Source organism: Apium graveolens, chromosome 11 (assembly GCF_009905375.1).
Source record: "Apium graveolens cultivar Ventura chromosome 11, ASM990537v1, whole genome shotgun sequence".
In the NCBI taxonomy this organism is placed as follows: Eukaryota; Viridiplantae; Streptophyta; class Magnoliopsida; order Apiales; family Apiaceae; genus Apium; species Apium graveolens.
Window position 1 is genome coordinate 114,230,008 of NC_133657.1, and position 72,089 is coordinate 114,302,096.

At 34.7% G+C, this 72,089-nt stretch overlaps 2 protein-coding genes and 1 pseudogene across 3 annotated transcripts; 2 read left to right on the forward strand and 1 right to left on the reverse strand.

The window, feature by feature from the left end:
- Window positions 1-27,146: 27,146 nt before the first annotated feature.
- Window positions 27,147-30,975, forward strand: LOC141697121 (ADP-ribosylation factor). 2 transcript variants are annotated; one of them, XM_074501351.1, is made up of 7 exons: window positions 27,147-27,296; window positions 27,994-28,152; window positions 29,095-29,165; window positions 30,046-30,165; window positions 30,325-30,443; window positions 30,523-30,604; window positions 30,724-30,975. In XM_074501351.1, exons 2-7 carry the CDS (start codon window positions 28,005-28,007, stop codon window positions 30,727-30,729), a joined length of 546 nt encoding a protein of 181 aa, XP_074357452.1. In that variant the 5' UTR covers window positions 27,147-27,296; window positions 27,994-28,004; the 3' UTR covers window positions 30,730-30,975. The 2 variants fall into 2 exon arrangements, with proteins under 2 accessions (XP_074357452.1, XP_074357453.1); XM_074501352.1 differs by lacking the exon at window positions 27,147-27,296 and adding an exon at window positions 27,349-27,486.
- Window positions 30,976-32,399: 1,424 nt separating this feature from the next.
- Window positions 32,400-34,955, forward strand: LOC141697120 (putative pectinesterase 53). The gene is made up of 5 exons (XM_074501350.1): window positions 32,400-32,911; window positions 33,050-33,242; window positions 33,826-34,029; window positions 34,177-34,412; window positions 34,681-34,955. The coding sequence occupies exons 1-5, from the start codon at window positions 32,577-32,579 to the stop codon at window positions 34,847-34,849; spliced, it is 1,137 nt and encodes a 378-aa protein (XP_074357451.1). The 5' UTR covers window positions 32,400-32,576; the 3' UTR covers window positions 34,850-34,955.
- Window positions 34,956-36,768: 1,813 nt separating this feature from the next.
- On the reverse strand, window positions 36,769-39,145 carry LOC141695785 (wall-associated receptor kinase 2-like; annotated as a pseudogene).
- Window positions 39,146-72,089: the final 32,944 nt, after the last annotated feature.

Consider the following 72,089-nt stretch of genomic DNA (forward strand, 5'->3'; position numbering starts at 1 on the left):
GATTATCTTGTAATTGTGTAGTATATAAACACAGATATAGGGTTTACACTAGAAGTGTTATCATTATTAGAGAAGATTATTCATTGTAACCCTAGCAGCTCTCGTGATATTTGTTCATCACTGAGAGGTAACAGTTCCATACTGTAACAGAGTTTATTATTTCAATAAAGTTTGTTTTCTGTTACTTAAGTTCTTAAAGTTCGATTTGAGTGTACTATACACTGTATTCACCCCCTCTACAGTGTGTGTGTGACCTAACAGAAGGGGTGAACATCAAAGAAACCCCAAGGATAAGGTTGGAGAGATAAGTGAATCCCAGCCTAGCCACACTGCAGTTTCCCAACAAACTGCAGTGCTTAAAAGGGACAGAAGCTCACTTCTAGCTGCATCCTCCCAAAAGGATGTGGCTATTGAACAAAGCTCTCATCCAAGAGCACATGCCAAGAGGGTTAGGGACACAAGCCTACACCAAACTTACACTAGAAAGAAGAAATCCAAAACAACTGGGGATGCACAGGACACACACTTAGTGCAAACTGGTGCTAAAGACACAGTCCCTGCACCTTCTCAAATTCAGATTGATGTGGCTCCAATAAATGTGGAGTCACAGCCAAAATCTCTCTTGATAGAAGCCACTGAAACACAACACTCACCAACCAACTCACTGGAAGTGGACATGATAAACACTTCAATTCCTGATTCCCCTTCTTTAACTCTGTTGGGGAAGCCAAAATCTAGTGCAAGTGAGCATCATCTATTAGATGATTTGTTGGCTCACTTGCCAATTCTTTCTGATTCTATTGTGACATCTGTGCCTCAAATAACTTCAATCAACACAGAGTCAACAATAGTTTCTCTTCCCACCTCATTCATTTCTACTCTCTCGATGGATATTGCTCATCCGTCGAGTAGTGATTGTATCCCGACGGATAAGCTTAACAGCAGTTATCCGTCGGATAGCTTTACCACTCACCCGACGGATATCATTTATCCGTCGAGTGTCTCTGCACAACTTCAAACTTCAATAATTTCAAGTGCAGAAGATTTGGTGGTAATACAATCACTCTTAGGACTGAGAGAGGAGAATGTATTGAGTGAGAGGCTGGGTTGCTCCCAGGCAAAAGGAGAGGAAAAGAGTGAATCTCAGCAATCCATTCATTCAGGATTGGCAAAAGTGAGTGAGAGGAGTCCCACCTTAGTAGGTGAAGGTGAGGGTGTGAGGGTGGGGAGCCAGGGTGAGACCCTGATGCAACAAAAGAGAGAACATGAGAGAAAAGCAGGTACTGGAGCAATAAGGATGGAGCCAGCCATTGCTAGTGAGTCAATGATTGTGGATGATGCTGAAAAGGAAAGACAATTTCAGCAACATTACAAAGCTGTAATTGATAACATTTCCCTGGATGCTGACACTTTTACTCACCCTGTTTCAGCCTATCAACTGTTGGCTGCTCAGGGCAAAGTGGAGGCAGAGCAGACTTTACACTTAGTGCACACCACCGAATCTCTTCAAAGAGATAAAGCTGCTATCAACAGGATGCCTCCTCAAGCTGGGGAGCCATCTGAAGAATTTGGAGTAAATTCTAATGATGATGACTCTAGTTCTTTGAATAGAAGCATGAACTTAGGGGGAGCTGAAGACCAAAGTTTTGCTTTAAGTTTACCTGAATGGGCATGGGCAAAGGACTTTACACCAAGACAATTTGAGGTGTCTTTGGTAAGACAAGTAACAGCCATTCAGCAAGCCCTTCAGGAAGTTTCAGATGTTGGTACCAAGGCTGTTCTTAAAGCTCATCTAGACTCCTTGCACTTAATAAAGATCCAACACTCCAGACAGAATATCAGTGTGGATGAATTGAAAAAGGAGATAGCTGACTTAAAGACATACAACTCTGAGAAACTGGATTCAATAATGCCATATGGTACCATGCATGATTTATTACAAAGGTTGAGAAGAGAATCAGATTCTGAAAAGAAGATAGCCAAGCTGGAGACCAGAGTTCAAGTTATTGAGAATTTAGTGGCCCTACTTCTTCAAAATCAACAGACTCAGATAAATCTTCTCATGCAACTGGCTAAAGCACAAGGCCTAACTCCTTCACTTGATGATAACAAAAAGGGGGAGAGAGAATCAAGTAAGGGGGAGAAAGGACCAACTAAGGGGGAGAACATTGTAGTTCAAATCAGCAAAGTAATTGTACCTTCAATTACTATCTCCAAGCCACCAGTTGCAGATGGTATAGATCTTATAAATGCAGCAGCAGCAAGTTTGAAAGATGCTGATAAAGAAGAGTTGACTCTGATCAACTGGAAAACGATTGATGAGGAAATACAGAGAAAGTTTCAATTAGTCAAGGAACCAGATCAGTTAGCAATCCATCACTCTCATGTCAAGCCAATCAATGTGAATGAGATGAGCATGAACTATCTGGAGAAAGGACAATCTTCCTGCATCAAGACTACAAAGGCTGAGATGATTCTTAAACCAAGGGCAAACTATCCAAAGTCATCTTTGAAGAACCCTATGGATACTGTGTATGAGACACCCAAGCCTGATGAAAAGAAGCTTCTGTCAAGATCTATTCTTCTCTACAAAGATCCAGCTGATTCAGCCTCAAGAGAGAGAATTGCAAAGATATTCAGAAATGGGAAGGAAATTTGTGTGGTAGCTGGACATCCACAATTTGCTCAAGCAAAGGAAGAAGAAAAAGCCAGATTGAAGCAGGAAAAGAGGCAAGCTGCTCTAGATGCAAAGAAGTCTAAACAAAAGAAAGAACAGTTTGTTATCTTGACCAAGCTACAGGCTGTGAACTCTTCTCAACAAATTCCCTCTCAACCAACTCAAGCTACTGGATCAAAGAAGAAGATTGAAGAACAGAAGAAATCTCCAAGAAAGAAAGAATTGGCTAAAAGAACAAAAAGAAAGTTGGATATTGTTAACAAGGAATTGGAAGATCAATTTCCAATGGAATCCACTAAAGCTAAAATTCAAGCATCAAAGCCCTCTGTGGTATTTGAAGACATAAGGGTGGTAGACCCCTACAGGAACATACATGGAGAGCCTATTGTGCCAAAGGATGAGCCAATAGAGTGGGATAAATTACCAATTCCTGACTTCAACTTGCCAATTCTCACCAAGCCAAGAAGGACAAAATCAAGGGCAGTCAAGAAAGTGAAGCTGTCACTTCTCAAATCCAAGGCAGTAGTCAAAGCTCAACCCAAGATCAACAAGGAAGACTACTTGTACTTGTGTGACATCAAGGAATTTTCAGACCTAAACCTTTATCTGGAGGAGCTGGATGAGGTAAGGGCAATTGATGCATACAGAAACCTACCTGAAAGGTTGGTATTCAAGTACAAAGGAGGAAGGGAGATTCAGTGGCCTCTTCACAGGATACTTCAAGAAAGCCAAGCTGTGTTGATCAAAGTCTATTCATCCTTCAAGAAAAATTTTGGGTTTAATGTAACTGCAAGAAGATTAGTATTGAAGAAGATTGAAGAGCTAAGGAGTGTTAGAGCCAAAGATGCACTACCCAAAACTCTTATCATCCCATACACAGGGAGAAAAGTGCATCTAAGGCCCTACTGGCTGATGGAATTCATGGATGACAAGGGTGTGAGAAGATTCTTCAGACTAGAAGACCAATTGAGTATCTCTAGCAATGAGACTCTTTTGGAAATGCAAGAAATGTTAGATCTCTCAGAATCTGATGAATTAGAATTCCACAGACAGCTCCAGAATCAAATTGAAGAAAACAACAGAAAGCTTGGAAGAAGATCCAGACCTTCAAGAAACTAGAAAAATCTGCTCAGGCTAGAGGAGCATCTTGAATTGACTGTGAGCCAAACCTTGTATACCTTGTTTAAATTGAAGCACTTTCAGTTTTATCTACTTATCTTTAAAGATATATGTTTAGGATGTTTTGTTATCATCAAGTGTCTCTTAATTTATGGCTACAATTCCAATAGACATAAATTGGGGGAGATTGTTGTGAATATGTTGTGCACTTGATGATTACCTAAACAAAACATCTAAGTTGATTTTACTTAGTGAAATAATGTAGCACTCGACGGATAAGAATTATAGTCCCGACGGATAACTCAGTTTAAGTACCGACGGATGAGTAATTTATTATCCATCGAGTGAGTAGCTTATATAATGATAAGTTTGTAGCACAATGTTGTATGTACCTTTGTATAGAATCTGTAGTAGCATATAAGTCATGTTGACTTTAACTAGATATGCAGAATAGGTTGATTAACTATACATAAGCAATGTCTTGTAATTCTGTATAAGTGAAATGAAGTCAAGTGCCAAAATAGCTATCAACGGATGCTTAACAAAGCTTCGACGGATGATCAAATGACTTTCAACGGATGTTCAAAATAGCAGTCGACGGATGATCAAGTAAGTCATCGACGGATGATCTGAAAGTCGACGGATGATAATATCAAGATTCAAACATCAGTTGAACAGTGAAAGTGTTATAAATCTCACTAATAAATATAGCAACATAGAAGCAAGTGTATAAAGAATTTAGCAAGTTTAGGCCAAGACCACAGTTAACAAAACAAAACATGCAGGTAAACAAAATCAGTAACTGAAATAACGAAGAGAGAAAGAAAGATGTACCCGAAACCATAGCTTTTAACAGTGACTGAAATAAAGGTTCACAGATACAAAATGCCAAGAAAAATGATCATAGCTGAGTCACCAGGCCTTGCTCGAAGTCCTGGCTGCTCTTGAAGAGAATATTGCCCCTACCTGCTGCGTTTGGGATGCGCACAATATCTCCACCAGGATAAAACAGCTCAGAGTTTATGTTAACAGCAGCAACAAAAGCTCCACTTCGACCAGCACCTCAGTCGCCGGAAAATATCAGCACTTCAGGACTTTTGGGAGAGAAATGCAGAGAGGTTGAAGAGAAGAGAAGAGAATGTAGTGTGTATAATACATTCACTTTAACCTCTATTTATAGGAGAGGAAAAAATGAAACTGTCCACACACTTAATGTCTGAATTAAACTGCTTCATTAATAAAAAATCAAAACTGATCAGATTTTGAATTTAAATTACTTGTAACAGCTTTTCACATTAACACCCATTAAAACCCACATTATTATCAGAACTTAAGTTAATTTCTGTTCTGATATCAGAACTTAAGTTAAGTTCTGATATCAGAACTTAAGTTAAGTTCTGAGATATCATATCAGAACTTAAGTTTTGATTTTATTCATCAGTTACAGATCAGATTATATTATTTCTCCAGGTTCAAGGTATTTAGACTAAGCCCAATAATTTATAATAATCCAATCACTGATAAATAAATTTGAATTAAAATTAATTCTCAAATAAATAAAATCCTCACCCAGGTCGCCTCGCGTACGCGAGACGCCGAGACATTCGCCCAAATCGCCCTTCGACCCGGTCCGGTCCGGTGCGTGGTGTGGCGGGGCACGCGTGTGTGTGTGTGTGTGCGCGTGAAGCACACAACAACACAATGGACCATCACACACCTTAGTAGTTGTATACTACTCATGTGGGTAATACTATATAAAGCACACAACCTCCTTTATTTATTTCAATGTGGGACAAACATTCTCAAATTTTTCCAAGCTTTTCCAAGCTACTTTCAACTCTCATTTCATATGGATTTCATTAAGAAAATTCTTAAAACCATACATGAAAATTTAAGTTCAAATATCATTGAACAATTTCCAATCATTAGATTTTAGGATTAACATCAAGAACATAATTAAATTAAGCTCTAAAATCCTAATTTTCTAACAGAAAGCTGACACACAGCCGTCGAGATTGGATACAAACACTGTGGAAGCCTATTAACTGGGTCATAGAGGACGAAAAGCAACAAAGATCAAGACTGTTAGATTTTATATTTATTCAGTTCTTTTGACTTTGTAATCTTGGTAATATATATAAACCAAAAGAGTAGCAAATATAAAATAACTAAGAAAACTAAGTGAGCTTAGAAACAAACATAGAGAAATCTTTGTAAGCACTATCTTTAGCATTTCCTGTGTTCTTAGTTGTTCTATCTTGTAAAAGCAGCTGTGAGCATTTCTGCACACAGAGTTCTCTCGATATATTAATATATATCTCTGGTGGAATTGTTTAAATCCACCAGAAAGTTTTTAAAGACTCTTGTTTTTAATTACTCTTGTTTTGATTCATTAAAGTTTATATTCCGCATTGTGCTAATCAAAACAGATATATCTATAATCGAGTTGGACATTTTTATTTCAAGAAAAAGGTAAAGAATTCCATTCAACCCCCCTTCTGTAATTCTTGCTATATTGTTAAGGGACTAACAGATAGACGGATTTATTTCATGATCGTTGCATTTTTTTAAATGATTTTATGTAATTAAAATGCTATTATTAGCATAAACTTGTAAAAATCATATAAAATCAACCGTACGCTCAAAAGTTTATTATGAGTAATGGTTGGAAAGCTAATTTCAAGATCTACGTCTTAAAATTGTCATTCGTAATATTTTTCAAATTTCTGAGAGAGATATATTTAATATTTAATTCTGATTTTATTGGAGTAAAAAGAGAAAGGAAATCAAACTAAAAAGGGGGATTAGTAATTTACTAAACTACCTATGTCCTCTATTACAAATATTAGCTCATTTTCTCCCTCTTCTTTCTTTTTCTTTCCCGTGGCACTCTTCTCTCTTTCTCTCTCTCTCTCTCTCTCTCTCTCTCTCTCTCTCTCTCTCGATCACTCTCATCTCTCTCGGCTCTCTCTCCATCTCTCTTCTCTCTCTTACATGCAACAACAAAAACTCATCCAAATTCAAAGATTTTATCATCCATAGTCTTCATTTTCGATATTCTACTCAAACACCACTTGCATGTAAGTGTTTATGTAAGTTTCATAGTTCCATCTCCATGGTTGTGTTCAAGGAAATATGATTTCTTGATATATGATCATAAGAGAGTTTAAAGTGATTTTGTGGTTTAAAACTCAAGAGGAGACCCGTTATGGGCACTCTTAAGTTCGACCACCACCGACCATGATCCAAGGAGAGCCGGTGGGATTTTAGGAAATTGATGTGCTAGTTGAAATGATGTGGTTTTTTAGCTCTATGAAATTTAAAACTTTTATGTAGCCTTTGCATGTCTTGATTTCTTGAAAAGTTCAAAAGGGTTTTGTATTTCTTTCAAAAATTTAAGTGTGTTGATTGATAAAAGGATTTTGATGATTGTTTTAAAAGTATTTGGACTTGTGTAGTTGATTGGGTGCTTGAGAAATTAAAATTTGTGGTTGCATGTTGAGGTTGTAGTTCAGTTTTTGTACTAATAAAAAAAAGGGAATTGGATTTTGTGACTTGATCTTGGTGTAAACTAAGTTTAATTAGTAAGAAATGAGATTGCATGTTGATTTAAAAGAGGAATTAGTGATGCATGTCATTGTTTGGTTCTTGAATTGTGATTTGTGGTTTAGCCCAATGAAAAATGGGTCTAAAAGGGGTTTGGTTTGATGCTAAGTGAATGCATGTATGTTTAATTGGAAAATTCGATTAGGATTTGAGTCACTAAGTGATATTTTGATGTGTAATTCGAAAATTATGATTAAAATGAGTGTTTGATTTAATTAACAGATGAATTTGAATTGCATGTAAGCATATATGTATGATTTGGTTCGAATTTTGTTGGTAAAGAAAAGGGTGTTAGTTTAAATGTTGGATTATGCTAGAACTAAAGTTGCATGGTGTAATTTTTGAGAAATTTGATTGTATAAATAGGGTTATGGTTCGAATTTTGATGTTAAAAGAAAGGAAAATGATTCTTTTAAAGGTTTTGATTGAGCTATGTGTTTATGTGAGCTAAAGTGAGTATTTGATTGATTTTGTGCTTAGTAAGTACAATAAGGCCGAATAGGCCATATGAATTAAAAGTCAAAACTTGGTTTTGATAATCGAAAGAATGATTGGGTGTGTATATATGAATATCTATGAATTTGTTTGTTTGATTGTAGTATGTGGTTCGAATTAAGGAATAAAAGAAAAGGGAACTAAGTTGTTTGATTTTAAAAGAGCTATAAGTGATAGTTATGGTCGTAAAGATTTAGTTGTGAATGAATCGTGTACTCGTATGAGTTATAATAGTTTGATTTGAAGAATAGTCGATATTAAAGCGAGTATAAGTTGATTATTGAGTATATAAGGATATAAAGGCTATGAGAAAAGAATGTGTTATGTGCTATGTGCATGTATGTATAAGTTATACTCGTATAGTTCGAATCGAGTTATCGTATTGAGTGAACGTTCCGGGAACGTAAGTTGAGAAACTAATTAAGGTTTTTGTTAGGTCCCAATTTGTTTGTAGAAGGGGGGGGGTTGAATGCAAACAATACCGTTTAGTCGAATAAAATGCGGAATAAAATTGTGAAACAAAATTCAAGTTAAATAAAACTTTTATTAAACTTGAAAGGTGTTACAACTACGGTATCGGTTACAAGGGATTAATCTCAAATCAATTATTACAAATCTAGAATAAATTCGACATGAACTTTTTCTATTTTTGTAATTAAAAGATCAAATGCTAAATGCGATTTGAGATTAAGTTCTAGGGATTTTAATCCGCTAGATTGATACACAAGAACAAGATAAGTATTTCTAGTTGATTGGATTTAACTTTACAATCTAGAAATTGATCTTGAAGTTGCAGATGAGATGAAATATTTTTCTGCTCCTTTTTCTTTTGTTCTTGAGTTTGTGTTCTGTTTTTATCGATAGTGAAATAATAGACTTCTGCTCCTTTTTATCAAACAGCCGAATGTAAACATGTACTGGCATGACAATCTCTTTGGCCAGCAAGACTTTCGGTATGACAAAATTTACAACTAGCAAGACAATTAAAATGAGCTAGCAAGACTTTCGGTATGACTATTGATTGTCATACCGATTGTCATATTAGTTCAAATAAATTGTCTTGCTGAATTAATAACAGATTTTAATCTAAACAGAAATTCTAATAAGACAATTAAATGTATTGGCATGACTTTCGGTATGACTATCAATTGTCATACCGATTGTCATACTAGTTCAAATGAATTGTCTTGCTGAATTTAAGCAGATTTTAAACCAATTAAAATCTTGTAAATCCTTAATATTAATTCTAAATTAATTAATCAATTTAATTCAATTAATCAATAAATTAATCTTTGCAGATATAATTTATTCTCTTAATTAAATTATATGACTTAATTAATTAATAGAGAATTAATACTAACCCTGAGCAGCATCCATTCTTCTGACAATCTTCTGAAAGTCACTGAGACTTATGAATCAATTCCGCCACTTCAATGCTGACACTCGATGTACTGTCTGGTTCATGAGTGACTAACTTCCGTGACGTTTCTTCATGTCTTGACTTTGATATTCTGATTGAATCCTTGTAATAAATGATACCCTGACGAGATCTCTGTCACTTGATTAAATCCACGATCTTGATTTATATCACTGAGGCATGATCAAATTCTTGAACTTCTTCCAGTGAATCTTCAAGTCTGCAGATGAACAATGTTTCTTTATTCTTTGACAGATGTTACTTTGTGAGATCTCTCTGATGATAGATCCACTATTTACTTATTACATTCTTATTTGAGTTGAGTTAAATACTCGAATAAACGAGTAGGCTATGACATATGCCTTTCAATCTCCCCCTATTTGCTTGTTAGACAATAACAACAAATACCTAGAGGATAACTCAACTAACAAATAAGAAAAAGATATAAACAGTAATGTAAAGTAAATAGCAGAAAAGTTCTGGATTATATTCAACATTTTCCAGATTCCAAATGAAATTTACAAGTGAATACAAGATAGATGTTCCTCTAGCCTGAACATATAACTACATTAGACTATCTTGATTCATAAAGCTCTAATCATATTACATTGAGTTTTGAGCTAATTGACTTCAGTTGTCTTCTCTTCTGACTTCACCTTCTTCTAAATCTTGAAGCAATTCCTTGTCAAAGACACGATCCTTTTCTGAAGTGAAGCTTGCTGGTCTGACTGGTTGAACTCCAACTGACTTCAGCTTATTCTTGAGTTGATTGTACCTTTTAACATTCTTTTCACAATAAGCTTGAATCAAGTCAGCAGCTTGAGTCTTCAACATGGATGAATATCCAGCAGTTCTCAAATGATGTTCCATCCAGACCAGATGCTTAGCTGAGTAGTCTTTAAGAGATTGTACATCTAGCTGACAGATTTGAAGACAATCAGACTTAAAGAATCTCACCTGATGAGGATTGTTGACCACTTGAGGACTAGCCCTGCTGGCAAACTCTTTAAGCCTTTCTCGAAGAACTTCATTCAATTCCGAGCTTCTTTTGACTTTGTTTAAAAGAACCCAAATCTCTGACAAAGAACGATTCTCAAATAGATGAAGTGACACCTTGAATGATCCTTCACTCTGACAATATACAAAAATGCTCATCTCATTTAGGGATCTATCAAAAGCAGCTGTGATCCTTGAGACTTCAGTCTTGATAGCATTCATGTACATGTCATTGTTAGGATTTGAGATTTCCAGCTTGTCAAGAAGATGTAAGAACTGCCTATCATTGTTAGTGCTCAGCTGAGGCATATCAAGTACTCTCCTAGCTTCATCCCATTTTTCACCAATCTTTAGTCTGACATCTCTTCTCCTTTCTTGAGCCTTAATGTCATGAAGTCGTTGCTTTTGAAGAGTTTCTGTTCTTTGAATGTCTTTTCTCATGTCAATGATCTGAGAGACCTTCTTGAGTTCAGCTTCTTTTCTTTTCATCTCTGACTGCTCCTTCTGAAATTCTTTCTCAAATATAGGATCCACTTGAGCTTCTTCTTCCCATTCTCCAAAATCACTTTCCTCTTCAGCTTCAAATAACCCATCTTTATCTTCCTGAACTGGTTCAGTGGGAATGTCAAAAATATCAAAGTCATCCTGTTCTCCACTGTAGTAGACATCATCAGCCTTTCCTTTGTTTCCAGCAGAGGTATCTTTTTCTTTCCCTTTGGCACTACTCCCTTTCTTCTCCCCCTTAGTTGAGGGATCCTCTACTGACTTTCCTTTGGAACCTCCATCACCTCCAGAGCCTGATCCTCCACCAGACGGTCCTTCAAAATAAGTTCTTTGTTCTTCATTAGGGCAATAAGAATTCTTGATCATGAAATATAGGTGCTTCATCCCTTCATTGAGATGTTCCATGCCCGTCTCTATCTTTAGAAATCTTGAGGAGTCCAGTGAATGATTCATCTCAACGAGGTCTTCAAGAGAAGTCATTCTTGTGTGTAGAGAGCAGAAGTTGGATATGTCATCAGCTGATAAAGTTGGAGTGTCCTGAATAGAATTGAGCTTTGGTATTACAGTGGTCTTTAGATCTGAGATGTCATTCCTTATGATTGCAAGCTGATTGTTGACAGAGGTGGAAGAAGAAGACCGTTCAACCACTTGTGCTTTGAATGCTTGAGCTTCAGCTTGGCTTTTAGCAAGTTCTTCTTTTAGGGCAGCAATCTGAGCTAACAGGTTTACAGTATCAGTGTCTGTGTGTGCTCTCACCTGAATTTCACTCGTGTTTGGTTCACTCACCTCACGTGCATGTGTTTCTCTCAATATAATTGCTCGTGAGGAGTCTTCCTGTTGCTGTTCTTCTGTACCTGCATTAAAAATCACCCTAGCCTCTTCAAGAGAGGTCAGTGGTGGTGCAATGGGAATTCGCGAGTCCCGATCCTCAGTCAATACTATCAAATCTTTTGGAATAGATGTCTGAATTGCTTCAGGGATAGATTGACCGAGTTGCCCTCCACTTTCTCCAGATAAATCTGCGAGTGGAGAATCCCATAAGGGAGCCAGAGGTGTTGGATCTGGGAGGGGAGAAAATGACTCTATTAAAGATGGCGGAGAGTCAGATTTTCCCTCTGAAGCATGTGACTGCTCTTCTGCCGTAACTATGGCAGGCACTGTAACCGACTCTACGTGCACTCCTCGCTGTGTGTCCTGAGTATGATCTGGGGAAGTGTATGGTTCCATTGTGAGTAATGGAATTGTGCTTGACTCAGTACAAGATGCCATGGCCCTATGGTGAATTTCAATAGATGCATCCTGTTGAGAGAATGCCTCTAGTAACTGTTCATTGGCCATTTCAAAGTCCATGTCCTGTTGGGAGGACAAGGATGGGCTTTCTAGTAATCTTCTGGGTAACATTTTAGACAGTGGGGGAGAGGTTGAGATAGAATGTGACTCTGTGTTTGGCTCTATGACCTGGGATTGAAGCTGTGGTTCTACAACTTCATGGTCAGCCCTATCAACCACTGGGGGTCTTTCAACAGAAGTAGGAAGGGAGTGAGAGTGAGGAATTACTACCTGTAATGGAAGAGCATCTGATGTTTGAGGAGCCTGGGTGGCTTGAACCACTGGAGGTTGAGGTTGCTGTTCATGGCCGGGAAGATTGAAAATAGGTAAAGGAATATAAGTGGCCATGAAAGCAGATACAAGTACTGGAACTTGCATGAATTTGAAGGTTGTGTCTTGGCGAGTGTAAATCTTTTTGCTAACTGGAGGGGGTTCGGTTATTGCAGAGTTAGCAAAAAGGGCTTTGTGTTCAGGTGTGAGAAGATGATCTGCTATAAGCATGAGAAAACGAGCATAGTAACATGATACCCTACGATTTGTAGAATGATCACGTAAAGCAGAAGTTAGACGTCTCAAGAGAATGGGAAAAAGTAGTTTGCCAAAATTGATCCTTTGATTGAAAACAACCGCCAGACCAATATACTGCAGAGTGGAAGTGATGTTATGAAAATTGGATTTTGTGCAGTTGGCAAACACTTTGGAAAGTGTATCGAAGAAAATATCCCATTCAGACACCAAATTTGATTTAGAAAGTTTGGTTAAATTGATCACCCCCTGATAGTGAATAGCATTGAAAAAATTTGTGATATCATTTTCAGAGGGTAAATTACAGAAATTGTCTAGTGGAAAATTTAACGCACGATTGACGACTGTTTCATCAACTACATACTGTGTGTTTGCGACGGTGAATGAAAAAGATTTTGAATCATCGGCCACAGTAGAGGTTGTGCAAATCAGTCTAAGTAGATCGACGTTTAAAATCACATTTGATTTAATAGCAGAGCTAACAATCGAATGGTCATTTAAAAATCTAATCCATGGCTTAAATTTTTCAACATCACATTTTTCCGGATTAAAATAACCAACCTGATTATGCGCGACAATTTGGAAATTGAGAGCCATTTAAAATAATAATAAGACACACGCTTTTCAGAATTTTAAGAATAATATTAAGAAAATTTGAATTAATTAAATTAATTTAATAATTCGAATTAAATTAATTATAATCGAAAAATTTAGACAGAAATGTATCTCGTTAAAATTCTTAACTCACAAACGCAGTTTTGAAAAACCAAAAGACACAAATCAGAAATTAAAATAAAAATAAAAAGTTCAAAATCAACAAGCACAAATTGAATTTGAAGGGGCAAACTGATATATATAAAAAAAAATTTGAAAATTTTGACAGCACTCCTGTATGTATATATATGTAAGTATATATCACAGGAGTGAAGATTCAGTTTGCTGAGTAAAAACTCGAGCAAGGAAGGAAGCAGTTCGAAGAGAGAGAAGAGAGAAACTGAAGACAAAAACTGTTCGAATTTTTGAGAAGAAATGAACTGTTGAAAATGGTTTAAAACAAAACAAACAAACTCCTTTATATGACAGCTGGTATGACAATCCTGGATTGTCATACCGATTGTCATACCAGGCAAAAGAAGGAAAAGAAAAAATCAACAGAAATAAAGGAAATAACAAAATAAACACTGAGTATATATAACTGGTATGACAATCTGATAGTCATACCGATTGTCATACCAGTATAAAATAAAAGAAAATATATATATATATTGTTTATAACTGGCAAGACAATTGATAGTCATACCGATTGTCTTGCCAGTATAAACTATACTGAAAAACACTAATATGACAATTATATAGCGAAATGACTTTCAGCAAGACAATTTCAATTGTCTTGCCGATTGTCATTTTAGTAGAAATACAATCAAATATGTACAGACTCTATAAATGTACTGAAATTATATTACAAAATGGTAAAACTGAAATACAGACCTATAATATTTACAGAAACAAAGACAATATATCAGAATTTATTATTTTTTATTCCAAAAATAGATTTCTATTGAATTTTAGCAAATAAAATTCATAGTAAAATATTTTTAGAGGAAATAAAATATTCTGAGATATTTTAAATTAACAAGTAGGGAAAATAAAAATAGATAAGATAATATATATTACATAGAAATAAGCAAGAAATATGATAAAATGATAAAATAAATTTGCAAATGAATTTTTCATTTATGAAAAATTCATTTGTAAATTCATTCAAGAACAGATCACAGATATTAACTAAATTAATCACTAAAACTATTCAACATGCCCAATTTACCAACTAATCTGGTAAATATGGATTCGTCAAGTGGTTTAGTGAAAATATCTGCTATTTGTTCTTCTGTTGGAACAAAAAATAGTTCAACAGTACCATTCATGACGTGCTCTCTAATAAAATGATACCTGATGTCAATGTGCTTTATCCTCGAGTGCTGCACAGGGTTGTTGGTGATGGCTATTGCACTTGTATTGTCACATAAAATAGGAATCTTGTTCAATACAGAGCCATAGTCTCGTAGTTGGTTCCTAATCCACAAGATCTGAGCACAGCAGCTTCCAGCAGCAATATATTCAGCCTCGGCCGTTGAGTTGGAAACTGTTTGATGTTTCTTGCTGTACCATGAGACTAGCCTGCTTCCCAGGAATTGACAACTTCCTGAGGTGCTTTTCCTATCAACAACACTTCCTGCGTAATCTGAATCTGTATATCCAACAAGGTTAAAACCAGATTCTTTAGGGTACCAAATACCTAGATTTGGTGTTCCCTTAAGATATCTTAAGATTCGTTTAACAGCAACGAGATGAATATCTCTAGGATCCGCTTGGAACCTTGCACATAAACATGTAGCATACATAATATCTGGTCTACTTGCAGTAAGATAGAGTAACGAGCCAATCATACCTCTGTAGCTTGTGACATCTACCTTAATGGAGTTTTCACATGGTCCAAGCTTGACAGCTGTAGTTGATGGAGTCCTTGCTGATGCAGAATCCTCTAGATTGTACTTTTTGAGGAGTTCCTTGAGATACTTGGATTGACAAATAAATGTTCCATCTAACCTTTGATTTACTTGTAATCCAAGAAAGAACTTCAGCTCTCCCATCATGCTCATTTCAAACTTGCTGTGCATTAACTTAGCAAATCTCTTACAGAGATTATCATTAGTAGACCCAAATATTATATCATCCACATAGACTTGGACTAATATAGTATCCTTCTTATGTGTTTTAGAAAAGAGAGTTTTGTCTATGACACCTCTAATAAAGCTATTTTCAATAAGAAATTCAGAGAGAGTGTCATACCATTTTCTTAAAGACTGTTTTAGCCCATAGATAGCCTTGAAAAGAAAGAAGACAAAATCCAAATGATCTGGATCTTCAAAACCAGGAGGTTGCTCTACATATACCTCTTCATCCAGCTTTCCATTCAGAAAGGCGCTCTTGACATCCATTTGATAAACTTTAAAGTTTGAAAATGCTGCGAATGCCAGAAATATCCTGATGGCCTCAAGTCTAGCCACTGGAGCATAGGTTTCATCATAATCAATGCCTTCAGCTTGAGAATACCCTTTAGCTACCAGTCTTGCCTTGTTTCTTGTAACCACACCATCTTCATCTAGTTTATTCCTGAATACCCACCTAGTACCAACAGCTTTCTTGTGTACAGGCCTAGGTACCAGTTTCCAGACTTGTTGACTTTCAAACTGATTGAGTTCATCTTGCATAGCAATCACCCAATCTGGATCAGTCAGTACTTCTTCAATTTTCTTAGGTTCCATCTCAGAAAGAAATCCTGAGAACAGACACTCATTTTGAGTAGCACGTCTAGTTCTGACTCCAACATCTGGATCACCAATAATCAACTCAAAAGGGTGAGCTTTATTCCAGACAGTTTGTCTTGGAAGATTTGATCTTGATGATTCGCCTTGAAATTCATTGTGATGTTGTGTCCTACTAGATGATCCTTCAGCATCTCCCCCTGAGTTGTTGCCATGTTGACTTGAAGATTCTCCGTCAGTAGCAGTGGTATCTCCATTGTTGCCAAAGTTTCCATCACTATTACCTTGAGTATCATCAGGATTAACAGGTTCTTCACCAGCAACAACCTCAGGTACTTGACCATGTTCTGATTCTGAATCTGACGTATCATCAAACTTCAGTTTCTCAGAAGGATCTTCAGTTTGGATACTAGGGAGTTTAGTGTCAGCAAATGTAACATTAACACTTTCAGTTACTTTGTGTTGATCAATGATATACACTCTATATGATCTTCTTCCATATCCAACAAAAATACCCTCATATGCCTTTGCCTCGAACTTACCACGACGATCATCTCCATCCTTGAGCACGAAACATCTGGCACCAAATACATGAAAGTATTTGATAGAAGGTTTCTGTTCATTCAAAATCTCATAAGGAGTTTTAATGAAGTCTTTGTTGATTAGAGTTCGATTCTGAGTATAACATGCAGTATTGACAGCTTCAGCCCAAAAGTACATTGGAAGACCTGATTCACTTAACATCGTTCTTGCAGCTTCAATCAATGTACGATTCTTCCTTTCTACCACTCCATTTTGCTGAGGGGTTCTAGGAGCTGAAAATTGTCTGGTAATCCCTTTGTCTGTACAGAATCCATTGAGAAGTGCATTCTTGAATTTTGTCCCATTATCTGACCTTATTGCTCTAACAGGGACGTTAGAATCTAACTCAATCATCTTGATATGATCAATCACAACTTGTGGTGTTTCATCCTTAGAGTGAAGAAATAAAACCCACGTATACTTGGAATAGTCATCAACTATCACAAGACAGTAACACTTCTTTGACATAGAAAGGATATTAACTGGACCAAATAAATCCATGTGCAATAATTGCAGAACACCAGTTATGGAAGATGTGTCAGTGCCTTTGTGACTTGCTTTCTTTGACTTTCCTTTCTGGCAAGCCTCACATAGTCCTTCTGGAGAGAATTCCAGCTGAGGCAGACCTCTTACCAATTCTCTTTTGACAAGAGAATTCATTATTTTGAAATTGAGATGAGAAAGTCTCTTGTGCCATAGCCAACTCTCATCTGACGATGCCTTTGCATAGAAACAATTGACTTCAAGATTGCTTCCAGAGTTCATGTCAGCTACGAACAGATTTCCTTTCCAGATTCCCATTAAGGAGGGTTTTTCACTTTTCTTGTGCAGAATCTGACACTTCAGCTTGTCGAATAAAACATTGTAGCCGTTGTCACAGAACTGACTAATGCTAAGCAGATTGTGTTCAAGTCCTTGCACAACATATACATTTTCAATGATAATATTTCCAGCTAGCAAACAGCCATATCCCTCCGTTAAACCTTTGCTGTTATCTCCAAAGGTAACCACTGGGCCAGCTTTCTCAACCACATTTGATAGCAGGGCTCTATCTCCGGTCATATGTCTTGACGATCCGCTGTCAAGAATCCACACTACCGGTTGTACCTGTTTAATGCCCTCTTTTCTTGACGATGAGGTGCTTGCATTACTAGCCATGAGAGCAAGATTCCCAACTTCTTCATCTTCACTGTCAGTATCATCCCAGCTTTTTCCCTTTGCCAGGTACGCCCTTTCAGATTTACTCTTCTGATTAGAATCGTAAGAGTTCTTCCTAGCTTGTTTTGGCTTCCTGCATTCTGTGGCAAAGTGTCCCAACTCATTACAGTTGAAGCATCGAATGGTGCTTCGATCAACCATCCCTGTTTTATACCCACCACTGCTGGTGTTAGAGGATGAAGATCCACCTTTCAGGAATCTGTTGTAGTTGGACTTGTACTTGAACTTGGGATTCCTTTTGAATCTGACATTTGAGAATCTCTTGACAATCAGGGCCATTGACTCATCCTCCAATTGCTCCAGTTCTTCCAATGAATAATAATCATCTCCTGATTGATTTGTAGTAGGAGAATCAAATTCTGCTACTATCACATTATCTTCAACCTTGGAAGACTGTACCATTCTTTCTGACTGTTGAGATTGTTGTTGATATTATGGTTGTTGTTGTTGTTCATCAGCTACTAGAGCAGTAGACGTGCTGACCACTCTTCCTTTCCCGTAAACTTCCTTCTGCTGAATCTGCTCCAACTCATAAGTCTTTAACACACCATAGAGCCTTTCCAAAGAAATCTCACTCAGATCTCTTGCTTCTCTTATGGCAGTGATTCTATGTTCGAGATGAGTTGGCAGTGTTAAAAGGAACTTTTTGTTGACCTCCCTGATGGAATAGTATTTACCATTAATGTTCAGGTTGTTGATCAATGCATTGTACCTCTCAAACACTTCAGTGATTCCTTCTCCTGGATTGGATTTAAAGTATTCATACTCAGAGGTTAGGATTTCTAGTTTGTTCTCCCTAACTTCCTCTGTGCCTTCATTAATAATCTCAATAGTTTCCCAGATATGTTTGGAATCTTTACAATTCATCACATGTCTATTCATCAGGGGATTAAGGGAATCTACTAAGATTAATTAAAGGCTAGCATCCAGGGAAGCTTCTTCTATTTCAGCAGGAGAGAAGTCCTCAGGATCCTTCACATAAGTTCTCGCTTTGGTGATCACCACATCATTTTCTATTACCTCTGGTTCCATAACCATAGGAATTTTTGGACCCTTCTTCAACACTTGCAAATATTTGGGATTAGCAACCTGTAAAAAAAGTAGCATCTTCTTCTTCCACATAACATAATTTTCTTTATCGAAAAGTGGAATTTTAACGGTTCCAACTTTTTGTGTAGTCATTATGAATTTTTTTTTGAGTGAATAAAAAATTCAAGAAGTGAAAGAAACACAAAAGTCTAGGATCTAGATTTGTACGTTAATCAGAAGGCTCTGATACCAATTGTTAGGTCCCAATTTGTTTGTAGAAGGGGGGGTTGAATGCAAACAATACCGTTTAGTCGAATAAAATGCGGAATAAAATTGTGAAACAAAATTCAAGTTAAATAAAACTTTTATTAAACTTGAAAGGTGTTACAACTACGGTATCGGTTACAAGGGATTAATCTCAAATCAATTATTACAAATCTAGAATAAATTCGACATGAACTTTTTCTATTTTTGTAATTAAAAGATCAAATGCTAAATGCGATTTGAGATTAAGTTCTAGGGATTTTTATCCGCTAGATTGATACACAAGAACAAGATAAGTATTTCTAGTTGATTGGATTTAACTTTACAATCTAGAAATTGATCTTGAAGTTGCAGATGAGATAAAATATTTTTCTACTCCTTTTTCTTTTGTTCTTGAGTTTGTGTTCTGTTTTTATCGATAGTGAAATAATAGACTTCTGCTCCTTTTTATCAAACAGCCGAATGTAAACATGTACTGGCATGACAATCTCTTTGGCCAGCAAGACTTTCGGTATGACAAAATTTACAACTAGCAAGACAATTAAAATGAGCTAGCAAGACTTTCGGTATGACTATTGATTGTCATACCGATTGTCATATTAGTTCAAATAAATTGTCTTGCTGAATTAATAACAGATTTTAATCTAAACAGAAATTCTAATAAGACAATTAAATGTATTGGCATGACTTTCGGTATGACTATCAATTGTCATACTGATTGTCATACTAGTTCAAATGAATTGTCTTGCTGAATTTAAGCAGATTTTAAACCAATTAAAATCTTGTAAATCCTTAATATTAATTCTAAATTAATTAATCAATTTAATTCAATTAATCAATAAATTAATCTTTGCAGATATAATTTATTCTCTTAATTAAATTATATGACTTAATTAATTAATAGAGAATTAATACTAACCCTGAGCAGCATCCATTCTTCTGACAATCTTCTGAAAGTCACTGAGACTTATGAATCAATTCCGCCACTTCAATGCTGACACTCGATGTACTGTCTGGTTCATGAGTGACTAACTTCCGTGACGTTTCTTCATGTCTTGACTTTGATATTCTGATTGAATCCTTGTAATAAATGATACCCTGACGAGATCTCTGTCACTTGATTAAATCCACGATCTTGATTTATATCACTGAGGCATGATCAAATTCTTGAACTTCTTCCAGTGAATCTTCAAGTCTGCAGATGAACAATGTTTCTTTATTCTTTGACAGATGTTACTTTGTGAGATCTCTCTGATGATAGATCCACTATTTACTTATTACATTCTTATTTGAGTTGAGTTAAATACTCGAATAAACGAGTAGGCTATGACATATGCCTTTCAGTTTTGGTTTTGGATTGTAGATTCGGAGCTTGAGGGCATCAGGCTAGGAAAGGGAAAGGTATACTAGGTGGCGTAGTTCAACCTTCAGGAAAGCGAATTCAGGCAAGTAACTCTATTTACCTGTGTAAATGGTTATAAAGAGGATATTGTTCATGCCATGTAGAGTATTGAACTGTTAAAGTAATGAACCCCTTTTATTGACTTTGAGATACCCTGTCATTGATCTTGTGAACTTGTTATTGATAAGCTTATTAATCCAACCTTTTGGTAAACCCTTTTTCCTATTCTAATTACTTGTTATACCATGAACTTTTATAAACCCTATAAGTACCTTTACGAACCCCTTGTAATGATGCTTCATTCCTTGTTTACCTTATCCTCTATTGATCCTTGAAACAGTTTTGATTTCCCTAACTTGAGAACCATGTTATCATTGATCAAGATCCCTAGAAATGAACTTTGCTTATCCCTGATTCATTTCCTTAACTTTGAATTCTTGAAATTGAACTTAAGAATGAGTTTCGACTTGAAAGAGTCTGAATGATTTCATATTTTTGGTAATGATAAAATGAATTTAGTAAACTACCTTTTTCCAACTCAAGGTTTTCCAAACGAATTCCTGATGCATTGGATTGGGACGTAAGAGGCTAGTGGGACTAATCCAGTCATAGTAAGAGGCTAGCGGGGCTAGTCCAATTTAAGGCTGAAATTATGCCATTGGTACCTTAACGACCGGATGGAGGTCTGTACAGGCTGATCACCCGTATTATTATTATGAACTAAAAGATAAAGTGGTCCAATCAAGGGTTCCATAATTATTTAAAAAGGAATTGAAATTTCCTACTCAGTAATTGATTCTTTGAAAATGAAAATGGTTTATATTGCTTTGAAAAGAGTTGTAATAACCCCAAAATTTTGGACTTTTTGTATCCCTTATGAATAGTGATTTTGCTGATTATGCTGAATAAGAAAAATTTTCATGCCACACTTTGTAGAGGTTCTTTTATTATTATTCTGAGATCTTATTAGTACTCTATATGGTATATAAGTGTATGTAAAGATCGTCAGAATCCAAATTCGAACACTTTGATTTTTCCCGAAAATCCACCAGATACCGAAAGAATTGAGTATAAGGTAACATGATATAGAGGATTTAAATTCAAGGATTATAAGAGAGGATCATAAAAGTAATATAATATATTGAGGTTAAGGGAACCCAAGTAATAAGATCCCGGGTATGATCCCTCAAACGATAAACGAAAATGAAAGTTAAGCGAACCGTATAACAGATCAGCGATCATTAGCCAAGTAATTAGGAGTTAATCAAAGAGGTTAGTGATGATGATGTCATCACACCAACAAGAAGAGGACAAGTGTGGGAAGATGACATAAGAGGATGACATAAGCATGACATAATGGGAAGGAATTGTTGGTTGATTATAAGCCACATAAATTTTACCATGGTAAAAGGTTAATTAACAACAAAAACAAAGCAACCAAGCCAAAACTAATCAAAAACACAAAACACAAGTTGAATTTCACTTTCAAGAACATCAAGCTCTCGGCCTTCCTTCCATTTCAAGGAGAAAAAAATCCAAAACCAAGATCCAAGCATTGTTAAATTATGAGGCAATTATCCAAGGTTCCTTATACATAGATATAGATATCCTATGAATCTAAGCTTCCAATTCCTTCACAATCTCTTCAAATAATTCATGGAAGAAGAGAGTGAATAGTGTTTTTCAAGAACTTGAAATTTTGATCTTGTGTTTTTGTTTAGATAAAGCTTTAGTAAGGATTTTCCAAGGTTGTTTCAAGCTCATTACTTACTCCTACTCACAAGAAAGGTATAACCTCTTAACCTAGCATTATTATTGAATGTTAAGAGCTTATTATGAGTAGTATAGTTCATGAGATGCATGATTATTGAATATTTAGAGACTGGTTGGTTTTGTAATGTTTTTGGAGTTGTAAATCTTGATGATTAGTTAATGAACTTAAGTAAGCTCTTTGTTCATGATTGAGAAGTAGTATAAATTGGAAATATTGAGTTGTTAGGGCTGTTGTAGTAAAGAATGGATGAATTTTGGTTGTAGTGGTGATTGTGGGTTGAATTGTGAATTGATTGGAATGGTTTAAATTTGGTAATCTCATAAACATAGTCGTCGTAATGCCCGATTACCTTTAGACTATTTTTGTTCTTAACATCAGGACCCGTGAACTCACTGTTAGGTTTTTACCATTGCCATGATTAAATAGTTCATGTTACGAGCTTCGTTTTGATATGTGGTTCGATTGAATCCGATGTACGGTTTAGGAGAAACAACCGTTTTAAGTAACGACGTTTCGCGACCGAACCCTTACCCCTCGCCTTACTTTGAAACCTTTTATGTAAAGTGGACTAGGAAGTTGGTAGGGTATTCGCGAAAGCGTCGCCTTAAAATTCGTAACGGTTAATTTATTAAAAATGGTGGAGCCGAGGGTACTCGAACGACTTATGTGATTTGTTAAGCGTCGAAATGACCATAAGCGAATGTTAGGGTTCAATTGGTTAAATTCTAGTTTCTTAAGCGACCGGGGTTTAATTCCGACTTATGTTGTTGTTCATAGGTTATCGGACCTACTCTAAGCTTAAGTCTATCCGGGAACACTCAGGCAAGTTTTCTACCCGTTATACTGTTGTTGTGATGTATATATGTATATGCATTATCTTGTGATAAGTGCATGAATGTTATTAGCAAATCTTGCGATATATTGGAGCATGCTGATATGGTATATATGCATGTCTGTTTCGTAATCTTGATATCTAATGGTTGATTCAATTGCTTATAAGTTTCATAATACCTATGCTAGAGATAAGCAGTAGTTGCGTATACCCTTAATATAGCGGACCCAAAGGTGAACATATTTCTAAACCGGTAGTCGATGTTCCCGAGTATAATATATATATATATATATATTTATATATATATAGATATAGATTTCAAAACTATTAATCGAATAAGGTTTATTCGATAGCTTTATTTTATTTAATGAATATTATTTTGAATATTCATTCGAGGACTTATGACTCCGTTTAGTTTATTTAATGAATATTATTTTCAATATTCATTCGAGGACTTAAGACTCCGGTTATTTTATTTAATGAATATTATTTTGAATATTCATTTGAGGACTTATGACTCCGCTTATTTATTAAATAATATTCTTTATTTTATTAAAGAATAATTTTTCGATAATCAAACTTATTTTCGATTATTCAAATAAAGATCGTACTTTCGTATAAGTATATCTTTTGTTATTTATTATTCATTCCAAGTATGAGTTTTAAAACTTCTACTTCGATTATTTTTATAAGGATCATCCTTATGGGAATATTATTTAAATAATAATATTCAGATATTTTCTAATATATCGGGACTGATTTATTTTATTAAATCATCATTACTCCAAACATTCTTAAAAATGTTTTCGAGTCTTCAAAATGATTTTAAAATTTAGAACGGATCTTAATACTCGTTTTCAGATTTAAGATCTTCCTTTCGAAGGGGACTTGAATATTCGCTCAAAAATCTAAGGGATCCGGCTCTGTGGTGTATTTTATATTCGCAACAAGGTTGCTATTTTGATAAAAGAGTTTTTGATTACTTACCCAACACTCGGGAAGTAAAATTCTTGGAACAAGTTAATCCATTAACAGGCATCGCCTGGGAAATATCGATGATTTTTCCTTTCCAACTAGATACGACTTCTTGGTGGAGCCGTATCAACAAGTTTCTACTTGGGGAAAGGGGGGACGAGCTTTACGTTTCAGAGTCATGGATTTCATCTGAACTAGGAGTGGCGTAAGTGGTCGAGTGGCGCCGGCCCAGCCTTATAATATTGGCCCAAATGGCCCGGAAGTTCCGCTAAGACGGTCCATTCCTTAGGAGTCCAGTGTTCGGTTGACAAGTAAATCCGACTGTTCTCCTCTACATGTAGAAAATGGTGGGGTTGCACTACTGCGACTGATCATCGTGAGTGGTCTTCCTAGCGCGGCAAACTCCTGTAATGAGTTCATCATCCAGTTTGGATATTTCTGCAACACTAACCGGAGCATTCGATCGAAAAGCTACGGATAGGTGATTGCTGAAGCATTGACAGGGTCAAACAGTTATAATGATGTTTCCCTCAAATGAAGTATCTCGTAACTTCATTTCTTTTAAACAACATTTCAAAGATTGAATCTATTCAAGTCTTATCTTGTAGTCTCATCTATGTGATGAACTTTCGAAACTGTTTATACCTTGAATGGTGGTGGTTCAAGTAGTATTCGGAAAAGATATAAGTATATTGGAGTATCTTGTAACTTCATCTTTTCAACTTATATCTAGTTAATGATTATCTTATGCATGACAAAGATTTTCAGAAAAACGTTGACACAAGGTTAGATATATGAGATCACCTTGCAACGATATTTTTATACAATTATAAACTGGAACTCTGTGTATATTATGCATGGCAGAGGATTTTAAAGATTTTGAAAAGTATATATATATATATACTAAATATTTTGCGACTCGGTCGCATTAAGAGGTCAAACTTGGTTTAATTCTTCTTGACCAAAACTTTCATGAATACTATGAGAATGCTCATATATTGTTAATCATTATACATATTATTTTGGTGGGCTTGTTGCTCACCCTTGCTTTCTTCTTTCATCACACAACAACAGATAGACAAGATGAACAGGATCAAGCTCCCAATTTGCGAGCGGATAGGAAACGTTCCGCAGTTTCCTGTAGGCGTTGATACCGCTGTAGCTGAGGTAGAAATTACCAATATGCTAGGCTTTCAACTTCTGATGTACCAGACTTATGTATCTATATAAATTGTAATAATGGCAAAGAAATGTAAATTTATTCAGAAACCCTTTTAAGGTGTAACGATTTATAATTGTGGAATAAAATGACTTGTGTTATTTTTGGTATTCATCTCTGAGACTATAACTTGTGGTGTGTGTGTGTGTATTGTGGGGTCACAGTACGCAGTAGTTGGTTGTTTATTAAGATTAAGTGTTATTAAGGAAAATGGAACTCGTGACAACCCGGATCCTCGACCCCGAATTTGGGGGTGTTACAAGAGTTGATTGTGATATTGTGAAGCTTACAGCTTGTGAACCCTGATTTTGATTATATTGATCATATAATTGATTCCTTATAATGAAAAGATTGTCGCTTTCTATTTGAAAGATCATTTGTGATCCTGTTAATGATTTGTGATGAATGTCGGCTTTCACCCTGTCTTGAGTCTTGTTCCTTGAAAGCCCAAAATTTTCTTCATAACCCCTTTCATAGCCTAAAAGATAGAAATCTGCCACCTAGAATTGATAAAGTAGAATGCCCTGAGATCAGTAAAGTATATTGTGGATTTCATATCGTAGAACTGCTTTTTAGTTATTTGCTGAGTTTTATACTCATATGTTTTGTTTTAATCTAACCATGGCAGTTAAGCAAGAAGATGGCCAGGCTTAGGCGCACTGCTCGTAAGAGCGTACCTGGTGGTCCCTATCGTGTTGAGGGCTTCCGGTTGTCAGAGCAAGTAGTACAGTTTTTGAGTGAGTAAGCGCTTAACCAAAGAGTTGTAAAGATACAATGAGTTATCTGTCGGTTCCAAGCCGGGATCGACTATGTATATTTGGTTTTATTTTGGGTTGTAAGTTATATTCTATGGTTGGTAGTTGTAATCTTGTCTCATACTTTATCCTGTTTGATCCTGTTAGTAGCTAATCGGGGTTTATGTTTATTTAATTAGTAGATTAAAGGTGTGTGGGTCCTCATTTCCTAACCCCGAGATTGAGGGCGTCACAATATATGTAAAGTTGACAAAATTTGGGGATCTCACCATCAGGTGGTACAGAGCTTCCTATACTATGATAATTTATACATTTGACCTTGAAATAATGAGGAGCACCACCCCGATTGATACTATGATCAATTTTTTCTCCAGTGGAAGACATCGCAAACATATAGTTGTACATTCTAATATTTTGCTTGAAATGTCTAAAACGAGATCCAAAATTTTTAATAATTTTATTTTGAAATGAATAAATATTTGTATGTTTTTAGTTAAGTAATACAAAAATAAAACGACCTGTTTGTTTATTTGTTTTTCGATCTAGGCCTGTCAAACTGACATATCCGTATCCGCATCCGCATCCGCAATCATCGGATTCGAATACAGGTAATGTTCACTTTATTTCGGATATAGATAATATCCGCATTTTCTCGGATACGATTGCGGATATTTCGGACAAATATCATATTTTTTGAATTTTTTTGTTACCCTACCGTTTTGACGATGATTATTCAACATTTTATACGATTAAATACAAATAATATATTTATATATGTATAAAGTATGTGTACAATTATATAAAATTTGTATAAACATATTATTTAATACATTTACACACACTATAAACTAAAAAAATAAATTTTAAATTATATATAATTATATATTTATATAATTTAAATATCATATATATTTAGTTTCAGATTCGAATATTCCGAATTCGAATACGGATAATATGTGCTTTTTCTCGAATACGGATAATATCCATTTTTTTCCGGACACGAATGCGGATTTTTCGAACGAATATCGGATTTTTCAAACTTTTTTGACAACCCTACTTCGATGGGCCGAAAGTTTGTGCGGATCGAGGGCTTTCAAATTAATTATTAATATTAATAAATCTGCTGTAAATTTTGGAAAAAAAGTCAATTCGGGGGCTTGTAATTGTCGTGGACGACGACACTTGAAATATATATCGCCAGGCCCGATCGATCGATCCAGATCTCTCTCTCCGTCTCTCTCTCTCTCTCCAGGTAATTTAAGTCTCTCTTCTGGATATCTCATCTTCCACACCTCAAGATTATTACATACACACATATACATATGTTTCTATTTACACTTGAGTTTTTAATTGTTGAATTTTCGTAAATTCACTTTATTCAGATCCATCTCTCTCTCGGCAGTATTATCTTTAATCTCAATTGCTGTTTCTCATTTTCTTTTGTAAGATTTGTTTTATTGCTATCGTTTAGATCATTTTAAAATTTTGCCATATTTCCCATAATCCCTATGTTTATTTGGTGGATCATCAGATCATGTGCTTATATTTTGGTGTTATATATGTGTAATTCTGTAATTCTATTAAAAGATTGAGATGTGTTAATATATTGCGGTGTTTACTAACAATTTGATAGCCTACATATGCTACTATGGTTTAGTAATTTATTTATAAGGATGATGTTGATGTTCTGAAGTCAGTTTTATGGAATATCGATAATTAATATGCATTAAAATTATATGTATACATACAATTGAAATTACGAGCAATTTTGTGTTTAGGCTGTGCATAACTAATGTTTTAAGATTTTTGTGGTTTGTAACTTTGTATCAAGATCATAGGTATTTATTATGTTTTGCTTTTTTGGTAAGTACGGTTAAGTAGCATTAGATTTTTGATTTTAGCTAGTTTATTTGTTAGTCTTCTGATTGTGCATTGAATATTTCATATAGGATTTGCAAGGATGGGACTTTCTTTCACTAAGCTTTTCAGTCGGTTGTTTGCTAAGAAAGAGATGCGCATACTCATGGTGGGTCTCGATGCAGCTGGTAAAACTACAATTCTTTATAAGCTCAAGCTCGGAGAGATAGTTACCACAATTCCTACCATTGGTAAGAGAGCAATGACTGAAAAACTTTTTTTGATTACAAGGGCTTGTTCCTGGGCTAAGTTTATATAGTAGTGTTGCTGAGTTAAGTAAGAAGAATTTGTGATGGATTTCTTTATGCGTGACATTCTAGCCGACTACTATGTACTTCATTTTACTTTTGTAATATTAAGTATCATTTCCACGAAATTGCATTATTGACATGGTGTTACCATTAATGTTAACTTTAGAATCAAAACATTAATCATTAATGTTATTTTTCTTTTTAGTTTAGGTAATTATTTATCATTGGAAAAGTAAATTTGTTATTTCTTTAAGTGTTCTGGACATACCATCTGTACAGTCTGAGTCTGAAGTGTGGTAAGCTTGTTAGGTCAGTTGGCACTTCAAAATTCTGGCTAATGTATATTGGAAAGCAAGGAAATTAGTATATTTCCCTTGAGCACTTCCAAAATGCTTGCTTATTTGTTTTTGTGTGCGTACTTACTGAAGCCTTTTGAAAAGTTTTATATTTTGTAGAGCATTTGAAAGTTGTGTGACCATGCCATATTCAGATCTGTTGAAACTGTACTGTGCATTTATTCATCATTTATCTTCTTTAAATGAATGATTTTATATGAAATTAGTTACATATCTACATTTGTGCCTGATGACCTTTCACTGTGAGTATTAACGTAATTTGGTATCATATGAGTTCAAATTTCCACATTAGTTAAATCAGATCCTTTAGTTCAATGTCCTCCAGTTAAATTCTCCTGGCTCCATCATCAGAATCTCCAATTTGATTATCTTATACTGGGTTATCCACTTATCATTCGTTCCACTTCAAATTTGCTTCAGAAAAAAGAGGAAAAAACCGCACATTTTTTTGGTTACAAGTATATGTACTGGGAAGAACTATCTTGTTCTTGTTATTGTTGATGGCTGATACATGTACACTTTTCAGGATTTAATGTGGAGACAGTGGAATACAAGAACATCAGTTTTACTGTTTGGGATGTTGGTGGTCAGGACAAGGTATGCATACTCATTGTATACAATTTCTGATGTTCCTCAGTGAGCATTGTTCACGGATCATCCTTATCATTAACTGGTGGTTTGTTACTCGTATATTTTAAATTAACTTGGTGGTACATATTCTTCCATCTATTATGTTGTAGGATTTTTCGTTTTGTCCCTTTATTTTTTGCGCCCAGTGCTTTCTTTTGAAATCATCCATGTAAGAACTGAAAATTCTAGTTAATTGTTTGTTTAGACCACCAACTATTATCACATTGTTAAATTTTTCTATCTCTTCTAGTTCTTCTTCTTCAACAATTTCATTTAGTTTTCTCCTGTTTGGTTTATTTGCATCTGATACTCCCGAGGTTATACATTATTATATCAACATGTTTGTAGAACATCTGTTACATAAATTATGAAAACATGTTTGTAGAACATTAAACATCTGTTACATAAATTGTGAATTAAGGAGCGCTTTATGTCAGAATTGGTTATGATATATTTTGTTTTGTGTGTATTTGAACATGATACTACTGGAGTTTATTGGGAGTTATTCAGAGCTGTTCTTCTGTTTCTGAACAGTTATACTTTATATATATATATATAATTTAAATGTACTAGCTTGCATCATGTATCTGTTCCAGTATCTCTTATAATTTATTATGAATAGATATGTGATCCTAATCTTTTAGTAACTCTAGATCATATATATATGTTAATGCATTGAAGTGTAGTGTGTTTTTTGTTAATAGTTAATTGTAGCTATTTAAACCCTCACGCACCCTGCCTTCACCGAGGTTCAAACCCTCAACCTCTTGCTAAGAGGGGTATTGCAACATTGATTAGTTCAGATGACAGATTGAGTAGATGACATTCCTCTATGTTTTTTCTGCAGATCCGTCCTCTCTGGAGACATTACTTCCAGAATACTCAGGGCCTCATCTTTGTTGTTGATAGTAATGATCGTGATCGTGTGGTTGAAGCAAGGGATGAACTTCACAGAATGCTGAATGAGGTAATAAAAAGTTTCATCTTTTCTTGTGACTGGCCTTAGTTACATTTACTGAACCCCGCTTGACATCAACAGATAATTCAAAAGTTTCCTTACACAGATTAATCACACATAAGAATGCTGTTGGAAATTTGATATGATGAATTTTGGTATGAATTGCAGGATGAGTTAAGGGATGCTGTGCTCCTTGTATTTGCAAACAAACAAGATCTGCCTAATGCAATGAATGCTGCTGAGATTACTGATAAGCTTGGTCTTCACTCTCTCCGTCAGCGTCACTGGTAAATTTTTAGTCTCTCCTCGCTCTCTGTTTATTTCACAGCCACTCTCCCTAATAATAATATTAATTTGCTGTTGCAGGTATATTCAAAGCACTTGTGCCACTTCAGGTGAAGGTTTGTATGAGGGGCTAGACTGGCTCTCGAACAACATTGCTAACAAGGTATGCCACTGCCTGTCTTGGTAATGGGCATGCCATAAATGTCGCCTTTTCCTAATGTATGTTGGCTAAACTGCGAATACAGTGCGTGTATCTTAATGTTCTTGTAATTTTACTTGCAGGCATAGTCGCCTTCTTTTGAGCTTGCATAGTCCTGAAGGTCAGCTTAGAAGTTTCCTTACAGCTTTGTTCAGAGATATGTACCATGTTATTGTTGACCTCTTTTTATACTGTGCTCGAGGTCTCTTTTCAGGATATTGTGATTTGTTTTTCTGTAGCTTCAGATCAATTCATATATTCTATTACCTTAATTTGCATTATTGTCATTTGTCTTCTTATATGTAATATAAGTGAGTAAATTTTTTGTTGGTGAATGTGTAGCTTTAGATTGTTTCCTACACATAAATTTTTAAGTGATAGTGACAAGGTTGGAGCATGAATGAGGTATTGAGTTCTGTGTTCTGCGAGTTTGATTCATTGCATATATAGCTTTGATAACCAGAGAAACACTTTTACTAGATACAAAGATTTAATTGCTACAAGTTTAAATTGTACTTGAAATCTTGAATTGATTGTATTTATTACAGGAAAGATAATACAAAACGTGTCTTTGTGAACATTAATATATCAAGTGCTTGCAAGACGAACTGTTTCTTCCAAATCGGTTGTAATGCTACATACGTGTACGAAACTGAAATAGGAAAATAGCATCAGTAATCTACTAAATGTTGGAAACGAGAAGAGTGTGTTGTCCCTTGAAGTACAACATTAACAGATATGATATAGATTTACATAGCATGGTTGAGAATATTGCAACTTCTTTCGTGTGCATGATGCAATGAAGGGCTGATCTAGGAATAGAAATGGTAGGAATTTGGAGTATCATTCTAAAAAAAAGTTGTAAATTTCGAATAACTTGATAAAAAAAGGAACATTTTCGGAAGTATTGGGTGCCAGATTTGTCTTTGACAAAATTCTGTTGAGCATAATAGGTGACTTGAAATTGCAAGATTTTTGTTACCTCTAATCCGTACACGCTGGATTTCTAAATAAGATGCATATTCGATAGAGCGTCGATCAAATTCTGGGGTTCCCCACATGGGCTGTGCGCCATTATACTTGACAATACGTGCTGCAGCACTGCTGTGCGTGGGGTTGTATAAGATGACTTGCTCTGTTTGATAGCTAGCACTTAGCAGCAGCACTCTCTGCCAATCCAATATGTGTATATATTGGGGAGTATGCGTTACAGCTAAGGTTGTGCATTCTATCTCTTTGTGTCCATTGCACTACAACTACATATGTAGGTTCTGTACCACTTACATGGTTGACACTCTATAAACAGACGACTATAAACAAGTTAAACCGTTTTTCGAATTTTGAAAGCTCTGCTTCTAAATATTCTGAAGCTTGATAATAATCGAGTCAAGATCGAATTGGACTCCAATTACTCCATTACTTCATCTAAGTTGGAACTTTGAATTATTGGGCTCGCAAGACTTGGCTTAATATTTCCAAGTTAGAAACAAAATGTGGTTTTCAAATACTAAGAAATAAGCACTACTTCATGAATGCAGTAATATGATTCAATAAAGGCAGTATTCAAGTATTTTGGGACAGAAAACCAAATTCTCACTGCGTTGGACATCTCACGTTCATTTATTTTTATTTAGTCCACAAACTAAGAAAATAAGACAATCAATTCGTCATACTCCAATCCTATAACTGAAGTACTATTGTTATTATCATGATCATTATTGTTATTATTCAATTGCCCCTTGGGTAGGTATAGTGTAGTGGAGTAGGAACAGTAGTATTTCCATAAGCATAACCTCTGGAATATCATATATTAACATGCAAACCTTACATATAGCTCCATTCCACCTTAAGTCCACTATTTCTACTTATTTAAAGGCATCCTATATGTTGCATGATACTATATTTATAATGTAACAGCAATTTCCTTGTTTTCTCCATGGCTTCGATTATTAAAAATTTTAGTGTTGTCTTTTTTCTGGTTTCATTACTTCATCTTTGTTCATCTAGCTCACAGAAACAAGTGGATTATGAAAAATGGATCTCATGGAACAAACATAATTACCTCATGAAGAAGAAGATTACAGCTTCAGAATCCGTGAGGGGAATGAAAGTTGTCGATGCCAAATTGCGAAATGCTGAGGTAAATAGAGTCAGAGTAAGTGTCAGTCAGAATGGGACTGGCGATTTCATGACTATTAGAGAAGCTCTGTCCTCCGTTCACTTGCATAACATTAAACGAATCGTTCTTGATATCGGTCCAGGAGTTTATAGGTACGTTAATATATTCCAGGCTTTGGTTCGAATGAAAACCAGAATACATTAAGAAACTGAGGTTCTGCAGATGACTTTTTTTGTTATTGCAGTATAAAATGACAAACTTCTTTAACTTGTACCTACTTTATTTTGTAGGGAAAAGATCAATGTGCCGAAAACTATGGATTTTATAACATTTTTAGGTAATGCAAGTGATCCCCCAACAATCACCTGGAATGACACGGCGTCATCTATCAATGGAAGAGATGGTAGGCCTTTGAAGACATTCCAAAGCGCCACTGTCGCTGTTGATGCTAGTTATTTTGTTGCTATCAATATTAAGTTTGAGGTAATTAGTATAATCATCAACTACTCCACAGTACGAAATAGAGCAGTTTTTTTATAATTCAACTACTCCATTCTACGAAAATAGTATGTTTATAAATCGATTACAGATACATTTAATTAAGGTACATGTGGCCAAATTGAAACATATAATTGGCTTTCATGGTCAAGTTGCTATCGATTGTGATTTGTGTGTCTGCCTTTAGCAGCTTATCTTTCTTAAATACAATTATTTTCCAAACACGACAAGGCACATAAAGATTCCATTTGGCTCATGCTCTGATAATTCCAGTAGCACAATCACTAGCACAGTTGCACATCTCTTTGTTATAGGATCAAACTGTACCTTAGGCCTCACGGGATTCAAATCAAGTGTTATGGTTTCATCTGACAGCAGCAAAAATTGGAGTAAAATACAAATATATAGGCCCTAACCGGGCTGATAGCCGCCAAATGATGAAAATGTTCTCTGTTTTTGTTAAATAATATATATTCTCGTGTTGATATGCTTGTACTATATATGAGTGTGGAATCTGGAACGGTAATTTATTCACAACATTAGTAAAAAAATGTGATAATTTATGCAGAACACCGCACCACATAAGATTGGATCAGAAGGAGAACAAGCGGTGGCACTTCGAATATCAGGAAATAAAGCTGCATTTTATAACTGTAGTTTCTATGGAAGTCAAGACACCCTCTATGACCACAAGGGTCTCCATTATTTCTCTAACTGCTTCATCCAAGGCTCTGTTGACTTCATCTTTGGCTATGGAAGATCCCTTTATGAGGTCATCTGGAATTTTGAAATACATATCTAGTTTTTTTCGTTACTTACCATTTCCAACCAACAAATTCTACGGATGAAGTACAGATTATGCATTAGCTTTACTTGGACAATGTTACTAATTTCTAAAATGGAAGTATACCATGTGCAGAATTGTCATCTAAACTCTGTAGCAAAGAAAGTGGCATCTCTCACAGCTCAAAAGCGGAATAATGCATCAATGCAAAGTGGATTTTCATTCAAAGATAGCAAGATAACAGGAAGTGGACAAGTTTATTTGGGAAGAGCATGGGGTGATTACTCTAGGGTTGTCTTTTCTTACACGTTCATGGACAGTCTCGTTCTTCCTCAAGGTTGGAGCGACTGGGGTAAACTAAGCCGTGATGTGTAAGTATGGTCAATTCTGCATAAAAAGAACCACATAGAAATTCAACTTCTCACATCACATATAAAATATGAAAATCTATCAACAAAATAAAACAAACTTTCAATATTTAACATGCATCAACAGATTATACCTGCCCTGGTATTATGCGAAAAACTACAAAGAAATCTATTAGATTAATTTATGTTTAGATTATTTTAGTACAAGCTTCTTTAAAATCCTGGTTCCGCCACTGACAGGCGATAACCTGTATTAAATGATATATTGCAGAAGGGTGTACTATGGGGAATATGAGTGCAGTGGACCAGGAGCCAACTTGAGTGGAAGAGTGAGCTGGGCACGAATTCTTTCTGCTGAAGAGGCTAAGCCATTTATCGGAACCTATTATATAGATGGGGATACATGGCTCACTTCCCCCTTGACAGCTGCCAATTCTTGATTTCATTAAAATATGAAGTTATAAATATGTATACATTAAGGAAATCATTATTTCTAATTTGTATGGAAATAAATTAGAAGAAAATACTATTGTTGTTGGTGATGAATCAGTCAGATGGATGCTTTTCTACAGTTTTTCTGCAAAAACTAAATTTCTATTATTTGCATTTAGAAAAGATAATCAAGACAATGCTGGAGCTAAAATTAACTAGCTAGTGTACTATGTGCCTTCACAAGGTTGAGGGTGGACTAGGCTTTTAAAAACCTAGAAGTAGAACATGGCTCAGATTCTTACTGTTATGTGTTCAGTTACATAAAGATATTAGATCAAATTCTGACCTTATGTGTTCAGTGAATGGGATGTGTGAATCAGAAAAAACGTACTTTGTGGAAATTTAAATTTGGTTATTTTTGTTTTCTGGGACTGCTCTGGGGGATATGGAGGAAAGTGTTAGAACATTGAGATGTTGCTAGAAGAAATTTTACTATAACTCTTGGTAATTGCTTGGATACTTCGATAGTGTTATCAATCCTGGGTATAATAATACGAGCATTTTCGCATACCTTACTGATGATCATGATTTCTGTAAAGTTGGAAGGATTATCTCTAATAACTCATGGATTATTCCTAAAATTAGCAAAATATGAACAGTATGCTATTCAATGGCTTCTCAGGATTAACACAGGCATCAGCTTTAATCAAATTTCCAATTGAGTCTTTGAGGGGATACTACACGTTTTTTTTTTGCTAATAGGGGATACTGCACGTTGAGGGAATACCATTAGAGATTTCAAAGCTGCAAAAACGATGTCATCAGCATGGTTTTTGTAAAGGAAGCCTCTATTGGACTCGTTCTAGTAAGATCTTTCTGAAGGTGAAAAGAGACTTTTGGAATCTGCTGCTAGAGGTGATTTAGGAGATTTATCCCATGATGTTGCTGAGAAAATTACTTCTAAGAGATATGCAAATGAACTTCAATATGGGGTGGGGGGTCATGCATAACTCAAGGAGCTGGATCATATCAAAGGCTTGCAAGTATTGAGCATAGCATTGAGGAATGCATTAATATTGATCGGATCTGGGGGAGGCATGACAACATCCTCTTCTGTAAAAGGAGGGGGGCTATGCTCTTGGATGGTGACATACATGAAATAAGTACATTTGAAGTATTAAAAGAAAGACAATGTGAGGCAGGAATCTCTTACCAGGATTGTAATTATAGGATCTGGGAGCCCTGGGGACATCATAAACATAAAATTGTGTATTCCGGCAAGTATCCCATATGGTCCTTGCATCCATTTTTCGGACTTCCCTCGTGATATATAAAGTATAAGGCTATCATGGCTTTTTAAGAATTGGGATTAATCTTAATTGGGGCTAGTTGATAGGATTTGCGAGCCTCTTCGATTAAGGGATGGTGAGGCAATGCGACCCCTACCTTTACTAAATGAGTGGTCAACACCATCCTTCGGATTCTTCCTCCGTCGTCCGATACCGAAAATCAAAACATCACAGAATCTAGTATAGTTACTAAAAATCCTGTTTTTGTCTTCATAGATTCTACATGTTGGAGCCAACTTTTTGTTTATTCTATGCTTGATCAGTTTATTGGTGGCCAAGAAAAAGCTTAATTGTTGTTCCTTATTGAATCTAAATGAGATTTTATCCTAAATTCTATGTTTGTGTAATCTTATTCTTCAAATATGAAGGCTCTTTCTAAAATAATGACCCATATATGTATATAATTACTTGCACAAATCAATGCACATGTATAATGTACTTATACAATGCATATAACACATCACAAAAAAGGCACGTGCAACAAACTACTAATGCCTCAGCCACTTTGATCAAACTCATTCCTAACTTTGTCTTCCCTATTCATATGAATATCATAAAGATCAGAATGTTCAATCATACTATGACCTATTAGCCCAAGGATGTTTAGTAGATTTCCTTAAATTTTGTATTTCCATAGCTACTTCTATCATCGTTGGTCTTTCCTCGCCATTAAGGTTTAGACACCTCTTCACAAGTTGAGCTACTTTCTCGAGTTGATCAAACGTCCCTTCTTTCACTATTCGAGGCTCTAGAATTTGAAATAATTGGTTTTTATTTAGGGAGGTAATAAAATATATGCCAAGATTTCTTTCTTCCTCAGGATTAGTCATGCAAATTGGTTTTCTTCCTGTTAAAAGCTCTGCAAGGACAATTCCAAAACTGTAGACATCGCTCTTATTAGTCAGTTGACCTGTATGGAAGTATTCAGGATCCAAGTATCCTAAAGTACCCTGGACTAATGTAGTCACTTTCGTTTGATCCATGGGTACCAACCTTGACGCTCCAAAATCTGAAATTTTAGCAACATCATTATCATCCAGTAATATGTTAGCTAATTTAACATCTCTATGAATAATAGGTGTCGAAGCTGCAGAGTGAAGATATGCAAGGGCACCGGAAGATTCAGCAGCTATTCTCAACCGATTATCCAACGATAACCAGGACGCGCCTCCATCAATATTGTGGACATGATCTAGTAAGGTACCATTGGATATAAATTCATAAACCAACAAGGGTACCTCACATTCTAAACAACATCCTAAAAGTTTGACCACATTTTAGTGGTTAACTTGTGTAAGGATCACCACCTCATTAATAAATTGCTCTACTTGACTCTCATCCATTACTTTCGATTTTTTGGTAGCAACTACATGATTGTCAGGTAAAATTCCTCTGTAAACTATACCATAACCACCTTGTCCGAGAATCCTATCAGCAGCATAGTTGTTTGTGGCTCTCTTTAGTTCTTCATTGCTGAAAACTTTTGTTTTTCTGTCTTTACTTTGTTGACTTAACAAGAGACCCCCATTTTGCTGGAAGAATTTTTCTCTTTGTTGAGCATGTTTTCTTTTCTTCAGTATAAAATATAACCAGTTTATTCCAAGTATTAGGAAGAGGAAACCGAATCCAATACCTGTACTCAGTAAACAGATTGCTTCTCATTTATAACAAGCATTGCTAAAATGGTGAAAGATAAATTAGTTAAGGTACCACGAAGGAACGTGGCTACTGAGAAGTAATTTACCTGATACAAACTTGATCACTTGGGACTTGGTGCTTTTCAAAATGCATTTACTATCATTCCAGTCATATCCACTTCGACAAGAACAAGTATAACTCCCCACACTATTGGTGCAAATCTGATCGCAAATATTTTTTCTTTCATCTGCACATTCATCGATATCTTGCAAAAGAAAAAATATCAAATTAAATGTAGATAATTCACTAGAAGGCATACAGCCACTCACCATTGGAAATAGGAATGGAAAATTGGAATTAATTAGTTACCATAGCATCCTGGACTGAGATAAGGATTTCCCTCGAAGCCTTTTGTGCAGCTGCAAAGATATCCACTAGACGAAGTTCCATTGATGCAGTAACTATTATTGAATTTGCAGGCATAGGAACTTTGGTTCAAAACTGCTTCAGCGCAATTTTTGTCCCCAATAGCCCAGTCTAATACTATGGGAATATCCGCGATCCAGTCCCTGAAGGTTGTATCATTAAGATCTGATATACCTCGAAACTTGAATCTGCTTTTCTCACCGATAAATGCAAAGCCGCATTTGTTAAACGAGGAGACATATCTATGGTTGTTGTAGGTTCCAACATGAATATTGAAATATTTTTGAAAATTGATGGGTACTTGACAACAACCACTACCAGAACACTCGCCTTCAGGAATTTTCTCACCTGGTAGGCATGTGGTACTGCATCCTTTAGGCATAAACCGGTCTGAAAATCTCAGCTCTGGAATGAAACTATTCGGATCATTGTAGACGTTGGCATAGTCATCACAACCAACAGTAGTTAGCACGTTTGCAGTGGAATACGTAAATGGAGTCCCATCCAATCCATTTTGTACAATAAAGCCTTGAGTTAAGCCGCCAGACTGATTATAGCACATATAAGCCACAACACAAGAAATTCGTACCTCAGTGTCGGATATATCATGAACATGTTGGAAATGAACAAGATCTGTAGTCAATGAGAAGGCTAAAGGAGGATCGTAAGAATCATCACACTTAAGTTCAAAGGAGGGGTGGACGGCACAATCCAGACCTTCTGTTTTGATGCCAAAAGGATATGGTATTAGCAGGTTTCCGCATTGCTTTTGACATCCAGGCTTTGTAATGACTTGAGCCTTCATGATGGTGTGGTTGGCAGTACTGGGGGAGAGCACTTCATACCCCCAAGAAAATCCCAGTAAAACAACAAGAACAATTAGAAACAAATGCATTTTCTTTTTCAGCTTTTCGATATTAGAAATTTTTAAGTCAGTTGTGTACATTGTTGATGCATTGCTCTCTTTTTTTATAGCACACTAAGACTTGTCTCACCCGACTTCATTACGTTGTTGCTAGTTCATACAGCAAAGGTTTGACGATCTTGTCATCTTGTTCCAACTTACCCACTCATTTCTTATTTAAAACTGTTGAAATAGATAGCCCAACTGCTTCAAATCAGTTCGTCGGAAAAGTCATCATCCATTCATCCTATCAATAGCAGCAGGCCAGCATCGATGCGACCTTTTATTAGTTTTAATTGAAGTCCAATGCAGTCAAATCGAAAAGGTGCTAACAACTTCCTAGTCAATACCTTGATTGTTTAAATATTTACAAACGTATCAGCACCAAAGGGAAAAATCTATCTTTTCCATAAAAACCATTTTAGATAGTTGACTGCAATACCGGTTCTTGTAGTTTAAGCTCTCGGGCGGCTTGATGTGCTGCTGTTAATTTTTTTTACACTATTTCCCTGATTTTCCAGAATTTTTGTTTTATTTGGTGCCATATCTTGGAAAATTCACGCCACCAGCCGTACAAATTTATTCATAAATTGAAGACTCAATAATTCACTTTGATGTATTAAACTAAGAGAGAGTTGCATTTGAGCACGGTTGGATAGCTCAAGTGGTAAAGGGCTTATCCTCTGTCGTCCCAGATCCTGGGTTCGATCCTGGCTCACCCCGAGAATTGTTGAGAACAGATACTCATTTGTAAGGTTATAAGCCAAAATTAGTCAAAAAAAAAAAGAGAGAGTTGCATTTTACACCCCTTAAATTTGGTCAAAACTCAATTTTGTATACCTATTTTTATAAATTGCAGTTTGCATCCCTAGTTTAAAATCCGTTTCAAGTTGCACTCTTTTTACCAAATTTTGTTATATTTTTTGCCCAAATTATTGTCTTCAATAACATATATTATCTATTATTGAAGAGAAAAGATGAGATATATTGTTGAATACAACAATTAGAGCTAAAAAAATTAGGCAAAAAGAGGGTATGTTGAAACATATTTCAAAGTAGAGGGGTACAAACTGCAATTTATGAAAATAAGTATACAAGATTGAGTTTTGGCCAAATTTAAGGGATGCAAAATATAATTCTCTCTTAAATAATTAAATAAGACATTAATCTCGAAACACTTTGTCGGTCACTCTTAAATAATTAAATAAGACATTAATCTCGAAACACTTTGTCGGTCAAGAGCAACATCATCGATCTGTTCAATCTCCACAATGAGAGAGGACATATTTGGACAGATAGAGAAACTCTGGAACTACAAGGACTGTAAGAACCCTGATTTTTGTAATATTTTAAAACTTCTGTGAATAGTAACTTGAGCTGATTAAGTAATACGTATGGGGATCATCATAAAATGTATAGTGGAATTTTGAGAATCCGAGATCATATTCTTGTTTATCGAGGAAAATAAGTGAATGTAAAAGCCGACGGAATTTGAAGATTTACTATTATACTACGTGTTTTCGTATCCGTAAAGAATGGCGTAGAACCGGGAATACTACGTGAAATAAATAATATATCAAGGTGTTTCTATGATCAAGAGAAGGAATGGAATTGGTTATAGGATTATAAGCGATAAAAGAAATCGCTACGAAACAAGTCGTTATACGTGGAAACTATCGAAATGGAACGACGATTGCGTTTACGATAAATAAACGAATGAGAAATTAAATCCCATGCAAGTTGGCCATACATAACCAAGTCCTAACTAGTAGTTAGGAGTGTAACTAGATGATTAGAAGTTAACTAGAATAGTTAGTGGAATAGTGTTGAATAGTGATGTGAGACAAACAAGTACACAAGCCATACTTCTCCCTTTTTTCACTTCACCACACAATCAAACCAACCCATACCTTTACCAAATTATTGTCAAATCTACTGCATACATCCCATATATTCATTATACACTCCCACACTTTAGCCACAAAAGAAAACAATCCCTTTTCCCTCACTTAAAAGCTCTCCCATTTTTCATTCCAGCAGTTCGGGTTTTCTGAGCAAGGGAGAAAGAAAAATTCATAACTCAAAATATACTCATTCAAATATCATAAATGTTTTACCATAGCTTCTCTATATCATGGGTAAGCTTCGTACCAAATTTCAGCCTCAAATTATGTTTTTTTAATTTTATAAAAATGTTTGAATGAGGTGCTGAAAGGTAACTCCGAAATTCTAACTTGTTTCTTGGTTTTGTTTCTTAAGGATCTATCCCTTCTAGGTGTTTTCTAAGCAAACCAAGCCTTAATAATCCTAGAACTAACCTTCCTAGTGTCCAAGAAGGTATAATTTTCAACCCTTTAAGGTTTTATGGTTGGATTTAAGAGTTATGTTTGTTGTAGTGTTAAGATCCAAAGGATTGTGTTTGTTTGAGTTTGTATTGATTATGTTCTTACTAAAGGCTTGAGATGTTGAGTTGTAATCCATATATGTGGTACTAGATAGAGCATATAAGGTGTATATGGGTGGATCTTGAGAAGTACTTGTGTTTATGATGGTTATAGGTAGTGATTGTGTTAAGATCAAGTAGAAATTGAGTTTGGGCATTCTTGCACTTGATCTGTTTTCTGCAGGATATTCGGTCATGGAAATGGTTAAAATTTGAAAATCACTGGCCATGAATAGATAGATCTTGTTTTGTAGTTCCTATACATGTGTAGATCATCATGAGGAGATTTACGGTTTAGGAGTTATGGTCATTTTAGTGTAAAATGGTTTAGGCGATTAGACAACTGCACTTAAGTCCACTTGCATGGTGATTTTGAAGGACTTAAAATAATTTCGAGATTCTGAAAAAATTATTAAAAATGGATATGACAGTAGAGAAGACTGTCCAAAAAGAATTTTGAGAAAGTATTAATTTTTCGATTTTATAAAAATGTTTTGGTAAAGCGAGCGCAAGCGAGTTACGCATAAAAACCTAGTTTTGACGCTCGTTTTCTCACGTTCGAGCTTTAAACTCGAAATGGACTTTCTAAAGCGAACGATCGATTTCAAAACTCGATCATGTTATAAAGTGAGAATATAAGTGTTGAGAATGTGACGATCGGAGATTCGTTATACTTGAGTAGTTGCGAAAGTTGCTTAATAAAAGCGAGACGTTAATCGCGTACTAACTTAGACCGGTTCTTGTTTATAGATCGCCAACCAAACACTAGAGACCATACCACTTCGATTACTCGAGGCAAGTTTTCGAAACCCTATCTCATACTATCCATGCTATATATATACTGTTGTGATATTGATGCCATGATTTACAGTTCAAATATATATGCTTGTATATGATATCAATGCATACGAATTATGCGATTGTTTACGAAAAACAAATTTCGTTTTACACGAGTATGAGAAATTGAAACTTATTTCAAATATAATATATGATAATGGGAGTCGGAGATATTTTAATAACGATTTAATTCCGGAGAGAGCCGGACGCGAAAGATTTCTATTTCGATAAACAAAGTACGTTCGCGTAATATATATATCAAGCGAATGATTGAGATTTTGATTTAAACTTCGAGAAATATTGGTTTATTCATTTAAGGGACACCCTTACTTGATTGATTATTTTACAAAGCGATACTTAAGGGATTATTAAATATCCAGAAAGTATTTAAAAATATACTGAATAGTTTATAAATCTGTTATGGATAAAAAACTAAGGTTATTATTTGCTGTATTTATTGCTAAGGTTCGGGAGCTCAAGGCCTTTAATGGCTGCTCTCGTGTTTCGTAGCTTAACTCTGCCTTTACGAGATGCCTACGTATCTCTGTGAATTAGAGAATCAAGCCAAAAAATGTAGTTCTGATTTGTGGAGTGAGGCCCCTTATATAGATGCTGGTGGTCCTTGAATTGGACTTGATATAGGAGACTTGGTGGGTAAGTCTCATAATTAGAATGGACTTTGGAGTCCTAAATAGTAGGAAACTGATTCTTTATCCTTTTAGGTCCCTTTGAGGCTAATCTGCAAGGATTTATATCCTTATCGGGACTCTTCTCAATGGTTGTTTTTTTCCTTATTAATTAATTACGAAATTAATTAATATTCAGGGTTTTTGGGCCTTCTTTGTTCCATCAGGCCTGATCTGGTCCATCAGGCCTGATCAATGTGTTGACCTTTTTGGTCTGAATGTCATACATCTTCTTATTGGGCCTAGCAGCCCAAATCATTTATAATTAATGTAATATTTAATTACACAATCAGGATTTATTTATCCCTATCAAAATCATTTCACGTTATTTAATAAAGATTTAACTATTCAAAGAGCAATTATAGGATACCAAATCCTGTTTCGATTATTTGATTAAGGTGTCTCCATTCGTTGGACCTTATTCAGAAATATTTTGTATTTAATGTTTTTTTATTAATTCATTGAACCTTAATTAGAAATACTTTGTACTTAAGATTTTATCAATTCATTGAACCATATTCAGAGATATTTTATATATAAGATTTTTATCAATTCATTGAACCTTATACAGAGATGTTTTATTTATAAGATTTTATCAATTCATTAAATCCCTCTTAAATTATTATGAGACCTTAGATATTTAATATCTTCGGACTTCTAAAAACTTATTTAAAAATAGACATAGTTCCCAAAGGCACTTTCTAAATTATTTAAAACTCTTGAAAGAGATTAATCATTTGAAACGTATCAAAACCTTAGGGAACTTAGTCTAGAAGCATAAGAGTTTTGCTTCCTCGTTCGATAAAGAACAAGTGAGTATTATATGTGTCACCCTACTACAGATAGGGATTTGAAAATGATTTTAAATTCAAAACTCCGACAACTCCCAAAGGTCAATTGAGTTAAAGTGATGAATAAATCATCTTATTTAAAGGTCAACTTTTAACGACCTATTCCTTCGAAAAAGGATTTTGAGCAAAAGATATAATTGTCTTGGGACTGGAATGTGGCCTTCCCGGCACGGAGTGGTATCGAGCAGTGACCAGGCGCGGAGTGGCGCATTATGCAAGCGCGGAGTGGCGCATTGTACGGTTATATGGTCTATGTGACCATTGACTTTCGGACTTGCACGACAATGGGCAACCACCGTGTAGTGTCTTGATGAGCCCAAAGGCGGCTAGGTTTGTATTCCTTCTACTAGTAGAGAAAATTTCGTATTCGGCTGATCACCGATACGTGGTTTATTCCAGTATAGTCCCTTTCTTCCATTTTGGAAAAACTGTTGTGAAATAACAACAGAGAGCCGATAAGGCTGAGTTTTAAACAAGGATATTGATGACTATATATCAAATCCATTTGAGAAATCTGCCGATAAGGCTGAGTTTAAATAAGGATGTTGATGATTATATATCAAATCCATTTGAGAAATCTGCCAATAAGGCTGAGTTTTAAATTGGGATGTTGATGAATATATATCACACCCATTTGAAAATCTTGGTTCGAGTAACATCTTGAGATTTTGAAATAAAATGAGTATGAGTATAAAATGATTTTGAGAAAGAGATGAATACAAGTATCTAGTGGATATACTATTGTAGTTGATTTTGAGAATATTATAAATTTGACAAGCATATAAACTTTCAGAACGCTTTGGAGATACAAAGTATAATTATTGGTTTTATTTATCCTTACATACTTAATTATGGGGATATATACCTTGCTGAGCTATAATGCTCACCCTTGCTTTTATATATCATATCACAACAGACTACCAGCATGGATCAAACCAGGACTACTATCCGTAGGCGGATAAGGAATGCTCGTGAGTTCTGTAGGCTTTTTGTGCACCAGCCCCGTCAGGTAGATAAGTGGAGATGATTTATTTGATACTGTTTCCAAGCATATAACCTGTGTGTGTGAGTTTGAATAAAAGGTCGAGTAATATTGTGAAAAGAGAATTATTTAATTAATAAGTGATCGTAACGACCCGAATTCACGATCTTGGATTTGGGGGTGTTACAAGGACTGCTAGATCAATATCTTTGAATTGGAATTTTGGCAAGTAAAAGGAGAAGGTAGCACTTAGCCTCTCCAGCTTTTGTCATTCTCTGTGTTCGATGTTTGATGAATTACATCAGAGTCCAAAAATTTCACATTCTGGGGAAAATTGTGACTTTCAATTATTTATTTTATGAGAAACTAATTAAATTATCTTGAATACATTACATCGAGAATTATGTATTGCATTGTGATAAGAAAAGAAAAAAGCATATTAAATATATTGTTGACGCAAGGAGAATACATTACATCCAGAATTATATTGTGTAGTGGACTTGTGAATTACCCGAGTTGTGCCGGTAAACCTACATTTATTGCAATTCAAAATCGGGACCTTACCTGATTTTAAAAAAATGACTCAAATTTGATCCAGATTGTCACACTATCCTCCATTCTTAAATATTTCATTAATATTGAATCTTATCAGGGTTGCACAAAGAATATATATATAGTTGGTAGTGAATATTATTATAGATATACGGTCTTCTCACACACCGGTTATCATATTTTCCACTTATCACATCACCACTCCACTTATTATAACAGAATTTAGTTACACTTATGTGATATACAAGCTGGAAACAGAGATCTAAATGATAAATTCTGCATTCATGTAATCTTCTCATTATTCACCTCTATCTCCCTGTAAAATCTCTCTCTATAAGATCTCTATGAGCAAGCTTATTATGTAGTTAAACAAGAATAATGCAAATACAGTTTATCAGCTTAATGTGTAGTCAGTTTTGTTTCCATACACGAACTTAAGATGGTATCAGAGTAATTTCTTTTGTAAAATTATCGATGCTCTTCATCTTCTTCATTCTCGTTTGATCTGTAAACGATCTGTAAGTAATTTCTTCATATCTCCATCATTGAAGGATCGCTATTGTTTTTTCTCATTTTCGTTACAGATTGACTTGAAGTTGTACGAAATCTATTATTTTTTTCTATTTTTCAGTGTTATTTTGTTGATTGCTATTAGGATTTCATGATCGATTAGCCTTTGTGTTAGTCAATTGGTTTATAAACCTCATCGTTTTCACTAGATCTTCGTTGTTAATTGATCGACATATTTTATTCTTGAATGTCGTATGTAAACGCTGTGTTAAACAACAAAAATATGACTCACAATTCTACAAACACCTCATCTCCATACAACTCTAAACCTCTTAACACAAATTCTACTCAAGACACTAATACATAGTCATATCCGCAAATCATTGACAACAATTCACATTCTCTTTACTTGCACAACAATGATCAACCATGAATGGTCTTGATCTCAAAGAAGTTGTTAGGTTCTGAGAACTGTGCTTCATGGAAGTGCTCTATGAAGATCGCTTTATCTGGTATAAATAAGTTTATAATTGTCAATGGAGATTTTACTGCTCTAACAAGTGATTCACCTCTGTTTGTGAACTGGAAGAGAGTGAACTGGAGATATCGAAAAATCAAAAGTTAATGTAAAAAACTGAAGTTATCGACAAGTCAAAAGTTTATGTAGAGAACTGGAGATATCGACAAGTTAATTCCTCATGTAGAGAACTGGAGATATCGACAAGTCAAAAAGCTTATGTAGAGAACTGGAGATATCGACAAGTAATTCTACTTGTAAAGAAATGGAGACCTCGACAAGTCAAAAGTCATGTAATGAACTTGAAATATCGATAAGTCATTTTACTTATCGATATTGGACATCTCTACACAATAAAAGAGATCTCGACAAACAACTTCATATTCAGAATGCAGACAACTTGAAGATCCAAAATTATCAGTCAACAAACAATTCTATCACTGAATTGGAAAGCCTACAAATACAACTTGAAGAATACAAGATCAATGGTCAAGATGAACTGGATAAAGGAGGGTCACATACCTGGTAGATTCAGCACATATATGCTAACACTATAAGTGAAAATGGACAAAGTAGCTTTAGAAAACGTGTTAGTTTATTTTAGTACAAGTTATGTAAACCGTGGATGTTGATCTATAAAGCATGTCACAGGTCCTTTGTTTAGTTGTAACAAACAGATCTGGAAAATCTTATAATTCTCTCAAGAGAAGAAGTTGAGTTCTTATTTTCAAGAACACCGATTTGTAGCAAGATAAATTTAATTTAATATAAATCAAGTGAGTTTTTGATAATCTGCTTGTGTGTTTGCATTTAGTATTTTATCTCTATAAATTCATACAACTGTTTTTTTCATAAGCCAAAAGTTAAGTCAAAATCAAGAAAATACATTCATCCTCCTCTGCGTTGCATTTCATACCTAATAAGGGATCATGAAAATATTGAAACGAATTCAAATGTTTTGGGACGTAGTGAGTATTAAAAATATTTTAAATATAAAACTAGTACCTTGCCCATGCTAAGGTATAAAATTCATGCATTTGCATTATTAAAGTTAGAATATAAATTCATGGTTAAAAAATATAGGGTAATTTTGGGATGAGAAAGTAACCTATTCCACGTAATCCTGGCCAAGTATGAAAGTCAGTTTTAAATTTGCATTCTTGAACTTTCTTCCAAAATACAATTTAATATAGGGTAATTTTCTGGTAAGAAAGTGAAGTTTGAATCATCCATTTGTGAAAGGTGATATTGTGATGTTTTCAAATGTAATGACAAGTAGTTCAAAATTTTCCAGAGTAAAATCTTTGACATGTCTATTTATAATTTATTTTTTTAGTTTGAATTTTTTTTGCTACAAAAATTATTGAAAATCAATAAAAATTGAAATAGTTTCAGAGTGGTTCTGAAGTAGAATCACAGAATTATTCTGAAGTAGAATCAAATTTAAAGTTATTTTTTCAAAAAAATTTTAAGTACATAATCTTTTGTAATATTCAAATATTGTTACTATTATGTATTAGCATCAATTTTTTTAAATGAAATTTTACAAAATATGAAGAATCTACCGTTCTCCAACGTATTCGGCGCATATGTAGGCAATCATGCTTAAAGAATTAATTTTTATATTTTACAGTTATTACTCATTTTTATTTTATAAGTCTATATTAAAATTTATATAATGAAATATTTTTTAATAATATTCTCTTATATCATTGGTAATCTATTTAGGAAGGAAAGAAATTTATCTACTTTTAGCACTTATTATTTTCTATAACAGTTAATACTAATTATTGTAGGTTATAGATAACATTATTCACGTAACTACTTAACTTTTTGCAATATTAGAATATAATTATTATTACATAGTAACATCAAATTTAATATTATGAGATTTTATAATAGAATTAACGGTTCTCCTATGACAATTGTGCTTACAGAATTATATTTTATATTTTAAATTTACTACTAATTTTTATTTTGTAAGTCTATTTTGTTAAAAAATATATTGTGAAATATTTTTCATAATTTTCTCTAATATCATTAGTTGAAACTGTCTACTAATATATTTAGAAAAAAATTATATATATATATATTTTAATACTAATGATTGTCGATATCAATTAATACTATTTATTGTAACTACTTAGATTACTTATCTTCATTTTTTTCATTTAAATTTACATATAATACTATTTTCTTGTTAAAAAATATATTATAAAATAATTACATAGAACTTATTTAAAATTGTCGGTAATTATTTAAACAACCCGTATTATATATTATTTCAAAATATTGACCTTCATCAATTAGAATCATCAAATAAATATATATAATACACATAAATGATGTACTTTTTTAATATTCAAATATTTTTTTGTTATATATATCATGTAAGTATATCTTAATTATACATACTTTTTTATTTTTCATGATATGTAGTTACGAATTTTAATTATTAACTTCAAAACACAATCCTTTTTTTGCAAAATTATTTAAAATTAATGAAATAGTTCAAAGTATTTCTTTAGCAGAATCACACTTATTCAAAATTATTTTATAGTATAATCAAATTTAAAATTATTTTTTTTCCAATTTTAAGTGCTGAACTTTTTGTAATATTCAAATATAATTATTATTATTATATATTAACATCAAATTTATATTTTATGAAATAAAATTCTACAAAATATGATGTAATTCTATAATTGAATAAAAGTTCTACTATTTTTTATTTTATAAATCTACTGTATTATTAGTTATTTGTGAAACACTTTTTAAATTATTTTTCTTATATCATCGGTTGAAATTGCCTACTATTTTATTTTGAAAAATAAATTGTCTACATTTTAGAACTAATTATTATCTATATCAATTAATATTATTATTGTATATCATAGATAACATTATCCAAGTAACTATTTGATTACTTATCTTCAGTTTTTTTAACTTGAATTTTGAAATCATACTATTTTTAATAAAAAGTATAATAAAAAATGATTATATATAATTTATTGGAAATTGTCTAGTTTTTTATTTCCTGATCTTATTAACATGTACTAGACAACATGATAACCTAACTATTTGCTTCTGATCGAATGATGGCTTTTATTGGCTTCCGATTGATTACAAAAACTCGATCTTTATAATATGATAAGCTTTAAGGGTGGTAAAATTATATTCTGTTAGGTCACACACACTGTAGAAGGGGGTTGAATACAGTGTATACTGTAGGATTTTAAACGCAGCGGGGGTATGGCAAAACACTTTTACACATACAAAATCCAAATAAAATCATATAAATCATGAATAAAAATTCGAGGGATCGAATCTAACCTTTTAAAAATAATTCGGAGACAACGATCAGAGATCCTTAGCAGTTGCTCCTCAAGTGTGAAGCACTCCACCGGTATCCACCAGGAAAACGACTTTTAGGAGGAGGAGGTGGAGAGAATTTGGTTTTCTAAAACTTTTGGGTTTCTGGGGTTAGAATAAAATAGGGTCTATAATAGTGTATTTATAGGCAAAATTTTCAGCTGAAATTTTCCCATAAATATTATTATTATTATCCCATTTATTATTCTCATTAATAATTAAAATACCTTTTAATCATTAATCCTTTTTCTAAACACTTTAGAAATAATTCTCTCTCTTGATTTAATTTCCAAAAATTAAATCCTTAATTAATAATATTAAGAACTTTTCTTAATTAATTTATAATCAATTAAATCTCATTTAATCAATTATTAAATTTGCCAATTAATTATTTATTTCACAAATAAATAATTATTAGCCATTATTAATTAATTCTTCCACCATAAAATCATTCTCTTTTTATGGTGTGACCCTGTAGGTTCAATATTAAGCCGGTAGTAGAAATAAATAATAATAAAACTATTTTATCATTATTTATATAAATTCTCTAATTTATTAAATATGATTAATTAATTAATCACATTTATTCTACATCGTGAGTGATGCTTCTCAACATATCGCGACTATCCGGATAATATGAATTCACTGCTTAGAATACCAAGAACCTGTCAGTGAATAGTTACCGTACAATAATCTCCTTCTACCCTACTATGTCCCGATTAAATACAAGGCATTGATCTCGTGTCAAGCCTATCTAATTCAATCACTTTGCTTACCATTTACTATGCGTAGTTCTATGCAAATTAGAAACTCCTTTCTAATTTCATTTACTCTGGCCAGAGATTCCTGAACTAGCATAAGTGGATTAGCCTTGAACATTCGCTTCCTTCACTGGAAGGGGTAGATCCTTTATTGATCATACACTATCTTCGTGTACAAATTCCTATACCCAGAAGAGCCCTAATAATTGTCCCAGGAGACTAAGAACTAAACCAAAGCATAGTTCAGTGTACACAAGATGACTATGATGACCTCAAGTCTAAGGATACTTGTACAACTATTACTAGGTGAACAACTGCTGACACGTGAGTGAACTCCATCAGTTGTTCAGCTATGCGAGTCATGTTCAGTGAACTTATTCTATAATAAGCACCTACATACTAGCTATAGTATCACCACACAAATGTCTATGAGAACAGACATCCTTCATAATGAAGCAAGCATAGTATGTACCGATCTTTGTGGATTATTAATTACCAGTTAGTAATCCTATGACCAGGAACTATTTAAGTTTAGAGTTATCATCTTTTTAGGTCTCACTATTATGATCTCATCATAATCCATAAAAAGCTTTACTCTAAACTATGGTATATCTTATTTAAACACTTAAATAGATAAAGCCCGTAATAAAAACAAAACAAGTCTTTTATTAATATCAATGAAATCAAAACAGATTATATAAAAGTTATTCCTAAATCCTCATACATGATTGGACTTAGGACATATTCCTTTCAATCTCCCACTTGTACTAAAGCCAATCACTCTGGTATCTAATACCCATCCTGTCATTATGACGATCAAAGTGACTTTCATAAAGTAGCTTTGTGAGTGGGTCTGCTATGTTGTTATGTATGTCAACTCTATTTCAATACAATACAAGAAATGTTACCGCGCTCCCACTAACCCTTTTGTAGATGCATGGTTCATCTGCGTTTTTGATAAAATCAAACTCTATGATTGTCTCATCAAAACGAATGTTCCATCTTTCGAGAAGCTTGCTTTAAACCACATATGGTTCGCAGCAGCTTACACACTAGGTTTTCATTTCTCTTGGAAAGAAAACCATCTGGCTAATTGCCAGATCTCATAGTCGTAGTAAGCAGCATTCGCAAGCAAAATCCGAACTGATTTTAACAGGGCTACAGGTAAAAGGTTTCATCAAAGTCAATCCATTGCCTTTGTTTGAATCCTTTTACCACAAGTCTGGCCTTAAAGGTCTCCACCTGGCCATCTGCTATAATCTATCTTTTATATACCGTATACATAGATTCCATTCTGGATTTCATGGCACTATGCCATTTCTCTGAGTCAACACTACTCATAGCCTCATTATAGGTCACAGGGTCGTCATCATCAAATGATTGACAACTCATTGTCATTCTCAATGACAAGGCCATATTACCTCTCAGGTTGGCGAGACACTCTCTCTGATCTATGAATGGGCTGTTCCACAAAAGGTTGTTCAGTCAGAACAGGTGTTTTCACTTGATCTGTAGTAGTTTGTGCTTCTTGAACTTCATCAAGTTCAATTTTGCTCCCACTGTTTCCTTCAAGGATAAACTCCTTTTCCAAGAAGGTAGCATGTCTGGAGACAAACACCCGATGATCGGTGTAAAAGTAATACCCTAAAGTCTCTTTAGGATATCCCACAAAACTACATTTTACGGATCGATATTCCAGCTTATCTGGGTCAACTTACTTGACATAAGCTGGACATCCCCAAATCTTAACGTGTTTAAGACTCGGTTTCCTTTCTTTCCATATCTCATACGAAGTTTGAGGAACAGATTTTGGAAGGCACCGTATTCAGTAAATATGCTGAGGTTTCCAATGCATAACCCCATAGGAATACTGGAAGATTTGCATAGCTCATAATGGACCGAACTATGTCTAACAAAGTTCGATTTCTCCTTTCAGATACCAATCTGGAGGAGTCCACTGGGAGACTATACCATTTACTTTGAGATAATCTAGAAACACTCCATCAAAGTATTCACCACCTCGATCTGATCGAAGAGTTATAATACTATGTTTGGTTATTTCTCCACTTTATACTTATATTCTTTGAACTTTTCAAAGGCCTCAGACTTGTGTTTCATCAAACACATATCCGAATCCAGATCTATCATCTATGAAAGTAATGAAGTATGAAATTCCACCCATGGCTTGCTTAGACATTGGTCCACATACATCTGTGTGTACCATTCCTAGCAAATTTGCAGTCCTCTTTCCATGTCCACTAAATGGAGACTACAGTGCCACAACGAAGTGAGATTTTCATCATCCCTTTTCTTTTATTAGTTTGTTCAATCTGAAGTAAATTATGTCACATATATACGGACCATTATTTAAAACACCACATCCATAAAGAATATTATCTCTAAGAATAGAACATTCATTATTCTCAATAATAAATGAAAATCCACCCAAGTCTAACATGGGAATAATATTCCTCACAATCGAGGGAACAAAATAACAATTATTTAAAACAATAGTCTTGCCCGTAGGCTTATGTAAATGAAATGATTCTACATCTTCAGCAGCAACTCTTGCTCCATTTCCATCAGTAGAATCACCTCCTCTTCCTCAAGAGTCCTCTCCTTGGTCCCTGCAACAAATTGCAGATATGAGAACCACAGGCGGTATCTAATACCCAAGTAGAAATAACATATTCACTTCTATCATGAACATACCTGAATCAGAAGCGGTAGTCTCACTACCCTTCTTCTTCTTCAATTCTGCAAGGTAAACCTTGAAGTTACTCTTCTAGTGCCCCACCTTGTTACAGTGAAAGCAAACAATTTTGCTCTCGGGGTCTTCAGCTTTTGGTGGAACCGGCGTTTTCTCACCTACTTTCTTCTTCTTGGAAGAGTTCCTCTTCCTTTTCTTAGGATTGGAACCTTCACCAATTAGAAGAACAGAACTCTTCTTAGGGGAAAATTCGATTCCGCAGTCTTCAACATGTTGTGGAGTTCAGGCAGGCTGACATCCAACTTATTCATGTGAAAGTTTACAACAAACTGCGAGAACGAACTCAGAAGCGATTGCAAGACCAAGTCTTGGCTCAGCTCCCCATCCATGGCAAAACCAAGTTGTCCAAGACGTTCAATCAAATTGATCATCTTAAGTACATGGTCATTCACAGATGATCCCTCAGACATCCTACAACCGAACAACTCCTTCGACATCTCATATCGAGCTGTCCTCCCCGCCACATCATACAACTCTCGTAGATGCATGAGGATAGTGTGAGCATCCATATGCTCATGTTGCTTCTGTAGCTCAATGTTCATGGAAGCTAGCATGATGCATTGAGCAACATTTGCATCATCTATCCACTTACGATACACAACATGTTCATCATTATGTGCATCACTAGCAGGTTCAGTAGGCTTAGGTGAGTCAATCACGTATTCCAGCTTCTCAATCCTGAGAACAATTCTCAAGTTTCGAAGCCAGTCAGCATAATTAGGACCAGTCAATTTGTGAGCATCTAGTATGCTCCTGAGTGATAGTGCAGAAGACATAACGTACAAAGTAAATCTTTAAATGATAAACACATAACAACACTTAGCAAATATTCGATTTCATTTTAAAACACTATATGAATCGGGTCTTTATTCATAAGTGGCTCCCACTAGTTTATCTAATTTATTCAACCCTCTACGTGAAAAATTAAGCATTCATAATGCTAGTGGGAATAGGGATCCTACATTCCATTACACAACCCCGGCTGTGGCACGAAACGCCATGTAATGTTCAATAGGCAGACAACTCTTGTCAATTACATCTTATGTTATTCCCTAATCAAACTTTAGCCTCTTGAATAATTGAGTCACGGCTGTGGCATGACAAACTCAATATTCTAAGTCAAGTCTAACCCAACATTCCGTACAATTGAATCAGTCCCCAAAGGCCCACGGCTGTGGCACGTAACGACCTTTAGATTCTTATTCAATGTACACATCTCTATGTAATAGACAAGTATTTCTTATTTCGAAATCAAAGCCCTCGGCTGTGGCACGAAACGACAATGATTCAAAAATAAGAACTACTTTCTACCATGTTGGAAGGCTATGACCGACACAAGCCCGTTGTATCATTGGCCAATTACTACTTGATATTATTTAATTTTAGAGGGATTATATTACGTTACAATCATAATCATATTATAAAGAAATTCTTCCTTTTAAATTAAATATTTCAAATCAATAATCAATAATGAGATGATTCCCAGATCGGGTGGAGCATTGTCAAGAGGCGTCACTTAATAACCCTTTCTTACAGATAGAAATCTGTTGTTGACAGAATCATCCTTTCTCTCATATCGAAAATTCATATTCAATTACGTGTTTCACAAACACAAGAATCTCATGATTGTATTCATAATATTATTCTTAAGGTTATGAAACAATTTCACTATACTAGGTTGTCTAACAAACGCCTTATGTTTATTTAAGTTCACCTAAATCTATCATCGCATGATAAACTAAGCATATATCACATATATCAACATGAATAAACATCAAGGTAGGCATGTTACATCATCTAGCACATTAGTCTAAGCATTATACATCTCTATGTATCACATGAAGCATTTAAAAGCAATTCAAACGATCAAAAACAGCTTTAAAACACTCATGGAATATAAACAGTTCAAAACTTTTATATAAACTAAAATTGATCACTCCATTAGATCCGTCTCAGAAAAAAGAATCCAACGGTATATTGCACGCCCAAAACGGAGTTACGAAACTCCCAGAAAATCAATTTTAAGATCAACAGACGGGCTGTAACGCATTACAGGAACACGTTACAAGCCCTGTAACGCATTCTGGTGATGCGTTACACCCCTTTTAAGCCATTAAAGGGTGTAACGCATTCGTGAATGCGCCACAGGTGTGTAACGCATTCCCGGAATGCGTTACACCCCTATATATATATATTTTTTTTTTCCGGAAGCCAACAAAATTTTTTCTCGCATCGATTTCTGCGCCTGTCAGTCTCTGATCTGGTCTATCTTCTTCTTCCCCGTACAGCAGCAAGCAACAGCAGTACAAGCATATACAGATATATACATACATACAATTATATATATATATAATTATTTAATTACGAATTTAATTGTAACAACTTCAAAAATTCATAATAAAAAATCTATACATCATAAAATTATGAAAAAAATACCCAGACGATCTACAATACTTGTAGAACCCAGATCAACATTCAAAATTATTCTAAGAAACGATTTCTTATCAGAAAAAATTTATTCATGATATAACTTGTAAAAATCATAATTAATTCATACAAGCACATAAAATTCTGAAATTTTTACCACAGATCTATATGCATACAACCTATGCTCTGATGCCATTGTAGGATTTTAAACGCAGCGGGGGCATGGCAAAACACTTTTACACATACAAAATCCAAATAAAAGTATATAAATCGTGAATAAAAATTCGAGGGATCGAATCTAACCTTTTAAAAATAATTCGGAGACAACGATCAGAGATCCTTAGCAGTTGCTCCTCAAGTGTGAAGCACTCCACCGGTATCCACCAAGAAAACGACTTTTAGGAGGAGGAGGTGGAGAGAATTTGGTTTTCTAAAACTTTTGGGTTTCTGGGGTTAGAATAAAATAGGGTCTATAATAGTGTATTTATAGGCAAAATTTTCAGCTGAAATTTTCCCATAAATATTATTATTATTATCCCATTTATTATTCTCATTAATAATTAAAACACCTTTTAATCATTAATCCTTTTTCTAAACACTTTAGAAATAATTCTCTCTCTTGATTTAATTTCCAAAAATTAAATCCTTAATTAATAATATTAAGAACTTTTCTTAATTAATTTATAATCAATTAAATCTCATTTAATCAATTATTAAATTTTCCAATTAATTATTTATTTCACAAATAAATAATTATTAGCCATTATTAATAAATTCCTCCACCATAAAATCATTCTCTTTTTATGGTGTGACCCTGTAGGTTCAATATTAAGCCGGTAGTAGAAATAAATAATAATAAAACTATTTTATCATTATTTATATAAATTCTCTAATTTATTAAATATGATTAATTAATTAATCACATTTATTCTACATCGTGAGTGATGCTTCTCAACATATCGCGACTATCCGGATAATATGAATTTACTGCTTAGAATACCAAGAACCTGTCAGTGAATAGTTACCGTACAATAAACTCCTTCTACCCTACAATGTCCCAATTAAATACAAGGCATGGATCTCGTGTCAAGCCTATCTAATTCAATCACTTTGCTTACCATTTACTATGCGTAGTTCTATGCAAATTAGAAACTCCTTTCTAATTTCATTTACTCTGGCCAGAGATTCCTGAACTAGCATAAGTGGATCAGCCTTGAACATTCGCTTCCTTCACTGGAAGGGGTAGATCCTTTATTGATCATACACTATCTTTGTGTATAAATTCCTATACCCAGAAGAGCCCTAATAATTGTCCCTGGAGACTAAAAACTAAACCAAAGCATAGTTCAGTGTACACAAGATGACTATGATGACCTCAAGTCTAAGGATACTTGTACAACTATCACTAGGTGAACAACTGCTGACACGTGAGTGAACTCCATCAGTTGTTCAGCTGTGCGAGTCATGTTCAGTGAACTTATTCTATAATAAGCACCTACATACTAGCTATAGTGTCACCACACAAATGTCTATGAGAACAGACATCCTTCATAATGAAGCAAGCATAGTATGTACCGATCTTTGCGGATTATTAATTACCAGTTAGTAATCCTATGACCAGGAACTATTTAAGTTTAGAGTTATCATCTTTTTAGGTCTCACTATTATGATCTCATCATAATCCATAAAAAGCTTTACTCTAAACTATGGTATATCTTATTTAAACACTTAAATAGATAAAGCCCGTAATAAAAACAAAACAAGTCTTTTATTAATATCTATGAAATCAAAACAGATTACATAAAAGTTATTCCTAAATCCTCATACATGATTGGACTTAGGACGTATTCCTTTCATATACTACAATCAAATCGAATTAAGAACACAAGTATGAAACACATAATAATCTTATTAATAAAACAGTATTACAATGAAACCGTTCTCTCTCAGTGATGAACAAATATCACGAGAGCTGCTAGAGTTACAATGAATAATATTTTCGATTAAGATAACACATATAGTGTAAACCCTATGCTGTGTTTATATAGACACACAGTTACAAGATAATCTTCTAATTGATATCGAATATAAGTCTGCATCCTAAAATATATCAATTAGTTATCTTTTCCTCCAAGTATTCTATTCTTTATAGAATTCTTCTCCATACATATCTCTTCTTATTTTAGTCTTGATCTTCTTTCCTTTCAATCAGCCGCCTTCTTTATCTGAATGTCTTCTTAAGTCCTGATATTATCTCCTGATAAATATCTTCTGATATCTTAAGTTCTGATAACTTAAGTTCTGATATCTTAAGTTCTGACTTCAGTATAAGTACTGATTTCCAGTTAAGTCCTGATTTGTCCTGTTAGTAAAGATCTGAAAACTAAACATAATTCACTATTAGACATGACATCACAAATATATCTAACAATCTCCCGCAACTTGTAAATTAGCATAATATACAAGTTCAATAGATATTTGATGATGTCAAAAACATTAAGTACAAATGCATATAAGAATTTGACTAGATAACTACAACTGATAGTCCTTGTAGCTTTTACCATCCTTAAAGTCTGATATCAGCTTTAGCCTGTATATACTTCAGAATTTAACAGTTGTAGTCCTTGACTTGGCTTCAGTGTGTGATCTCTTTAATGTGAGGAGTTGTTCTGAGATAGTTCTTCCAAAGAGTTCTCTCAGCATATTCAAGTTCATTCTGCATCCTCCTTTTATATCTTTAAGTTCAACTGTATCTTCTCCTGTCTGAAAGATAGCAGCCCTGAGATCATTTATTTTTACTTTCCTTATCTCCTGATCTAGTCTGATGACATAGGCTTTATCAGACTCTAGATTGAATTCAAGACCCTTAATACCAAGTAATGTAGTGATTTTTGCGGTATTAGGCTTCATCTCAACTAGTTCACCATTGTGAGCTCTATACTTAGGATAGTATGGCCTGTCAGACTTTACAGAGTATAATTTCTTCTGTCTTTCAGTATTAGACCTTATGTATCTGGCAACACCATCTGTTGATCTGTTCTTCACTTGAAGTAGAAATAACACATGTTACAATTATTCAAAGTACTTCAAACGAATAGCATCCTTTCTTATATGGAATACCCTCCCATCTGTCATGAAATATAACATGATATCTTCTTTTAGCACAGAGTGGAAGACCATTTGTACAGACTCCAGTTGATATAATCTTTCAGGAGTTGTTCCCACTCCTGGTTCACTCAAAGAGGTTGGATCAGAGGTAGTATTATTTACTCTCTTTTCTTTAGAACTACCCAATCCTGATTTATCTCTAGCTTCCTTTCCTCGAATAACTCTTGCTTCAAAACCACTTGATGTAGTCTTCAAAGGTTGAGTAGATTGTTGAGCTTTAGTAAACCCAGGTTGTAAAATTTTTGAAGGTTTAACATGAGCAATGTCAGAGGTTTCCTTTCCTTTATCTTCTGATATCAAGACAACTTGAGCTCTGTCATAGGTTGCTTACTTCCTTGTCCTATCAGAATTTACTAAGTCCTGACCTTGAACAACATGAGCTTTGTCAGAGGTTGTTTGAATATTCTTCTTCTTCTTCAAAATCATACTAGTATCTTCATCAGAATTTACTTGTTCATCCATGGTTGGCAGATAGATTTTTACAGAATCATCAACTTTAGCTTTGCCCTTGAACCTTGGATCTACCTCTACTTGTGATTTGGCTTTGGATTCAAATTTGGTTGCCTCAGAGTTTGTCTTCTCTTTAATCACAATGCCCTTAGGCTTTGGAGGTTTCTTTGCAGTAATAGAAGCTTTAGACTTGGATTTGACATTTTCTGCTTTAAGTCTGGCTTCTTCTTCCTTCAGACTTTCAAAGTCCAGTCCTGGATTGTCTTTGAGAAATAGTCTTTTTGAAAATTCTTCATCCAGCTTCTGTAACTTCGGATCTTTATAGTAGACTGTTTTTTCCTTCCCCTTAAGCTTCAGTGTCTGCATAAACTTCTGTGATTCTTGACTTTCACCATGTATCAGAACATTAGGCTTAGTCAGAACTTGCTTATCAGAACTTATTCTTTTATCAGCATCAGAGCTTGATCTCTGTGTAGAAGTTCCTGCTTTCCTAGATGAAGAGCCTTTTCCTTGACCATGACCTCTACCCCTTTCAGAGTTTCCCTGGTCTTCATTATCATCATCCTTACCCTTCAGTGGTTGATCAATTTTGCATTTGGACTTAATCACTTTCTCCCCCTTTTTGGCATCATCTGGTAGAAGGAGAGAGACAAGCAATTCCACAGAGTTTTGGATTTCATTGAGTTGATCTTGTTGAGCAGCCTGATTCTTTAAAATATCAGATATTTGAGCTTGCTGCTTTTCTTGAGTCTTTTCTCTATACCCAATGCGGTCAAAGGCTGGTTTAAAAAACCTGTTCTTTTCTAATTTGACATTCATGTCTTGCTGAATCAGTGTTTCTTGAATTTTGTTCACCTTGGCTTGAGTTATTGAGTGTTGACCTTGAAGGTTCCTTGTACTCAATGCAGTAACTCTGAGCTGTGCTTTGAAATCATCATTCACCAGCATCTCATCAACTTTAGCCAGGTGCTCAACAAGAATATTTGTAGTAGGAACAAAATCAACTTTGTTCCACTCCTTGATCCATTCTTGTCCTCTTGGAGTTTCACTCCAAGGTACTGGTGCATCCTCTCTAACAAAGTTCTTGATTAGATCAACTTTGCCTAGAATTTATTGAGGTGCATGTCCTGAAGGACCAGCTGCATCAGCATTTTGATTTGTAGCAGCTTCACCAGTAGTGTCAACATTTGCAGCATCAGAACTTACAGAGTCTGCGAAATCAGCATCCTCTGATAAAATGATAGTATGTGAGGCTATAGAGGTTTCAAGATCATCCTCTAAGTTCTGATCAACATCCAAATTCTGATGCTCACCTAATATCTGATCTTCATCATCTAGATTCAGAAGAGGTGTTGTTGGAATATCTGCATTAAAATCAGCATCTAAAATTGGTGTTGTTGGTGGAGTATGTTGAAGAATGGTTGGAGCTTTTAAGTACAAAACCTCAGGCACAACCAAGTTGTGAATATCTATTTCAGCACTTGTACCTGGGTCTTCAACATGTACTTATTCAATGATAGGAGACACAGGAGGTGTAGGCCTCTGTCTTGAGCAGTTTCTTCAGCTTGAATTGGTGACAGTGGAGGTGTAGATTCAGTGGCTTCAGCAAATTTTGGTTGTAGATGGAAGGGATTCAATCACAATTGGCTCCTTTGGGATTAGAGATTTCTGATCCCCTTTCTTAGCTGCTGCTTCCACATCCTCTGAATCTGAATCAACTATATCCCTGTTAGCTCTTTATTTCTTCACTCTCTTCAAGGGTGGAGAGACTTTGGGAGCTTTATCATCAGAATGTATCTTTCTAAGCCTTTTGAGGGGCCTAGAACTCCCAGTTTCCTTTTTTTTAGGAGACACTTCCCCAGCTGCTAATGCAACAGGTTCTGATGTTTGAACTTGTGCCTCATCTTATGATTCATCTCTCAGAATCATCCTCCTTCTTTTCTGCTGTGACTGGGGTACTATCTTAGTCCTCTTTGCTCTAGAAGAAGAAGGCTGCACTGTAGGTGCTGATGGTTGATTGGCATATGCTGATGTTTGTGGTTGCTGTGGTTGGGTGATGGTTGGTTCTGGTGGCTGTTGTGTGTTAGTGGGTTGGACATCCGGATATAGGAATGAATATGTGGCAGCATCAGCATTTATAAGAGCTTGCTTTACTGATAAATGAATTTTAAAGGGTCTTAAAACTCCCTTCTTGTTGTCAGCAGTTAAAAGATCAGTAAAAGCCCTTTTTGCTAACCTAAAAGGTTCTATGAGTTCACCTGCTAGTTTTGGTTCATCTGATGTACAGTAATTGTAAATTAACTGATAGAACCTAGCAAAGTAAACTACATTCCTGTCCTCTTTCATTCTATCTCCTATAAAACATAACACAGTCTTTGCATAATCAAAATGAGACTGGTTTAGGAGTGCATACCCAATTTGCTGACTCAGAATGGGAAAGTTGGAGCATTTGTTGGCAAACGTCTTCGCGATGCAATCGAAGAAGAAGCTCCATTCCCTTCGAATATATGGGCGTTTGAGTTGACTCAACTTAGCCAAACTCTGTTCATATCCAAGACTTGCCATCATTTGTTGTAGCAATGGCTCCTCAACAGCAGAACTAAATTGACAGGATTCAGGTAGGTGTAGAGCTTTTTGAACTTCTCCCGTAGTAACAACATACTCAACCTCATTTGCTGCAAACACGATGCTTGGAGTCCCATTCTTACCACCATCATCATAATGTCCAGTACGCCAGAATGTCAGAACTTGAGTTCCAGATATACTGGTTGGCTGTGTCAATGCGAACCCAATTTCACTATGAGATAAGAAATCCTGGATAAAATAAACTTCCGAAGGAGCTTCACTCTTAGTGAGAATGGAAGCATAGTTGTTGGGACGAACTTTGCTCCATTAAAGATTATATCCTTGGGTGCCATTTAAAACGAGTGAGAATTTAGAATGCCTGAAAAGTGTTTGATAAAATGTCTGTATAGTAAACCGTCAGAAAATATGAGAGAATAAGAAAAAGAGAGAGAGTAAATAGAATAGAAATGTAAATAAAATATTTGAAAATCTTTTATCTCTTTTACTTAGACACCCCACGTGACAACAACTATTGAGAAGTGGAACAGACGTTACACCTGTCAGGCATGCAGTAGTTAAGACAAAAGTTAATGGGCACGGGAAATAAGTAATGATTACTATGTTCATGCAGTTTTTCAAAAAAAAAAATTGTTCCCACTAAACAAATGATTATTACTGTCTTTATCTCACATAAACCAATATTCTGATAAAATATAACCGTTCAAGTATTGACCTAAAAATAAATCAAGGAAATAAATACTGCCACGTTAACATCAAAACTTGATTATTATCAAAATTTAAAAGTCATCAGAATATGGCTTCTTAACTCAAAAAGTGAATGTTTATTTTTGTAATTCTTCACACAAATACTGATATGGTATCAACAGAACTTAATCATCAGAACTTCCATCATAACTTGTCCTCAGAATTTATGCAACTGACACTTAAACTGTTCATCTAAAACAGCATTGATCACCACAGTAATTTTCATCATTCATATGGAGTGTAAGTGTGTGCTTTAAGCTAAATATCAGACAAAGAGTAAAGTCTGATTCACTTTAGTACATCTTAGAAATAAGGCATAACTAAGAAATTTGCTTAAAATCTGTCACTAGTCTGAAGTCTACTATAGAATGAGTTCATGTATGAGTCCACCTCAATTGTTTTGTGCTCATTTTATACATCTTTCGAAATTCCTTTTTACAGTGGCTTCTCAGTGTAAGTGAGTCACGACTTTTTATCAGAATTTATGCTATTATCAGAATATTTCTCCAGTAATCAGAAAATGTGAAAAGTCACCAAGAAAATTTTATTTTGCTTTTCTAATGCATATTACTTAATACCAGCAATGCACTTGGGTCTTCCCTTCCACATATATTTTTCTCTAGATCTCAAAGGAGTACCTGATATTTATTTCTTTTCTTTTCTTTTTCTTTTGATAAGTGAGGCTTATCAGCACTTAGTACATCCATAAGATTTACCAACATCAGAACTTAACAGATAAGAAACACTATTCTAGTTTTTGACTTAGTAATAAGATACACAAAGTAAACCTAACCAAGCTCAATATCAGAATTTGCTTTTGTTAAAAGATTTCCACATAAATAATTACTTCAAACATGGGATCATTAGTATATTAGAGATTATTAGGTCAGCATCTAGCACAGTTATCCTCATTGGATTGAATAGTCACAGAAACATTCATATCACTATCAGAGTTTAGAAATTCACATCAGACAACAATCAGCACTTAGTAAATTTCAATTTAAGCACAGATTACATAAAGATAGTAATACTGTAAATACTGATCATAAAGTCTGATATATCAGAACATAAACTAAGCAGATTTAAAGAAAGAACCTGAAACCATTCCAAGTTCATTTACCAATCTTGTAAAAGTAGCTTCACATAGTGGTTTTGTAAAGATATCTGCTAGTTGTTGATCTGTTGGAACAAAATACAATTCCACTATACCTTCCATCACATGCTCCCTTATGAAGTGGTACCTAATGCTGATGTGCTTTGTCATTGAGTGTTGAACCGGATTACCTGTCATAGCAATAGCACTTTGATTATCACAGTAAATAGGGATTTTAGAAAATTCTAACCCATAATCCAGTAACTGATTCTTCATCCAAAGAATCTGTGCACAACAGCTTCCTGCAGTAATGTACTCTGCCTCTGTAGTTGATATGGAAATTGACTTTTATTTCTTGCTAAACCAAGAAACTAATCTGCTTCCAAGAAATTGGCAGCTTCCACTTGTGCTTTTCCTGTCAATTTTACACCCTGCAAAATCTGCATCTGAGTAACGTATTAGCTTAAAGTCTGATTTCCTAGGATACCACAATCCCAGATCAGCTGTACCCTTAAGGTACTTGAAAATTCTTTTCACAGCTATTAAGTGAGGCTCTCTTGGATCTGCTTGAAATCTTGCACAAAGACAGGTAGCATACATAATATCAAGTCTACTTGCAGTTAGATAGAGTAATGAGCCAATCATACCTCTGTAATCAGCAATATCTACTAATGTACCAGTATCCTTATTCAATTTTGTTGCAGTAGCCATAGGAGTGGATGCACTTGAACAGCCTTGCATTCCAAATTTCTTTAACAAGTTTCTGGTGTACTTAGATTGACAAATAAAAGTTCCTTCTTCATTCTGCTTGACTTGAAGGCCCAGAAAATAGCTAAGTTCTCCCATCATACTTATTTGATATCTTGATTGCATTAGCTTGGCAAACTTTTTATAAAGTCTGTCATTTGTAGAACCAAAAATGATATCATCAACATATATCTGCACCAAAAGTAAGTTCTTTCCATGGTTGAGATAGAATAAAGTTTTGTCAATTGTCCCTCTGCTAAATCCACTTTCCAGAAGAAACTGAGCTAATGTCTCATACCATGCTCTTGGAGCTTGCTTAAGGCCATAAAGTGCTTTATCAAGTCTGTAGACATGATGAGGAAATTTTTGAATCTACAAAACCTAGAGGTTGTTCAACATATACTTCTTCTTCTAATTCTCCATTAAGAAAAGCACTTTTTACATCCATTTAAAAGACTGTAAACTTTTTGTGAGTAGCATAAGCCAAAAATATCCTTATGGCTTCCAATCTAGCAACTGGTGCAAATGTTTTATCATAATCAATTCCCTCCTATTGAGAATATCCTTTTGTAACCAGCCTTGCTTTATTCCTTGTAATTATGCCATCACTATCAGTTTTGTTTCTGAACACCCAATTTGTATCAACAACTGATCTGTTCTTTGGTCTTGGCACTAGGGTCCAGACTTTATTTCTTTCAAATCATTTAACTCTTCCTACATTGCTTGCACTCAATCAGCATCTTTAAGAGCTTCTTCCACTTTCTTTGGTTCAGCCTGAGAGAGAAAAGAATGATAGAGACATTCATTTGATATTGCTATTCTAGTTTTAATACCTGCTTCAGGATCTCCAATAATCAAGTCAGGTGTATGTGCTTTAGTCCACTTCCTTGCAGATGGAAGGTTATCTCTAGAACTGGATGCTCCCCCATGATCCATGTTGTCTCCATCAACATTTTCTGATGCTCCCCCTAAATTTATGCTCTCTGAGTTGGATCCTTCAGAATTTGAGTTTCCAGAATTATCAGAACTTGGCCCATCAGAACTTGACGAATCAGAACTTGAAGAGCCTGTTTTAGGTCCCGATGCTTCTTGAGATGTAGTTGGATCTTCAGTATGCCCCCCCTGCACAGGTACATTTTCCTTTGGCGTAGTCACCATAATTTCAATAACATCAGAGTTTAACCCATCAGAATTTGCAGTATCAGGATTTAGACTAACAGAATTTACAGAATCAGAATTTAAAACTTCATTCCCAAATCTCAGCTGATCATGATCATTGAAATCTTCAAGTCCAGTAATCTTCTTGTCATCAAAAGAGACATTGATAGATTCCATGACAACCCTTGTTCTTAAATTGTAGACTCTGAAGGCTTTTGTGGAAAGTGGATATCCAACAAAAATTCCTTCATCAGCTTTTAGATCAAATTTAGATAGCTGTTCAGGATGAGTCTTAAGAACAAAACACTTGCATCCAAATACATGAAAGTACTTCAGATTTGGCTTCTTTTTCTTCACCGTCTCATATGGTGTCTTTTCATGCTTGTTGATAAGTGTTGCGTTCTGAGTAAAACAAGTAGTCTGCACAGCTTCAGCCCAAAAGTAGGGTGGTAACTTTGCTTCATCAAGCATAGTTCGTGCAGTTTCAATAAGAGTTATATTCTTTCTTTCAACAACTCCATTTTGCTGTGGAGTTCCAGGAGCAGAAAATTCCTGCTTTATTCCGTGGTCTTTGCAGAACTCTTCCATGATCAAATTCTTGAACTCAGTGCCATTATCACTTTTTATGATTTTCACAGAGTCTTTGACCAACTTATCCAGTTGTTTGACATGATCAATCAAGATATATGCAGTTTCACTTTTTGTGTGCAAGAAATACACCCATGTGTATTTGGTAAACTCATCTACTATGACCATAACATATTTCTTTTTTGCAATAGACATGACATTTACTGGACCAAATAGATTAACATGTAGTAGGTGATAAGGCTTAAGAATTGAAGATTCAGTCTTGCTCTTAAATGAAAATTTTCTTTATTTTGCCTTTTGACATGAATCACAAAGGTCATCAGGAGCAAATACTGATTTTGGCAGTCCTCTCAAAAGATCTTTCTTGACTAGTTCATTTATATTATTGAAATTTAAATGAGAGAGTTTCTTGTGCCAATCCCAACTTTCTTCAATTGATGCTCTGTTTAACAGACAGATTACATGACCATCTTTAATTTATGTCAGTACTTGTTGAAAGCTTGGCTTCATAAATGTTACCATGCCTATATCCCTTCAGAACAACTTTTCCTGTAGATTTACTTACAACTTCACAGTGTTCTTCAAAGAAATCCACATGATAACCTCTATCAAAGATTTGACTAACACTCAGCAGATTGTGTTTAAGTCCTGAGACTAGAGCTACTTTTTCAATCATTCCCAAGGTTGATACTGCCATATCCTAGAGTTTTTCCCATATTGCCATCTCCATAAGAAACTCTTGGGCCAGCTTTCTCCATAAATTCTGATAGCAGGGCTTTATTTCCAGTCATATATCCTGAACATCCACTGTCGAGAACTAGGATGTTTTTCCTGTTGCCCTGTAATCATAAAGACCACTATTGATTAGTTTTAAGGACCCAGATTTGCTTGGATCCTTTGGCCTTATTAAGTTTGTTAACATTTGCAGTGGATTTAACATCAGAGTTTATGTTAACATTTTACTTATCAGAATTTACAGTATCAGGCTTTGCATCAGAATTTACACTAGAAGGAATAATGCTAACTTTCTTTAAAGAAGGTTTTATTTGATAATAATCATAGTACAAACTATGATATTCCTTACAAGTATAAATGGAATGCCATAAACTACCACAATGAAAACAAGGATTTTGTGGCTTAAACCTAACAGACTGACTCTTAACTCCTGACTTAGAAGGTAAGGAGTTTATATTCTCATTCTTCCTGCAAAAAAAGCCAAATGGTTAGAATTTCCACAGTTATAGCATTGCTTTCTAGGAGCATTAGGAACAGGCATATAATTATTGCTTTTATTCACACCTTCCTTTCCATTCCTATTTTTCCTAGGTGGCTTTACCTTATTTACATTCTTAATCTCTTTCAGCTTATACTTAAGCTGCTTCTTTGTCATTAAGCCTATGTTAACTTCGATTGGCTTATCCTGTTTCAATTTGTTAGAAGTTGACTCTACCTTAACTTCTGTTTCAATAACTTTCATCTTTTCAGAATCAGACTTTACAGTTTTAGCTATAAACTTAACAAGATTTACCTTTGGCTTATTAGTCTGTTTAACAATAATCGGCTTAATTTGTTCAGTTCTTGTTTCACTTTTATCATCTCCATAACCTAAGCCCTCTTTCCAGTTTCCACTACTTAGTAAATTCTGAGTTGTTCTGCCAGAGTTAGTCCAAGTCCTGATAATTTCTCTTTCCTTTTCTAACTCAATTTTTAAAGATTGATTTAATTTTAACACTTCATCTCTAACATAAAAAGCATCATCTCTTTCTTTCTAAATTTGATGGAACAAAACTAACTCCTTTTCTAAATAGTCATTTCTTTTCTTAAAAGCCACATTTTCAGAAGTTAACCTATCACATGTTAAATTCTGATCTCTATAGCTAATGAATATGGTTTTAAGATAAGATCTCAACTCAGTAATATCATCAGTATGAAAAACATAAGTTATTTGAGGTACCTTTAACTCAGCAGCATCAGAACTGCTATCAGCATTTACCATCAAGGCATAGTTCACCTCATTTTCAGAATCTGAAGTGTCTGTCCAACTTTTCTTCTTTGTGACAAGTGCCTTTCCTTTGTCACCTTTTCCTTTCTTGCAATCAGGAGATATGTGGCCTTTCTCACCACAATTGTAGCATTTGACATTTGAGTAATCTCCTCTATCAGACTTTCCTGCTTTGCCTTCAGATTTTCTGAATCCTTTTTTATCAGAACTTCCACTTTTCCTGGAAAACTTCCTTCCCTTTCTGAATTTCCTGTAGGATATCTTTGTGATACCCTTCACCATAAGAGCACACAATTTCATCATCTCTTCATCATCATCCATCTCAGATAGACTTTCAGTTTCTGAATCCTCATCATTATCAGAACTTGATGACTCAGTATCAGACTTTATGATGAGAGCCTTTCCTTTTCCTTTCTTTGAGGCAGCCACTTTGGGGGATTCCTTCTCAGCCTTAAGAGCAACTGTTCTTAACTTTTTCCCATGTCTCTTGCTTCTTTGATCCATCTCAAGTTCATGAGTTTTGAGCATACCATAAATTTCATCAAGAGCATAATTGTCTCTTATAGTAGTTGCCTTCAAATCCCAACTTTCAGGAAGAGCTAAAAGGAATTTAAGATTAGTATCTTCAAGATCATATTCCTTATCCACCAGTGACAGATCATTCAAGAGTTTGACAAATCTGTCATATGAATCAGTTAATGACTCATCAGGTTTTGAGTCAAAGTGCTCATACTCTTGAGTGAGTATAGTCCTCCTGGTTTTCTTAATTGCATCAGTTCCCTGGCATCTTGTTTCCAAGGCATCCCATATCTCCTTTGCAGTCTTGCAGTTTATTACTCTGTTTGACATGACATTATCAATGGCACTATACAGCAAATGCCTTATCTTTGCATCCTTGGCAACAGATGAGATATCTTCAACTGTATATTCACTTTTCTCCTTTGGTACAGTCATTGCTGGTTGATCTGCAACTACAACAGAGAGCTTGGTTGGCTTATGTGGTCCTTCATTAATTTTGTCAAGGTATTCTGGATCTGTAGCTTCCAGAAACATAGTCATCCTCACTTTTCATATGGGATACTCAGAAGGTTTCAGTATGGGAACCCTAATTGTCTCATATCGATTATGGATTTGAGTTTTTGGAGTTTCTTCAGTTTTGGTGGGCTTGGTTGGAGTTTGTTCTTCTTTAGACATGATTGTTTTGGATCTTTACTGTATATGTGTTAACAGATAGCTCTAATACCACTTGTTAGGTCACACACACTGTAGAAGGGGGTTGAATACAGTGTATACTACAATCAAATCGAATTAAGAACACAAGTATGAAACACATAATAATCTTATTAATAAAACAATATTACAATGAAACCTTTCTCTCTCAGTGATGAACAAATATCACGAGAGCTTCTAGGGTTACAATGAATAATATTCTCGATTAAGATAACACATATAGTGTAAACCCTATGCTGTGTTTATATAGACACACAGTTATAACATAATCTTCTAATTGATATCGAATATAAGTCTGCATCCTAAAATATATCAATTAGTTATCTTTTCCTCCAAGTCTTCTATTTTTCATAGAATTCTTCTCCATGCATATCTCTTCTTGTTTTAGTCTTGATCTTCTTTCCTTTCAATCAGCCGCCTTCCTTATCTGAATGTCTTCTTAAGTCCTGATATTATCTCCTAATAAATATCTTCTGATATCTTAAGTTCTGATAACTTAAGTTCTGATATCTTAAGTTCTGACTTCAGTATAAGTACTGATTTTCAGTTAAGTCCTGATTTGTCCTGTTAGTCAAGATCTGAAAACTAAACACAAATCACTATTAGACATGACATCACAAATATATCTAACATATTCGCTGTAATATCCAGGATATATTATGTAATTACTTTTATCAATTAATGAATGTATGTGAATATTATATGAATTTTTGGTGATTTATCTGTTAATTGGTATTTGTGTTTGATGTTTATATGTGATAAAATTTGTGAATTTAATTTTTATATATCTAAAATAAGGTATAGATAATTTTGTTATTTTTAGCAATTTATATGTTATTATATGATTTTATAAGTGATTTATAGATTTAATTAATTATTTTTCAAATTAATTAATAACTATTTTGATTATTTGGGAATCTTCCAACTTTAACGGTTTTTGCGATTTTACTACTCGGAAGTTACGGAAAAACTCTTTTCTAGCCTAATTTTATTATTTCAAGCATTTTTCGTGCTTGACTTTTTCGATCTGGAGTACGGTTTTACCTGTACGATTCCCAATACAAATTTTATGAAACTATTTAATCGTTTCGGTAAACCCATAAACTAGATAGTTTCGATATACGAGATATTTTGATTTAAATACTATATCTTCTCGTAGTACGTGCAATTAAAAGCGCTGAACCCCAAAACTGTATTTAAAACCCCGTTTTTGATGTTTATCCTAAAATCGGTACCGTATTGGATCAGTTTTATAAATACTTAGCTACTAAGTATTCTATTTTTATATCCGATATGATCCAACGGGGGTACCAATATTTCATAAATATAAATAGCCTTTACAGTATCTTATTTTGTACAGATAAACACAAATAATCAATAAAATTAAATAATTATCCAGAAAAAATAATCATATTCATCACGTTCTTCATAATCAAACGAAGATTTGAGGGCGTTATCGAAGTCAGATTGTGGAGTACGAGTAACCAAAATGAAACTTTTGAAGAGTAGAATCAAGTTTTATAATCTATATCATTGCAGAATCATCTAGTTATTTTTCATTTATTTTATTAAGTTCAAATTTAATAAAGATTAAATTAGGACTTTTTAATTTTGATGTTGTTTATGTGTTTTGATGATTACATCTTGTACATCATTGAATTATGGTCAATTTGATATATTAGATGGCTGATTTTGAGCTTCATATCACAAAGAAATCAGTGTTTAATTCTCTGAATTATAAAATTAGGGTTTGAATATGCTTGAATGTTCTGAATCAATTTTTGGGTGTTTTTAAACTATTAATTCTGGGTAGATTTTGAAACTATCAGCCTGTTTGGTTTCATGAGAGGAGTCATTTGGTGTAGTTGGATTTGATGGAGGAAGCCAGAACCGCGTCGACGGAGTTGAAGAACTCGACGCGGCGATGATGTTCGATCGGGTTTTCCGGCCGATCTGTTGATTGTTTGTAAAACCCAATTACAAGAATCGATTGCTGGTACTGAGTGTGGCGCCCTCCAAACCCGGGTCAGAAGTTTGGAGTCCACACACACACCTTAATTATAACCTGCTTATAACAATATTAAAGTTAATAATAATAAGCAGTGACCCTACTTACCAACTACCACGGATCGCAACAGGTTAAAGTATGCACACAAGCCACACACACACTTATATTACAAACGCCCAAATCCCAACTATTCAAACTTACAACTGAATATTAACCATTATTACAAACTTCATAAACTTAAACTATTCCAAAAGCTGTCAGATAGCTTAAATTGACCAACCTGGACCCCTAGCTCTCACACTGGATTGGGGATCCTCGCTACCAACAGGTTCCTTCTTAACTGGAAAAGAACACAAACAACATCGCATAAATGAGCTAACTAGCTCAGCAAGTCACATTGACAAGACTGAGAATAATCATCATCAAGTGAAAAGAGTTATGGTATCAAG

What these genes read in the sequence shown, in the direction of transcription:
- LOC141697121 (XM_074501351.1), top strand. Translation starts at nt 28,005, where the DNA reads ATGGGACTTTCTTTCACTAAGCTTTTCAGTCGGTTGTTTGCTAAGAAA. An exon ending in TACCACAATTCCTACCATTG is followed by an intron (nt 28,153 to 29,094) that starts GTAAGAGAGCAA and finishes TACACTTTTCAG; the next exon opens with GATTTAATGTGGAGACAGTG. An exon ending in ATGTTGGTGGTCAGGACAAG is followed by an intron (nt 29,166 to 30,045) that starts GTATGCATACTC and finishes TTTTTTCTGCAG; the next exon opens with ATCCGTCCTCTCTGGAGACA.
- LOC141697120 (XM_074501350.1), top strand. Translation starts at nt 32,577, where the DNA reads ATGGCTTCGATTATTAAAAATTTTAGTGTTGTCTTTTTTCTGGTTTCA. An exon ending in ATGGAAGATCCCTTTATGAG is followed by an intron (nt 34,030 to 34,176) that starts GTCATCTGGAAT and finishes TACCATGTGCAG; the next exon opens with AATTGTCATCTAAACTCTGT. An exon ending in GGTAAACTAAGCCGTGATGT is followed by an intron (nt 34,413 to 34,680) that starts GTAAGTATGGTC and finishes GATATATTGCAG; the next exon opens with AAGGGTGTACTATGGGGAAT.